Raw genomic sequence first — 60,948 nt, 5'->3', positions numbered from 1 at the left:
TTTAGCGATCATTTTAGTTGCAAGGAGAAACCAAGTTTTCAGAGAGCGAGGTGACAGATTAAGGTTGTTTGATAAGACCCACAAATGTGCTTTCAAAATACAGACAGCTAGACTGAATGAGGCAGTCGGAAGGGTGCTCTGTTTCTGTATCTGTCCCTCAGAACGCCAGATTACAAACTGCAAGGTTACATTGTCATGAGAAACATGGGAGATGTTCGACGAAAAAGACTCACTCTGGATGGTAATGACCTGTTTGACAAACTGAAAGCGAAGCCTCATTAGCTTCAGCTGAACTTCCCAATTTATTTTTACATTAAATGAGGGTTGTAGATTCTGCAGAGAATCCCTATTACCTTGATCAGACCCGGTATCGAAGGGGAATTCCTGCGATGGCACCAATCAAAAACCGCTAAGAGTCTGGTAACATGTCACGTTTTGCATCATTGTAAAGTCAATGATCCAAATTGTACCTGCCATGTGTAGCTCATTTTTAAATTAGCAAGTTTTAGCATTTCATTCATCTTAAAACATGGTTTACATTACACGCCATTTGAATATCAGCATTTAGCTGAACGTCCTGCTGTGCCTAATGTTTCATAGTGCTTTTTGAATATGGGATTAGCACCCCCCCCCCATTATTTTAGGGGGTTCCATTAAAAATGTTACAGTTCTTTCGTTGCACGTGAACAACTGAGTGCAACACCATGAAAAGCTTTGAAGACTGGGTGCTGTTATCCAATTACACTCATTAGCACAGAACGGCTGGGAACTCAGTCTTCCATCGATCTCTGACAGAACAGAGACCCTTTTATTTTAAATAATCCAGCGAACAACACAGGCCAAAATGTACCCAAAACTTATTTTATCCCATCATTATTTTCTTCCAATTTACATGTGTTACCATGGTCTCTAAATGAGTCTCGCTTGAACTAGAATTAAAGGTACAGTGTGTCGAATTTTGTGATATGTAGTGTTGAAGTTGCATGTTGCAGCTGAACACCCCTCACCTCACCCTCTCCTTCCAAACATGAAAAAGAACCTGTGGTAGCTTCAGTTGTCATAAAAACTCAAAAGGTGTTTAGTTTGTCCAGTCTGGACTTTTGTAAAAAACATGGCGGCCTCCGTAGAGAGGGTCCCCTCGATGTAAATATAAAGTATTTAAATATAAAGGGCCTTTTCTGGGGTAAAGAAAACTACAATTCATACAATTTAGATGAAATTAACTATTGAAAACACATAAACAATATTCTACATTAAATTTCTGCCTGTATGTCTTTGGATTGTCTGAGAAAACCTTATGCAAATTCAAGTCTGAAATGCCGTGATAACAATTCGGTCTCCTCCTCTTCTTGACTAATGCTGATTAAACGGTTTAATCAGTGTTTATATCTCATTTCTTTTTATGCAAACAAAGTACTACTCAATGTAATTCTTGATTATAATACATGTGTCATTTATGTCCTATACTGCACAACTACCGAAAATAAAGACTGTATGCCTTCATGCGGTCGGCTGCTGCAGCACTAATCTAATATTATATCTTAGTGTTAATCCTTCATGCTCTGACAACTCATCAACAAATCCATGGAGCACCCTGAACGTGCTGTACAGCCAGCAGTGTATAATTAAGGCAACACTAATGCTTTGCATTTAATGACCTCAGCTTTCACTTGACTGTCCAGAGTCACATTTAGAGCAATGCATTAAGGATTCATTATGTAGTCACTCTATATTATATACGCGAGCATCCTATTTGTGCAGTTCCATTCTTGGATTGTGGAAACAACAAAAGTCTGCATCCACAATAGATAATAGAGTACTGCAGTGCAGTGGTGGCAACAAAGAATATGAAAAGCATGCGAGGGGTTCTATGTAATAACGCCATTTCATAATGATGTAATTCATATGGTGTTATATTTGTTTAAACTATATAAGCAAAAGATTTTGTCTGCATTGTTATTGGTGGTGGGATGCAGAGATACCTCGAAAAAAAAAAAAATTTTAAACTGTTATTTTCTGACTTCATTTCATTTTCTTTATAACGCCACTTCATAAGAATCATTTTCTGGTCGTTATAAGCTTTTGCGTTGTCTCCCTCGCCTTGTCGATTGCGGAGATATCCTGCGAAGCATTTTTCACACATTCCACATTTTTTGTTGACCTTGATCTCGATCCGCTCCAAAAGTGAATCCTCTCGAGATTCTCTCCCGAGTATTTTCAGTGGAAATCCATCCATCCATTGTTATTTTGCGCACACACTAAATGTGTAATGGAGTGTTATGTGCTACCACAATTAGCGCTCAACAGTTGTGGGGTTTTTGTTCTGTGGTTCTGAAGGTTGCACCACCTCAATATTATAGGTAAAAAGACAACATGAATAGTTATTACACATAATTAATTATGTGATGAATTGAATTATTGATGTATTGATGTAGATTGGGGTAGGGCTGGACAAGCATTGTTGCTTCTGTCGACTCCTTTTGGACATCATTTGTGTATTTATGTTTCTCATTGCAAGGCTGTTTATTATTTATTGTTGTTTTGTTCTTTATTTCTACTTATATGTTGGGTTTTTTCAATGTTTGAAATGAATCAACTAATCAACACAAATCTCCCTGAGCAAATAAACGCTTCAAGCTGAAACTTGAAAATGATGGTCGTATTTATTAAACACAGATTCTGGTTTCCTTTAAAGGCAAGGCCGCTTAGCGTGAATGCTACGCTCAGAGTGAATCAGGCACATATTTGTGCATGGATTACTTAAAACCCACACAATGAAGTGGTTACAAAGAGACACAGAGGCAAAATGCCACAAAGATAAACCACATAACCAAAGACGGACGAAATGACTTTAAACGGATGCAGAACAAGTTAAACGCAACCCTCCTCAAAAAGCTGCTAAACCAAAAATACACAAAACAAAAGAGATAGACGATGATGAGACAGAAACCCCTCCACGAAACAATCACAAAGAGACACTAAATGATCCAATAGTGCCGGCACAGGGGCCCGATGACCTTTGGACTAAAGCCCTAAATCCTCAAGGCACCATAGCGACTTTTCTAACAGGCTGCTTCACCACGTGGTATGGTACCTGCCCCATCATGCACCGCGAGGCACCGGGGAGTGTGGCGCCCAGCAGTGTCGCAGGGAGTCCCTGAGGACCATGAAGGACACATCACCCCCCCCAAAACAGCCTGCTCTCCCTGCTGGCCTCTGGTCGGAGATACCTGACTCCCTGGATTCGCACCACCAGACTGAGGAATAGCTTTTCCAGTCCAATAAATACATATATATATATATCATGTGTGTGTTAGACTGGTGAGAATTTAATGATTTCAATTCTGTGTGACTCAGATGAATAATTACCTTTTTTGCCTCTTTTATTTTCCATCACGGCCCTACCCACTTAACCAATAATAGTATGCACTTGTGACAAGACAATTAATCTCACTGATAAAAGACGCAGCGATGAGGATCTGACTTTGTAATTTCTAATTACTGGAGTGTAAATATGTGAAGTAATGTTACAAGACTGATCCATTTCTCTGCGGGAAGGCTAATGAGGCCAACGTACATCAGGCTGACTTTGACTGCTGATCACTCTACAGTATCCTGGTAAGCTGTGGGAATCAAACACAATGACATCAGCCCCTCGTCAACATGCCTGCAGATAAACAGTATCCTCCTCCGATCAGTAAACTGGCAACCGGAGAATTGTCAGCCCGAAATGTTCTCTTTGTCTGGCATCGTGTGAATAGATTGCTTTACATAACGCTCTGTTATCGCTAAAATGGAATTCACATGAAGGGGAATATAATTTGCAAATATCAACAAGTCCCCTCCAAGGCACAGACAGAAGGGAGCCAAGACTGAGCTCTGCCACCACGCAACACTTCTGGAGCTGTTCCATTGCCAATGAATGAGCTGGCAGACACAGTATCCAAGGTGATTTTGTGGGATCTGTGCACATTCTCTGCTTCGCACTTACCAGCTGCACCGAAATTCGAATGCGATAGCTCGGACAAATAGTAACAGTTTTCAGACTAAGTACTCTGTTTCGGTGGAGCGTATGTCGCAGCATGGATGAAAGGAATGGTGCAAAACTTGGAAAGGATCACTTTTCTTTTCCAGAGAGCTCTGTTTGCTAAGTTCATGGTCAGGTCATGGTAAGTTAAGCTTGGCATAAATACTGAAAGCGGAAATAGATGAAATGAAAGCAAAAAATAAATAAGGACACATTATGCACAGAACTGAACTAATAACTGTGCTGAGACTCAGTTTCCCAGAATGCTCTCCCCCCTTCCCTGTGTGTGTGTGTGTGACCCCAAATTGCTCCTTTTCATGGAGAGAGTGCTGCACATACTGTAGATGCGCTGCATGAATGGAAGAATGTAAAACTGCACAGTTAAGAGCTTCGAGAGGTCATCAGGACTAGAAAAGCTTTGTATAAATACAATAATTCAGACATCCTGTGTCTTTTGGTGCTTGAATACGAGGAGGCTTGACTTGAGTTGTACATCTCTTAATGTGAACGTCTGTGACGTAACTGAGAGAACTCCTGATGCTCTTCAATTTTGGTGAACTCCCCCCTCTGGACAAGCGATTCATGTATTTCAGCCGCGGTGCTGACAGAAGGCTTTCACCACCCATAAGGAGACCTTGAACTTAGCCAGGTATCCAGGGTGATACAGCCTGACATTCTTTTATTGATGTCAAAACAGGAGAGGTCTGAGGTGCCACCATTTTTCAAAAGTATTTCAAACTGCTCGCCCTCTCCGCTGGAGCTCCATTGATTGTCAAGGGGCTGCACTTCATTGCCTACTTTCCCCCAGAATCAACAATCAACATCTTTTTTTTTTTTGCAGTGGAAGGATATCACCCTGACATAAAGCTGTCCGGTTCTCCACATCTGTTGTCTGTAACCTTCACGTTTCGTGGCCGATCCAAACCAAACAGTGATTGAAGAGCAGAGAACCGACTGAATGATGGCAGAGTAGCGTTTCACAGGTTGTGGAGGTTCAAGCAGGGCTTCGTGGGCTTTTGTCCACAACCAGCCTCCATGTGTATTTCCTATTCCTCTTGTCAAGGTGGAAGGGAGTGTGTGGGTGACTTTGTTGTCATTACATCTAACGGCAATCCAATTTGCAAACTGAAGAAGAAGATGTGGGAGTTGACCAGTCTTTCAAAGTACTTTATTGCTATGGGTGTGAGTGCTGCTGGGCCGTCTTCATTTGATGAGAATGGTGGGAGGATCTGGGATTGATGGTTGACTTTTTGAAGCAGATGTGTGAGGGAGAGGTGGAAGATGGTGCTTAAGACTGGGGATGGTTGGTTATCTTCCCGCAACTCCTACTTAATTATGGTTTTGTCACCCTGTCAAAGCATTTTTTTTTGTACTCAGCGGGTGGTGATTGTCGCCGAACCTTGAATAGAAGAAGTTGAGTTAATTAGCCGTGGTGTTACTGGCATTATTTATAGTGGGGGTTGGGCTCTGCAGTCTAATTGTTTTCATGCACTGCCATGGACATCTGGCGTCTGACAGATCAAAATCAATTCAATGCGTTTTCGAAGAGTCAATCTGAAGCGGAAGAGAAACTCACTCTACGCATCACATGGGATGTTATATAATGTTTTTAGATATATAACGCCAGAGATAAATGATTGAAATCTTTGAAATAACATTGTTATCTTGTCTCACATGATCAGGTGAAAGTATGTGGCTGGAACCGTATATGGTAAATGTGTGAAACTGAGGTTGTAGTTGAAAGCCGTTATGCTGATGAAACAGTATGTTGATTAGCATTACCATAAGCATTGTGCCTATGTGTCAGCCCTTTATCTGGATCTCTCCTCATCTCACATGTGCTCACATATACATTTTTTAATAAAGTCAAATCCCTGATGAAGCTGTCCCCATTAATGTTTCTTCTTCGTCAGACAAATACCTCTGTGCTGTGCCGGTTTGGCTGACCAATGGTGTCATTTTAATCAACAGTCAGCCTCAGTGTTGCAGTTCACTCTCAAACGGTCAGGGGTTACAGTCAGGGTCTCAAATCTAAATTTGCAGACACAAAAAAGGCTGTGGAATGTCAGTGATAATGCTAATTTAGTAATATCCTATCATTACTGCAGGTGGATGTAAAATACATGCTCCGACACATGAGTTAATCTAATAAAACATCTTTAAAATAATTGGCAGAAAAAGATCACCTGGCAGTATCTTTGCTGAATGTGGAATTTGAATTGGGTCATTTTTAACAGATAAGAATACTTTATTTTTTGAACTTTGGACAGAATCCAGCTAGCAGTTGTCCTCTGTGTCTAGTCTTTATGCTAAGCTAGGCTTACTACACCCTGATTCCAGTTCTATACGATTCTGTACACATATGCATTTTATTATCTCACCCTCAAAAGGAGAAAAAGAAGTATTTTTAGAGAATGTCGAACTTTTTTTTCCCCGCATATATATTTACTTTTGTCCAAAAAGACATACAGCTGAGGGACAACACTAAAACTTCAATTCAGTTAGTTCCAAGTGCTAAATTTGTTCAATAAGGAAATCGGGTAAAGAATGGCACAGAGTGTGTTAATAGAGAAAAGATGAGTTTTTAAAAGGCATAGTTTACCCAAAAATCTAACTTAAAAAGTCCACAAAACACTTTAGGAGTCTCAAAAGTAAACTTTGTAGCAGCTGTGTCTGATACAATTGTAGTAACTGGCAACCAAGACTTCAGACGTAATTAAACAACAGAGGAAACACAACATGCCATGTGTCCGTAAGACTAGCGGACGTTAGAACGTCCGACGGTTAAGATTTTGACTTTGCAGACATTAGTGAGTAAAGAGTCGACAAAGAGTCTCGTCTGAGTGCATTCTAAGGCTAAACCAAATAAAACTAACATGATGGTGTCTTCTTTTAACATCAATCTCATCTCATCCACGGACTCCGTTGACGTTTGAAGGGGTTCCTGTGAGTTTCTTGCTTTAAACACGATGCCTAGCGCTGGCTTGAGGCCTTGTTAGTCACACCCAATTAGTCACACATTATTCCCAGATTTCCACAGGGTTCCATTCACACAAATGATTTTAGTCTGTCCGGAAACCAGAGGGTGTAGTGATTTCCAAACACACTCTGCGGCGCTAAAGGAAGCCACTTACATTTACTTTGAAGGCCGGTGTTTCTGTAAATAACACAGAGTGTGTGAAGGGCTACGGTGTGTCCCGTACAGATATGAATATTTTATTGGGCTGTTCAGGGGTCAGTGCACGTCAGCCGTGACAGCCACATAAATCAAGCAGGGTATCAAGCAGCAAGATGTTCCTGAGGTGCAGCAGACTGTTAATGCGGAGCAACTGTGACCCTTTCCGCTGGTGACACAAACACACAACAGGAATTCAGAAAATGGGCCTCATTTATCAAGATATTTATGTGTTTATATCTGTATGAAATGAAAGAACTAAACCAGCGAAAACGTTTTCAACCGGTACTGCGAGCCATAACGAAAACTGAATAGAGAGAAACTCTATTACAACAATAATAACCACCTACCTTTAACCAAAGTCCTTTTCTCTTTTCTTACAACCAGGTTTTTATTTTATTTTTTATGACCATGACCACTGCCACTTCGAATTCCTTGTTTAATATTAAATAGAGCTTCCTCTGAGTTACTGGACCGATTACTTTGAGGCAAACCTGACAGTATAATGCTGCATTATCACCCTCATACACAGCAAAAGATTACTGAAGAATGTCCAATTGCCAAATGGTTAAATCACATACCACAAAATATTAATGTCTCCATATCTGGCTTGCATGGCATAGTCTTCTCTCTCTGCCCCTTGGTTCCTGTCTCTCTCTATGCTTTCAAATATTAAATAACAGACAATTCTGGGGGACAAAAATCTTTGGAGAGGACATTTTCCAATTAAGGGTTTTCGCAACACAGATTCATGTCTGCTTATTAAAATAACACAGATCTTTAACTAAAATATATTTATTTAAATTATCATGTGTGGTATGTTTGTTGTGATGACCTTTTTTTTTAAGTCAAATAAAAATATATATTACCATTAATTCTGCATATGACTATTTTGTTTGTGATTTGGCTTAACGTGTGTATTCTTGTATGCTGGTCGCGTTGCTGTTTAATTAATCCTTCTTGGACTCAGGAGGTGAAGAGGAGGCAGAAAAGATCTTGATCTCAACAAGACAAGCTGATTAATTGAAGTTACTATAATTGCTAAATGACAGGAATACATCTAAAAAACGCATTCTGTCATGCACCTTCATGATAACAAATAAAATTGAATTTTATATATTTGCTCTTCAATCTTTACTCAGAAACCGATAATAACAAAGGGACACCATGTTTGTAAAATGTTTCACTGGGTGAAACTGTAACAGATTCAAACACCACCCTGGGACGCCTTTGGCTCAGGAGATCGAGTGGGTTGTCCACTTACCAGAAGGATCGATTCCCCCCCCTGTGCCAAAGTGTCCTTGGGCAAGATACCCAAGTCTGATCCTGTGTCAGCTATGCCAGCAGTGGGAATGATGTGTGATAGAGAAAGTATGCCAACCATATACCATTACCTGATTTTGGACAGTTTATCAATTTTTTTCTAGCAGATCCTGTCAAGCAATATAAGACATCTCAATGAAGGTATACGGCCTAAAGATTGATTTTGAAAAATGAAGCCAAAATATCATACACATGCCACCATCTTGTCCTGGTGATGTCATTTAGAGCTGGAATCTGTGCAGTACAGATGGTGATGCGTTATCGAGGTCCTGCCAATACACCCGCCTGAACGAAAGAGTAAATCTCAGCTATCAATCATGACATCTCAGCCTTTTTTATTGCATTCAGTTACTAATAGAAACCCCAAAATCAAAATATAGAATTATATACATATATATCAGTGTGATTAGTACAACGTAAAATAAATCAGTATTTGACTGCTGTGTATAATAGCCTTATATACTAGCCTCAACAAGTTTTTCCTTTATTTTTACACCTGTAACTGCAGTATTTATATTACAAGTGAACGCTATGCTTTGTGAGTAAACACACTGCTTTCAATTTCATTCTTTTTGTGGACTTCAGATCCTTTTTTGGGATTTGTCCTTCTGTTGTTTCGACTTTTGATATGTCTTTGATTCGAATGTGTCTTGGATTAATATTTGAATTGATGGAAATTTTGATATCCGGTTTGGTTATAATGCTCTTTTCATGTTCAGACTTTGGTTTTAGATTTTTGGTTTTATGTCTCTATTTGCATTTTGGATTTTTTAGTTCTTATTTTACTTAGAGGCGTCTTTCCTCTTACTTTACTCTCTGTCTTTGTCTGTTTGTTTTCCCAGTCCTGTGATTGTCTGCAACTGCCTTATGTGTCACAACTGTCTCCTTTGTCTATATAGTCTCTGTGCTCCCATTGTCAGTCTGTTAATATTTCCCATTGCTTCAATTTTCCTGGCTTGAACCTTCCGCTTCGAGTTGTGTGATCAGTTTCTGTGCTTGTCTGCCACCAGCCTGTGTTATTACATTCCACCCCATACCCACAATGCCATTTGGCCTGCAACAAACCAAACGTGACATTCCTGCCGCTCCAGTTAAACACTCCATGTTGCACATTCAGTAACACAGGTCATGTAATATTCATGGGTAATTCAGTGATTTGCCATTATCTAACATACATTGGAGGTAGGGGAGCTTTTCAGGAAATGTAATTTATTTTTTTGCCAATCGTGATATGGTTTGCATTCTTTATAGCATGCATTGTATACATAAACGTTTGTATACCTACTACAAAAATAATGTCATACAAATTCAAAAGAGCGATTATTTTTTATGGACTTAAACTTGCTTTCTGTTTCTCCTGAAAATAAATTATATCGATATTGTTTGCAATATATTTCTTCTTACTTTAAAAACATTACAAAACATAAAACCCTTTTATTGAAGCAGTGCGTTAGTTCATGCAAGACACGGACTCATGTGCTTAGCTGTCACTCATCTCCCCAATCGAAGCCCATTCTCTCAACAAAGGGGTCAATTTAATTACGACCTCCTCCTCACTGATCCCTGCTCAGCTCCACTGCCACTCATGCTCTGCTGCTGGCAACCTGCCTCCACTCCTCCAGCTTCCACCTTTTAGCACCGAGTCCAAACACGGTTGTGGTAAATGGTATTCATCTTGAACAAAATGTATCTGCCCTGCTACGCCCACTGGGGGTTATTGCATGTGTTCCCTGTTTTATTTTAGCATGCTGCTTGGCTAATCCAGGGAACATCCGAAGAATAGAGCCATCTGCATCCAGCTGAACTGTGTACAATAAATGGTTAAATCATGACACAGTGTCCCTGACTGAGCTGGTTTTATTGTTAGGGCCGTGTAATGTATAGTATGGAATTGCCACTAAAAACATAGTTTTAAAATATTTAAATTGATCCCTCTGTCCTATGAGTGGCATACGTGGGGATAACGTCAAGCAAATAACACATAATGCAAATTATCAACTCATGGGAACGTCGCTCACTGAAAAGCTCATGTTTTAAATGTGAACACAGAGTAATAGAGAAGAACCGGGGTTGAATTGATGTTTTGTGGTAAAAACCAGATTTCATGCAACAGTGTATTAATTAAAAAGATGTACGTGAAGTGAAGTAAAAGCCCAAATACACAGATTTTCATTCGAAATTCTCAACAGTGGAACAACAACAAGTCGTTCACTGCACAGCTTCAAAGCGCTCTCAGTAAACACGGCAAGCTTTTGTGCATTCTGTCTCTAAATGGATCTCTGCATCCAAACTTGAGGCTGCTGAAAACTGGGTCTCCTAGGGTTACATTTGTTTAGCACTTGAACAGAATCACAATGTCATTTTGCTCAACTTTAGGGAGGATTTCACAAATTTGCCCAATCTAATTATGTATAGTCTGGTGCAAATAACAGAAGATGAGGTACAGCTGCTGATGATTCTCGTATAAAACTGAAGACAACAAAGATAATGAAGGTTGAAATTATGCAGACTAAAACTATCAAAATATAGAGGATTTACTGCAGCGATAGAGACGCCTAACAGTTTCACAGCATATTCTGCAGCACACTTAGCATTCTCGAGGCAGAAATCCATCAATGTTTCAATTCAAGCTCCAACAATGAAACAAAAAGTGAGCCACTGCAAAGGCTAATTTGTGCAACAGAAACCACACCATATCACATTGCATGAGTTTGAAGAAAATGTAAGGATTGTAAAAGAGTAAAAACAAACCCATGGGTCCTGGCACGGCCCCTGAAACCGTCCATCTCAATTAATTTAGACCAAATCTGTAGATTCCCCTTAGAACAATCATTTGCTGCATTAGGTCTTAAAAGGCAGGTGGAAGTCTACCCCCCAACCCTCTCCTTACCTCTCAAGTGATCGGTGATCTTGATTTAAATCAATGTATGTGGTAATTTGAAATTACCACTGTGTGTCTGTTCAAAATAAAACATTGTCCCATGTTCCAAAGGAGCCTTCTGCAGTCAGTGCAACCAATTTTATCCTGATACCATTTGTGTTGGGTTCAATTGCCAGTAATAATGATGCAATTATGTATTTATAGGTATCCACAAGGTCCACATGAGTGATGGGAACCTCAGCCAACCTCCGGTCCTCACAATCATTAATCATGTCCTTCAAGGAGCCAATCACAACCTGGTACAGCGTTTATTAGCTCAAGATTCTTTTGTATGCCACCCTAAGATCAGCTAATTAGACACATTGTCAGCATAGACAAGGGAAATGTCATGTCCAGCAGCCATGCAAAGGTATGTGATGTGTGCTGGCTGGACAAAGCACTTGTTGCTGTGGTCTTTCAATGTCTGTGTTTAATTGGTCATTTGTCTCCTGGTTTCAATGCACTCATCATCATCAGAGTTGATTAAGGGGTCAGCGGCACAAGCCTGTCCAGGATTTCATCGAAAGAACCCTCATCCTGTTCGAGGGTGTTTGTCATTGATGGATTGGGGTATAGAGCTTTATTGTAGCCTTCTGTTTCGCCTTAATCACCATTGCTGCCCTCTCCTCAATTGAAAGCTCTGTATGCAACTGGTGGATGCATCTGTTCAGCCACGTGAGCAGATAATTGCAGCCACTAACTGGACAGGGTGCTTAAGAGAGACTGAGGAGAATCCTACTCGTCCTTATTGAACACACCCTGCATGATTTTAAGGTACTTGTGGCAGGAGGGGGAGTTGGTTTATCTTAATACAAGGGTAAGTAATCAGTTAAGGAGTAAAATGCTCAAGAAGGTAACACAGGTTCAAAAATAAACTATGAAAATGAACATTAGTACAAGAATAATCTATAAATCTATAAAATGTACATACTAATTCAAAATTAAACAGGCTTTTCAACTCTACATGGACACTAACCTAAATTTATGGCACCTAAAATGCCCAATAGCCAATCAACCGGCAGTGCTTGGCTTACCGTGGATGAAACCTGAGTAAGCTTAGGGATCAGTGAAGGGGACACCACGTACGGGGAGACCCAACACTCCTGTCCAGCAAAAGAAAGAAACACACAAATAATAAAACTCAAGTGGCATGGAGGCGCTCTACATTGATCCAGCAAGGAAACAATCTAGTAGGCTGGGAGGGGGAAGAAGAAATCCCTTTCTTCTACATCTTGTGCGAGCTTTTATATACAGGGCAAACTGCCATTGTCAGTAATCCTTTAAATGTACCATATCATAACATTTAAAAGTAACTTGTAGATGCTAAATCCCACAGATCAAAACACTAAACTTCACATAAACACACTTCTTCTTGTAATCAACCTGCTAATTGAAAATGTAGATGCTTATAAATGAGTGCCGTAATTAGCCGAGCATTATCATCAGTGAGGGGAAGACTCTTCATAAACACTTCAGTCTCAAGTGCTTACAGCCTCCCTCTGGGTAATTTGGTTCCTCACGGTAAAATTAGAATGGGAGGGATTTTGCTCAGCACTATATTTACTGTCTTCTCTGTCAACCTCATCACCGCCATCATATTACCGGGAACACATTCATTGAAGTTTATCAGGTTAATTAGGCCTCTGATAATTTTAGTTCCCTCAAATTTTGAAGCACAGCCTGATGAGACCTTACTTCGACATTTAAGAGTTGCCAAGCCGTCTCATAAACACATTTGAATGAACCGCCCTTGACTTGGAAGTACATTTCTTTCAGGGAATCAGAAAGATGGAGGAGGAGGAAACTTGGTGGTGGTGAAACAATCTGCGTTAAAGGACAGCTCAGAGCTGCTGTGAAGCAAGGTTCGCAAGGAATGGTTCGAAACTTTGCAAGTTGTTATGTATATCGTCCAATGTAGCTCAGGGAAAAAGAGGGTCATCAGTGGTTCGATACCTGGCTCCTCCAGTCCTCCTGCCAAAGTGTCCTTGTGCAAGATACTGAACCCCAAATTGCCCTCGATGGCTGTGTCAACGACGTATGAATGATGTGTAATAGAAAAAGGTGCTGCCTTTAGTAGTGCTATATCCATCCATCTATTATCTATACCGCATATCCTTTAAGGGTAGCTGGAGCCATTTATAAACAGGAAGTCATTAAACAAGAAGCAAAACAATGACAGTCTTTAGAGACATTTTGTTGACCCTGAAGATAATATATGCATAGCTTGACTAGCTACAGTAAATTTCAACTTAAGGTCAAAAGACTGACAGAGTGGTGGACTTACGGTGAAGACCCTCTGGAAGTGAACAAATCACACAATACCTCAACTTGCGCCTCGACAACCCAGCTCTGCTCTGTCCTCGAGATGGATTTGTCTTGTTCCACAATGGTACAAATAAGACTGCACAGCAAAAATCATGTCTGTGTGCCCACATGCACAATAAGAGGCCCATGGAAACGCAACACCTCAAAAGGTGAGAGCCATTACTTTAACAACACCACAGTGCTTTTTATCCTAGAACAAGGTCATATGGCTTCTGCCAAAAAGGTGTTTTTGCAGATGCATGTTTCAGGAAGAAATCGTGTTGCTTTCTGTGTTTTGAAATAAAACGAAATGTCTTTCTCACAGTGCGTAAGGACAGCTGTCCGTACGCCGCACTCTGCTTTACTTTGTTCCCCCGAGGTGAAAGGCATTGATTTTGGTTGCTGAATTTGCATTTCATATCACCTCTCCTCATTTAAAATGGTGATTGCTGATATCTCGCCCAGGACAAATGGTCGGCTGGGGAATTGCTGAGGGCGATACTGATCAGCCACAGAGAGTTAACGAGCTTATCATCACAATGTAAATAGAATTGTGTGTGTGTGTGTGTGTGTGTGTGTGTGTGTGTACATTGATTGCTTTAGGGCCCGTCCCTCCTCTGGAAGTGTCACAGTCAGTAATGAAAGGATAAACTGGAGGAGAATTACAAATGACTGTATCATCTGTGAATGTGACAGTGCTGGTGTGAAAGGATGATCATCCTTGGATGCTTGTCACACTGTAAGAACACTAGATTCATCAGCTGGGCCTCAGCTAGGGTCGTAATAACAGAATAAACTTGATATTGATCCCACTCTACTAAATAAAAGTATTAATTTTCCAAGCACATATTTATATATATATATATATATATATATATATATTGTTGAGTCAATCCTCGGCATAATCAAAAATAGGAATAAGCATAAAGATAATAAACAGCTAAAATTTTAGAGTAATGTTTCATCAATCGTTTTATAAACTTGAAGTAAAGTGTGAAGCAGCAGAAATGAGAGTCAGCCTCTCCAAATACACGAAGGCGCTACTGTCACCGTTTGTCTCTCTGCTCCACCACGTCCAACTTTGTCTTTGTTGCTCTTTGGATCTTCAAGTCCAGTCCTGGTCTCCCTGTGTGGATCCACATCTCATCGCCTGCCCTGCACTGCCCCTCAGCCTCGTTCAGCCCATTGCTTCTGCAGCCCCGGAGACGCCTCACCTGTTCCTAACCTTTCCAAACTACGATACTCCTCTCTGACAAAGGACTTCATTGAAACTTAGAAAAAGAAACTGAAGACAATAAATCATTTCCTGCCATAACATATGTGATACACCTGAGACTATGGGAACAGGATTGGTGTTTTTAATTGAGTAGTAAACTCATTTATTTGTTCAACTTTTAGATTTTATTGTAATTAAAGTAAATATAGCAGTAGGAATCTGTTATGGCAATTTCAATGGTTCAGATCTGTTTTGTTAACTTATTTATTCTCTTTCACATGGCTTCCACCATCTTTTTTATGCCCCTCTTACTAAGGATGACAGTACACAGAGTAAGTACAGACAAAGATTGCTTGAATCCACCACTTTGTATTGTAGGTCAGAGCTCCCTTTTCTCTATTTCAGTAACTGTGGGTGCAAAGGTTGAGCAAAGAAGACAAACAGATAACAACTGGAAGAAGGCACAAAAGTGTCTCTGCTGGAATCCACTCTGGTGTTCATGGAGAAAGAAAGAGACAAAACAAGGGTGAGATGAGACAAGCCAAGGCTTAGATCACTCTGTTTGCATCCATAGACTCAACGGATGGGGTTCTCTGGTTCTGCTTTTCTTCACATTTATCCTACAGATCCATAGGCGCCTCCATAACTCATCCTCTGTGGTGTCCCCCAAGGTTCCATACTTGGTCCAACCCTCTTTTCCATCTACCTGCTTCCACAAAGTCACATTATTCAAAAACCCAACATATCTTTTCACTGTTACGCAGATGATACAACATCTTGTTAGCGACTTGGTCATTTGGCATCTTTAGTTAAAACAAAAAAAAAAATGCAAAAAAACTTGGAATCATATTCGATTCCCATCGGAAATTTGACAAATTAATCAAGTTGAAAAACTCCAGACTCCAAACTCAGTACTTCCAACCTGGAGAAAGGCATCCATGCCCTCATATCCTCACGCCTTGATTACCGCAACTCGTTATATTTTGGCATCGCTCAGTCTTCATTATCCCGTCTCCAACTGGTTCAAAATGCAGCAGCGAGAGTCTTAACAAGGTCAAAACAAGAGGGAACACTTTACACCCATTTTTGCCTCGCTCCGCTGGTTGCCTGTCAGCTGCAGGATTGATTTTAAAATGATTATGTTTGTGTACAAGGTACCAAATTGTCTCGCTCCATCCCACATCTCAGGGCTCCTGACCCAGGACCATGATCTGAGCAGAGACTTCCTAGTTGCCTGTTTTGATTGTTGTTATCATTATTATTGCTATGACTGCTTATCAGTTATCACTTTGTAAAACACTTTGGATCAACAATGTTGTGTCTAAAGTGCTATACAAATAAGTTGAAGTCTCCCTGATGCATCCAGTATTGACACTTAATAGTTCTGCCCAAGGATTCATACATATCATTTTTTCCCCTCACAGATTTTTTTTTGTCACTTTCTTTAACATCGATAGGGAGTTAGCCTTGTTGCAAGAATGCAGTCGACCCAGCTGCAAACTAAATGAACCGCATCCGTTGGAACTGCGTCTGATCTGTTTCGAGAAGCTCTGAAGTGAGGGCACAGTCAAAAAAAAAAAATGCTAATGCTGACGGAAATCAGGGGTCAAAGTTGAACTCCACCTAAAGCCGGGCAGTTTCGACAGAGGAGCGGAACATTTTATTTGACCCCTTGCACAGATCATGTTATTGCATGGAATTCCAGGCAATACAGAGGAAGTGGATGGAGAGGAGTATGAAACACAAATGAATAAAGAGAAATAAATAATAGGCCCGATCAAGGTTGTCAGCCTGTGAGCTCTTTTCATAAAAAAATCTCACTGTGTCATGGGGGTTATTATTTGTGACTATATGCTGCAGAGAAATCAGGCCTATAGTTCAGTTTTTCTACATATCTCCAAACACAATGCAGCTGGTCGCTCCCTCTCCAAACATCTTGACCCTGTCAATAGTCCTCATTTTATAATATATTTCTCCAACATTGACATTGTGACCTGCTGCCCTACCTGACTGTGAGATGCTTGTCTCAGCTCTGGGATCCCCTAGTATGTTATTCTACTAATATACACAGAATATATGATATTTAATCAATCGATACAATGTTATTTGTTTCGCCCATATTCACAAATCACAGTTTGTGTAATTGGGCTTGTTACGGAAGAGGTGGCAACATAAAACTAGATGTTTTTGGTCAATGAAAGTTGGTTTTAAACTTGGTTTTTCAGACTTAATTAAAGGTACAGTGTGTAGAATTTTGTGATATCTAGTGTTGAAGTTGCATGTTGCAGCTGAACACCCCTCACCCTCTCCTCTCCTCCTCATCCATTTATTGGTGACCTCTTAATAAAGAGCACACACCAGGTTCAGTAAAGTGAACCTGCTGCAACAACGACATCATGACAACTCTCCGATGAATGTGTTGGTCGTAAAGCATCTGGGTAGTAAAGCATAATTTAAGTCTGCTGGTCTTTACTTGTGCACTTGAGGTTTACCCTCTGTTCTCAACTCTGTTCAGCTGAACCCCTCTGAGTTCTACTCAATCAACCTTCTTCAAGTCATGATGACTGAGGTTTCTATTGCTGTTTACACATACTTAAAGGTGCAGTGTGTAGAATTTTGTGATATCTAGTGTTGAAGTTGCATGTTGCAGCTGAACACCCCTCGCCTCACCCTCTCCTTCCAAACATGAAAAAGAACCTGTGGTAGCTTTAATTGTCATAAAAACTCAAAAGGTGTTTAGTTTGTCCAGTCTGGACTAATGTAAAAAACATGGCGGCCTCCGTAGAGAGGGTCCCCTTGATGTAAATATAAAGTATTTAAATATAAAGGGTCTTTTCTGGGGTAAAGAAAACTACAATTCATACAATTTAGATGAAACAAACTAATGAAAACATCATGAGGATTATTCTACATTACATTTCTGCCAATAGATCCCTTTCACCTAAATCTTACACACTGGACCTTTAAGGACAATACAGGTAACATAAACAAACAGAAAAGTAGGTGACCGTGTGCAATTTCAAATAAGCAAACCAAAAACAAAAGGCAATGCTCATTAAACAAAACAACTAGTTCAAATCAAAAAGACATAAGTTCCCTAATAGCAATTCTGATCAACATCTTAATAACAAATGTGATCTCACTAGAGTTCGTTGGCGAGCTGTTCACACATGACATGCATCGGCCCTGACTGAACCAGCTGGACAGAATTCATACCGCCTCTGGCCTAATTGCTTCCGGGTGATTGGAGATTCCAGGTTGATGCCGCTCTAATCAGGTTCTGTGTCTTTCCTACATGCCAGGAAGGAAGAGGAGCATCTGCCAGGCTCCACTGGATACAGGGAGAGACACACAATGCACTCTTACTGGGCCAGGGGGCGCTACGGCCCCAGCAGGGCTAAACAAGGTGCTACATCCTCTGCCCTTCACCCTCAGCAAGCAAAACTAAAAATCCCTTTTAAGGGGAATAAAGCCACCTGTAACTGAGGACATCAGCAAAATAAGAATATTTACAACATTTATTAGAAGAAACAGTTTGCAATATAATGGAAATTAAAGGAATTGAGGAGTTATTGTCAGTAATGGTAGAGTATGTGAGCAGGCATATTGCATATCAAGCAGTCTCCACGATCAGATGCCACCATAATTGCAGGCAAAGGTAAGTTATAAGAGAATTAAGGGGAGTTTAAGAGCATGGAATTAATTTAGTAGCGTCTTCATCAGTTCTGCATTTAATCAAGTAATCTGTTTTATCTATACCACACTGACTGTTGATGTCTGCATTGTGATGAAAAGCCGGCGCAAGGCATCTCAGTGTAATAATTAGGCCGCAAACATAAAGCATCGAACACGAGCGTGTCTGATTCTAACTGTAGCAGCGTCTCTGCCGCAGTCCTACTCCAGAGGGAGACGTGAAAACTAACTAACGGGGTTTCTAAGCTGTGATTTTTTTTTTTTACCACCCCGCTATTTATATCTACAGACACAGTGTTTCAGTCAGACAGCAAAGTGTCGCTCTGGGCTAGCTTCATAGCAATCTCCTGCTACTTCCACCAGACTGTCATCTTTTTGTTGCTGCGTTGATTTGTGGGATTGGAAGACATCATCAGGCTACTCTTTTCTTGAGCTATTTCCTCTGCACTCATGCTGGAACAAAACAAAAATACTCATCTTGTCAGAGATGCTACATTAATTATATATCTATATATCTATAGATATATACTGTATATATATATACGTTTCTTTGTTGTATCAGGAAACTGCACTTTCCTTTAGTGCTCCTCAAGTAAGACACAAAGTTGTTGCTCCTGTTTATTGCTCCAAGCTCCCAGTCAGTCTGACCAATTCCCTAAACTACACAATTTGGCACAAAGCACACTCAACAGGACTCAAAGCCTCCTTTTCACACTCACCCGGCACCCAATTAGACCTGAAAGCCAAAGGCTCATTAGATAGTCCAGGTTACAGGGTTCTCTTAAGCCCTTGACATCTCTGTCACACTAACAAGACAAACTCTGTTACCACAGAGCTTCCAATTATTCAGAAAAATGTGGCAGTGCTGGTAACAATACAGTGAATAGCCTCTTGTCAGTAATTTGCAGTGGCCCATCAAGTGGATAATGGAAATGTAAGAAACTGAATTTTGACTTCATAAAAACTTTTGTTATTTATAAGAGGAGCGCCTTTAGGTGTATAGATATTGTCAGAAACAATCATATTACTTCATCCATATATGCCGACCACTCCACAGCTATAACCATGTGAAAGTTGATTTTTTTTTGTGTGTGTGTTTGATTGAATACAACCCTTAACATTTCTGTGGATACACTGAGAGAATTTAGTTTTCTCTCTGTGTTTGCACTGAAGTGCCAACAGAGTGGCGTTGCTCCGAAATAATTCCATTATCGGCACACGGTGATGATGCACGGGTCAATTCCAAACCCGGGCATTTGTAAATAACGTATTATTCCACTGGCTGTGATTAGAGTCAACCTTCTCTGTCACACAGATGCACCAAAGGGTTCAGGTCCACTTGTCCTGGTTGTCAATAATCTGCAACTCCTGCATTTTCAATCTGCATTGATACATTAACCTAAATTCCTCACATCTCTGCAGACAGACAATCATTTATTATGCATCAGGTGTTAAAGACAGGAAATGGTGTGCGTGTGTGGAGGAGAGACAAAGAGAGACGGCTGGCTGTTGTTGCAGTGCGGCCAAGTGTGTGGGTGTTATGCTTCCTTGCAAATAGTTATCCTCCGTGGCTTCTAGATGCCTACGTTTCCACACTTGGACATCACACACCGGAACGAAGCACAGCCTCATGGGTTTGAAGACAGCATTAAAAATAACCATGACCATGCACATCAGCACAGTCTGCTATCTTTTGCTTCATAACAACCAACGAGACCATCAAAGTAGTTCCATGATTATTTTCCGAAGCCTCTTTCTATCCCCATCTAGGGTCAGGTTAAATCATCTTTATCTCTGAAAACTCACGGAATATTCTGTGCATATATTATTATTAATGTTTTTATAGATGTATAGATTAATGTTTCTTGCAAATTAACTGCATGTGCATTTTTAAAACAATAAAAGCGTTTAAAATTGTTATTCATTAAAAATAAACAGGCCTCCTGTGATTTTTGACGTTTCACAATATGTACTATAATAACCTTTCAGTATGGACTCCATTACCCAACAGCCATTGCTCTTTCACGACTAAAAAAATATCCCTGCGTTTAAAAGCTGCTTCCCAAATCCACATTTTCCACTGACTTTGTATTTACTTTGAAACGAATTGACAAAACTATAAATGCAAATCTTGTAAATTTTAGTTGAGGTGCACTTTTAATTATTTTTTAAAACGTTTGACTCGTGTCTGTGTTAGTTCCTGTTCGTCCCCTCCTCGTCACTGTCAACGCGGAAGTGAAGCCGGTGGGAAACATGTCCGTGTCCAGCAGCAGCTTCAAACCTGTGAACCATGTCCTCTTCGACATGGATGGATTATTATTAGGTGTCTCCGCGTGTTCTCGTTGTCTCGTGTCATGTTTGAGCTGCTTTACTCCATCTGAAACTCGCCCCGCACTCCATCGGCCAATCTGGACATTCACGAATCCTCCGCTCATATCCACGCGAGCGAATCCCTCCGAACATTATTGTGTTGAGTTATTAAAACATCGTTTCCTACTTGTTAATTCGGCTTCGTTTTAAAATACCAGCCTGGGCTTTATTTCTCTGATTTCTCTAAGTTCCCCCCCAGTGTTTCCGCTGTAAGGGCGAGACATTTGAAATGTACATTTTATTCATAGTAAGAAGTTGTTTTACAAATCACATGTTGCCGAATTAAAAATTATAATCTATTAAACCTTTTAAAAATGAGTTAGGGCATGCTTGGTGATAATATTCTTATCTTTAAGCCAGGCAGCTGCCAATACCGTTATTTTTGAATGATGTCAGGTCTGATGGTGGACCTCTGGTTTACCATTTTATATATATTTGACTTTTATCATGCAAACACACTCAGTCACTTTTGGCTGTGAACTCAAACTGCACTTTACTGTTTCTTTTGCAGGCAAAAACACATTTTGCAGCTGTGCACCAAAGCTTCCATTCAAGATTAATCCTGAGTGTCATTTCTCTGAAAGCTATTCATTCTCCTCGTGTGTCTCCTCATTGCAGACACAGAGCGGCTTTACACCGTGTCCTTCCAGGAAGTTTGCGACCGCTTTGGAAAGCAGTACACGTGGGACCTGAAGTCCACGGTGATGGGTAAAAAGGCTCTGGATGCTGCCCAGATTATCCGGGACGCTCTTGAACTCCCCATGACAGCTGAGGAGCTCCTCGCCGAAAGCAGACAAATACAAGAAAGCTTATTTCCCTCTGCCAAACTCATGCCAGGTATTCTTGATTTGTTTCATCGCTGCTCTTGCATGTGCATTCAATATGCAACATTCTCCTACATTCAACCACATTTAACCACTCTTTCCTGTAAAAAAGGAATCAAATAAAAACTACAACCAGGTTTTACTGTATTTTTATCCTGAATTTTATGAGTCCTGGCATCATTTCTGAAAGAGACTCACCTCATGTTATAATAAGTCAGTTGATTCTCCAAAAATATGGTTTATGTGAAAACGAAAATCTGAAATAGCTTCAGGAGTAAATGTACATCTAATAATTGGGTCCATTTGTGTTGCACAAAGACGGTAATGCAGCAGGTAGCGGTCTCTCATGTTGAATTATAATGGAGAGCGTTTCATTGACAGCAGTTATGCTATTGAACAAAGACAATCCTGATTGTCAGGGTCGACTTAGCACAACCATTATGCGGATATTCATTTTCCGACTCCTTCCCGAAGGCGTGGGGACTGTTGTTCGGGCTGCTGTGTACTGTTGTAACCATTGTGCGTTTGCGGTGCACATTTGTCAGGCAGACACTGAAACATGGTTCCTGTGGGCAGATGTGATTAAGAGCGAAGGCTAACAGCCAGGTAAACACACCCTCTCTCCACAAGCTGAGCAAATGTTCACTGAGAGCCTCACATGCAGTGCATGCTGGTACATTTAGACAGCGCAGAGTTAGATCTCTTTGCTGATACCAAAAAGAATTAGTTTTAATATGCTACTTACAGTACATTGTATCTGCAGATATTCATATCGTGTACCTCATTATCAATCCACCTCCAAAATTGAATCAGTCAAACCCTACATCTTTTTTTTTGGTCACATCCAGGGCATGTTAGTTGATTCAATTAGGAAGCAGGTCATATCACCACCACAACACCAGACATCATCAGATGTGATGAAGCCAGATTGCACTTTATTGATATTCAACTGAACTAAGGGTTATTCCAGCCTCCTCACTGCTGAATCGGAGAGTATTCCCATTATAATTGCTTCTGCCAAGGCGGCCCACCTCCACTTTAAAGGGTATTTTTTTTTCTAAGACGTCGGAGCCCATCTCTTTCCCCTCCTGTTTTTTTCCCAGTAATCATCCCTTCGTGGTTGTGGTCCGGTCTGTTTTCAAACCCATCACACACAAAATACCTTGACTGGTGCCTCAGTTGCTTAATTACTTTGACATAAGTATGGGATCTGAATACTTCTTCCACCACTGAGCGTAACACAATAACTCAAACAAATGGACTGATTGCATCAGCGGGACACCAGCAACTCCTGCGTTCTGCAATATAGAGAACTTTTGTTTTTTTAAACGCAGTGTCTGTTTCCTGTCAGACAGAAGGAATCTTCCCTCTTCAACAGAAAGGTCTGTCTCTGCAGGAATCCGCCACACTGTTGTCAGACACGTGGAAAAAAGAAATCTGAGCCTGTCAGAATGGACGGGATTTGATGTAGACGGTTACCCTGTTGAATCTTTCCAGATTCAAGAACGTTTTACACTCATTATTTTTGACACCCATCTGCAACTAACACACATTAGAGTAACTTCTCCTGAACAACTTCTACAATGCTTCATTATTAACAATATAACCAGGTGTCTAAGAGCCCTTATAAACTTTCAAATAACGCAGATGTAGGCCGGCAGCTTCATTGTTCACATGCTGCAGTTTTCGAGGGAGCGTTTTGCGTGTGCACATGGCAACATATCTAAATTCTCTCCTCTGCCACTGTGGGCAATTTCGGGATAAGGTTATTTTTTGGACTTCCTGCCGCTGTTCAGCTGTCTTTACTTCACGTGCTGATATGTTCCGGGGGCTTAACCGCATTTTGCAGATGTGTAACGCAGCAATCTTCAGGGCTGCAACACAAACAATGGAGTTATTGCATGACTTCCCTTTGCTCACGCCTTGCGGCGGCCTTTTTATTGGTCAGAGTTTAGTGATCGATTAACCTTTGACTGATCCGTATTTGAACACATTTCCTGGCTGCCTTTTGGAATGGGCCGGCTTTGTCTGGTAGCACCACCGTTTACAGGGTGCACAGGGATGTATTCAGTGTCTACACATTCTCTTCACCTTACAGGGAAGTTAAAGGTGCGTGTTCCTTGAGGGAGTTTTTATTTCAGGTGTTATAGACTCTCATCCTTGAAACTGCAGATTAAAAACCTCCCACAGCTCTGCTCTCCAGGCGCCATTGAAATTGAAAACAAGAATAAAAATGTTGTCCGGGAAGGAGCTTCACATCAATAGGGATTTTTATTGAAAACATTGGCCTTGTATAGCTGCTATACAGTATTATTCTAACTGTAAGCCTCTTTGAAACATGTTTTACAACCAGGTGTGGAGAAACTCGTGCGCCATCTCCAGAAGCACTCTGTCCCCATTGCTGTGGCAACCAGCTCAGCTGGTGTGACGTTCCAGTTGAAGACGAGCCAACACAAAGCCTTTTTTAGTCTTTTTGACCACATTGTTGTGGGGGACGACCCTGAGGTGAAAAACGGAAAACCCAAGCCCGACTCCTTCCTGGTCTGTGCCAGCAGATTCAACCGTCCAGCGCCCCCAGAGAAGGTAAATACCACAGATTACAGACGGACCACATTTTCAATTCACGTGTGATCATTTAAATACACCCTCTCTTCGGTCAATCCACATCGTCCGTGGTTTTAAAAGTGATATTTAAATGGTGTGCAAATGCTTTTAGAGTCAGCGGCGGTAAGTAGATGTAGATTTCATACAGCGTGAAGCATCGCAGGCCATCCAGGTTCATTTCAAAGTTTATTCCAGTGATGTGTTGCCATTGTAAAGGACACTATAAAAAATCTACACTATTAGAGGGCCATTTTCACTATTCTGGCTCCATTAAATGAGTTGTTGAAAGCCACTACATGTTAAATGTAATAAAATGTTAACTCTCCAGCCATTAATGGGCAAATGGTGGATGGTTTGACATGAAAAATGCAGCGATAAAGAAAATCACCTTGTACCTTTACCTTCTAAAATGTTACCCAATGTTAAATGTACTGAAAAAGTATTTGTATATTCTATTAAGAACTAGTATTAAAAAAGGATCATGCAGTTTATTGCACGGTTTAAAATCAAAAAGAAAATTAAGCACAGAATAATTATCAACGGTTTATTTCTGCAGGAAATAAGGAAGAGTAGTTTCCTCCTAATACTTGATTGTGTAATTGTTCAGTTCTCAGAAGAAAATCAAAGAATGATGTCTAGCTAATGCAACTGAATGTTTACGCTTCTGTTTTGATCATTGCGTGATTGATTTTCATTTTTTTTTTTACTTAAAATGGGAAAGAGGCTCCTATGTGGTTTCTTCCCCTGTTAATAGAACAGAGGATATCACATCTTGGTAAAGGCCTTTGAGACAAATCGTGATTTGCACTAATTTGATTGATTTCATTGATTGCATTCGCAGCATCCGACCGATCTGCCCGAGCAAGAACGTGCCACAAACATACATGAACATATGAATCAGTGAGCAATGTGGTTTTTTCTTGACGTAAGCGGCGGCTGATGGTGGAGGGGTGAGGTTGTTAATCATTTCTTGACTGTAACCGAGGCACAGTCAGTGATTATAGACCAATTCTGCTCAATTTTCTCAGAGTAGCTTAAAAACACTGGTCGATTTGCTCTTTATTTAATGATATATACGCGTTTGCAAATGTCATTGCTTTTTTAAAACCGGTCCGTCGAATGCACCGCAAACACATTGAGTTCTCTGACATCTACAGGCTGTCAGTCATCCACATCAGCCTCGCTGCCTAAATAACAGCTCACGCAACTGTTGTCACTTTTTCTCTTCCCACTCTCTCTCCCTCTCTCCCTCCCTCTTCTGGCTGCATAATTTAGCCTCAGTTTTACAATGGCAATAACGGTCCCCACAGTATACCTCACATGAATTCATCAGTTTCTGAAATAAAAGAAACACACAGCGACTGAGCGTCATCTTTTAAAATTGAGTAAATAATAGTTTACATCTTCAAAAATACCCAATTAAAGGCCGGTTAGTTATTTATATATAACGGTATTCCAGTTTTATCTACCGGTCAAACTACTTTACAGTACAAGTTGCAATTACTCACTCCAGATATTTATACAGAACCTCAATATGAGGCGTGCTTTCTGTTACCCACCATTCATACACTGTTGGCACAGCCATCAGTGACAATCTGGGGTTCAGCAGTTTGCCAAAGGACACTTTGGAATGCAGAGCGGAGGAGAGGGGGATCAAACCACCGACCTTATGGTCAGCGGACGACCCTCTCTCCCAAAGAAAAAGTAAAGTAAAGTGATTTTGTTGTTGGTCACTGTTCCAAAATGAAGTTTTCTAAAAAGTTTGTTTCCAAAAAGCTCATAATAACCTGCTTCTGTATATTATACATATATATATATATATTCTCTTCTCAGTATAATGCTGTCCACTCCAGTGCAATCTACAACCTCAGAAATAAACGTGTATTTAGAGTATTCTATCTCTGTAAAGACTGTTTTTATTGAAATTTGAGCCTGTATTTCTGTCAAGGCATGGGTTGGGATTTGATTCAGACACCATTGTGGGAAATAGTTCTGACCAGACTTGGCTGGAAAGCTGGACGTATGGACCCTGTCACTGATTCTATGGCAGAAATTGAATGTAGAATAATCCTCATGATGTTTTCATTAGTTCATTTCATCTAAATTGTATGAATTGTAGTTTTCTTTACCCCAGAAAAAACCATTTATATTTAAATACTTCATATTTACATCAAGGGGACCCTCTCTACGGAGGCTGCCATGTTTTTTACATTAGTCCAGACTGGACAAACTAAACACCTTTTGAGTTTTTATGACAACTGAAGCTGCCACAGGTTCTTTTTCATGTTTGGAAGGAGAGGGTGAGGTGAGGGGTGTTCAGCTGCAACATTGAACACTAGCTTCCACAAAATTCTACACACTGTACCTTTAACGCATGTACTGGATGATAATCATGGGGTTGACAATAATCATACAGGGCTACAACAGGTAATGGACATGGAGGACCACCTGTCAGCAGTTCTTCAAACAATATGTACAGTATGTCCTATATTTTGTTGTATTTAGCTGCCTGCACGTCAGCCGGTGGATTCAAAGCTAATGTGTTCCATTTTCAGTAATAAAAGGCAGAGCCTGATGTCAGACTGACACGCACATCTACCCTGGCACTTTGATCAGAAGTGGTAAGCTTTTAGGGTTCATGGGCTGTTTAAGATATATTTTCAGACACTCAGGAAGCTTTTGGCAGTGTTGAGTCAGACCAAAATAACTGCCAAATATCTCACTAAAAGACACCAAATAACAGCGTGACCTACTTTGGGGCGAAAACACTCACACTGCAGAACACGTGAAAAACGGTAATGTTCCGCTGATTTGAACAAACCATTTTTGCTGTTTGCCAATTAGATAACTGATTTACATGACTTCATTCTGTTTGAAACGTTTGGAGAAATGTGTTTTAATAATGTCTTTTCTGCAACGTAGAAGTTTTTCCTTACCCCAGTCGAGGGACAAAGGCAGGAGATGTGGCACTTTGCATATATTGCGAAGTTCTAATTCGTAAATTCTGATTTATGAATATGGGCTGTACGAACAAAATTAGATTTGGACAAAGTTGCTTTAACAGCATCACACAGAAGACTGGATGGGTTTAGATTATACAGATATTACAGCTTAAAGGTAGGATTTAGGTGAAAGGGATCTATTGGTGGTAGATGAATATAAAATAAACCTAGTGATGTTTTCATGAGTGTGTTTCATCTAAATTGTATGAATTGTTGTTTGTTTTCTACTATTTTAACTTTTATATTTAAATACTTTATACTTAAATTTGGAGAAAGTACTGCTGTGTTTTTTTACAGTTGCCCAGATTTAACAAACTAAACACCTTTGTGTGTTTTTACGACAGTAGTACAAGTACTATGCTTTAGTTTTTTATTCATCATATGGAAAACAAATATAAAAAATATTTTATACGCTTTGATTTATATAATATTTTATACGCGAATTAAAGTAAGCAACTTCACCATTAGATGTCACTAAATTCTACACAATGAACCTTTAAATGTAAAAATAAGGTCACGTGTCAATAATAATTATGATAAGATAGAACTATGACAAAAGTGCACAGTGCTACCTTTCTCTTAAACCTCCTCGGTGGCTGCGGTTTGTTTGTAGCTTAACGAATTAAATGATTGTTTACCTTCATTAAAATCGCAAAAAGGGTTCAGATTCAAATGGTTAGCGCTGCGGTGGGGTCTCATTCATCATTTATGGACGGTAAACCTCAGGAACGTGCCTCACCTCCTCAGAGAGACTGGAGCTAGTGGCGCAGCAGGTAGCATATGGGTGATGTAAGGACGCTTTTTTATCACACTTGACTTGGAAGATGGTTATTTTTGTTCTTTGGAATTATTTCACCTCCACCAGTGCAACGGTTATGTTTAAATCTCCCCAGTGATGGCGATAGGACTGCGCTGCTGAGAGCCAGAACACATCCGTCACCATGGACTGAAAGCTTTCTTGCTCACTCACTCACTTTTTATAATATATGCACTCTTCCTTCACATACTTAATGTCCCTCAAATGTTTTGTGGGGTGAGGGTAAGGGAGCGGGTGGACCCAAAAGGGAGAACAAAAGGTTTTCAACTGAAAGTGTCCCTTACTGAGGAAGGCAGGGTATAAATCCAAAATCAACAAAGAACTCAAAATGCTCTGAGGCAAAAAACAGGGGAGACACAAGGAAACACAACACATGGAGACAGCATCGCACAACAACAAACTGACAAAGACACAGGGAAGCACAGAGGCTTAAATACTGAACTAATGACAAACTCGAGACAGGTGGCACAGGATGAACAGGTGAAACTGATGGAGGAAGGAAGTCCAGGGGGGAAACACACAAGGAGCAGGGGCTCCAAAATAAAACAGGAAACAGAGTGGGACATAAGGAGCAAACCTTAAAACACAATTCCAACAATAAGACAACATAGTCCATAATAGAAATTAAAACTCTCTTTTATAAAAGACGACTAAAAACAAAGGAGACGTGACACAAACGAGTGACACAATTTAAAATATATGGCATGTTCTTTATATCTGGAGCATTTAAATGAGTTTCAGACAAAATGATGTTCTGTGTTTTTCAGACTTTTGTGTGCGAAAATGGCAACAGAGCACAATAATAGTTCATTCTTCCATCTCCCTTTGTGGGGCTCTGTACACGAAAATATTATTTTGTGTGCCGTGCATTGTATAAGCTAGCGCAGCGCCCTTTCTAAACGTGCCTGTGTTAATGCTCCAGAAATAGAAAGAAGTAGAAATGACTCCTACATTATACCGTCACTTTTTATTGTTTGTCTCCCGAATACTCCTCATCTCGCCCTCCCCGTACAAACATGAAAGATAACCTGTGGTAGCTTTCAGTCGTCATAAAGACTTTTTTAGTTTGTCCAGTTTTGACTACTCTAATGGCGGCCTGCTAACAATGTAAATATAAAGTGTTTAAATATAAAGAGTCCATTCAAGGGTAAAGAAAACAACAATTCGTAGAAAACATCACTAGGGTTATTTTATATGCAATTTCTGCCAATTGATCCCTTTCACCTAAATCTTACACACTGAACCTTTAACTGCTCTTATTTTTTGCATCCATTGTGCGACAGGAGCACCACAATCTTCAAAATAAAGCGCCGCAATTCACCTCGATAGAATGCATTGCAGCGACAAAAGGGACGTTATGTTTTTACTTTGTAGACAAATTGCATCGGGACCAGATTCTGTGAATATTGTCGCCATGATGGAGATGAGCATTCAAAGACCCCTGTACGTCTGCGTCAGCCCGATTTGGTAAAATGAAGTAATCAAGTGACCTGGCGGTGATTTTGACATGCAGTTTGACCCAGTTGGAGACCACTGCAGTAGTTTATCCAAGGACAAAGAAGAAGACAATTTGCAATACGCAAGCCAAGTGTGAAGCCAATCAGTTGCGAGATATGTGTTCCACTTACAGATAGCCAGATAGAAATTTCTGGAATTAGTAGAACTCTTTTTTTCCACGCTACATATTCAGCTGACAAAAATGCTTGAAACTAGCTTTAAATTCATTTTGGCTTCTCAGCCGCGCTAACTGAACTCTGATACAACCCTAAGGTTCCGCTGGGCATTCCTTGTTTTTGCTTTTAATGCAGATGCAACAATATAAACTCAGGCAGAGATGCGACATCGTGTATGAACAAGCGGCAGTAATTACAACAGTCCAATGTGAAGGAAAAATAAAGAACCAACACACCCACACTCTAATTCTTACTTCATTTCTCTATAATAGTGATAATGCTGCTCCTGAGAATAATCTGGAGTATTCAGGCTTCATTGTATGCTGATGAACATATCACTTAAATATTTTTTAATCAACTGCTCAGCTTGCCTTGAGGATTCGGATTCATTTTGTTCTGTCTGTAAAATTGTTGAGAATGGAGACCACAGACTTCCCATGTCCTTTTCTGAGCATTGCCGTCAGCGATCACATCCTCTGTATTCACTTTGGCTGAGCGCAGCTTCGCAACAGCCACTGAAATAGAAACATGCCCTCAGTAACGAATAAATCCTTTACAATAAAGTTTGGTTGTGTCATCGTCTCAACCATTGTCTAGAATATAGTGAGTCTAACATTTGAAATAATTTGCAGTACCTACAGTATACGCTCAATTTAACTTTATTGTATTTTCTATTGATATATTATTATCATTACAGTTAATAGTTGAATGCAATTAATATTTAAGTTCAGTGACCCTGCTGTAGTTGTACATCTCTTACACAGGAAATATCTATTTCTAGTCGCTTGCATTTGCAAGCCATAAAACAAATTTGCTTCTGTGAAACACCTCTGCTACTCTCACAGAGAGAGAGAGAGAGCGAGATAGAGTTTTGCTCTCAAGTTGTTTATAATATATATAACTTATAATTGTTGATTCTACCCTAATGACTCATACTTATTATTTTGAACCATGCAATTAGTGCATAAAGACGAAATAGAAATTATTTAGAAACTACTGGATTAATGATACTGGATTACTAAATATTGTACATACAGTATGTGCAATTATTCACAGAATAGCAATAACTTTTTGTAAATATAATGATAATTATTTGGATATTGTGACAGCTTGTTTTAAGAAACGTATAATTGTATCTCCTCTGTATTTTTATAATAAAAATAAAGAGAAATATTGAGGGTTACATATTGTAGCCCCAGTTATTAGCTCCAGCAACGAGGTTGTGTTTTCGCCGTGTTGTCTGTAAATCTGCATCTGTCCCAGAGGGGCTGGAGTATCGTGTTACCTGTAGTATGGATCCCTGTCAGCTAACATTGGAGTAACTGGGAGTGAATGGATCTAGAGTCTCCTCATCCTCTACTAGTGTCATTTATTTTTGATGGACGTAAATAGCAGGACACATCTAATTTAATTACTTTACTCATCAAGTGGCTGTAAACACAACCAGACTGGTGGGAAACAAATCTGTGTCTTTGACTGTGAAAGATGGTGTAGAATCTACTCCCCATTTACTACTCGCACACTCTGCCACGAGATAGTCGGACCAACCACTGTAAATAATGACTGTTTTTATTACCAAATTTAAGCCACTAGTACAACTTGCCTGCTTGCTTGGCCTGTGGTAATGCTTCTCTTTCCTTGTTTATTTTTTGACATTGCGCTCCTCAACCAGATCTACTATATACCTGTTACCTTGTTATTGCTTATTGATGAACTTTTTATATCGAGTGAAGTTAGAACAATTTAGCTGTATTCATCCTACCTGGCTTATCTGCAATGACAATTTTCTAGTCAATGTTTTTCATGAAATTATGATTTAATCGTAATCACTTTTCACATACTCATTTCAAAGACATTTCAAAGTAAAAGCTCTGTAATCCTGATCAGTATGAAGAATTGCATCAACAAATCTAACTTTGTGCTTTTACTTTGAAGATAATTGCCAAGCAGGAAGTGATTCTGTGAATGTTGTCGTCATACAGGAGATGAGTACCCGTCACACGTCAGTCCTTCTCTGTCTGATATGGTAAATCAAATCTAGTTTTTCCGGAGACATGTGTTCAACTCTGCCCCGACCACACTGACTGCTAAAGAGCGCTGGTCGTTAGCTTATTCAGTTTTTATTTATATTGAACGTATCGCACGTCCGAATTCCTCCTGCATTCCTCCCGGTTGTTAAAATGAAAACAATAAAAGGGGTCATCGTTATGGATGTACAGATGTTATTAATGATAGCAGCAACAATTTCTATAATAATAATAATAATAGTTTTTGCTGTTGTCTCAATCCTGCAGCTCTGGAGTCAGAGACAGTTTTAAGAGTGAATGTTAATGTAAGAGCCCCCCCCCACACACACACACAGTAATATCAAATGTTCACCAATCAGCAGTCCTTCCAACCCTCGTGTGATAACCCTTCACCTCAATAAAAAGCGATAGGGCCCGTATATCACAATGTAACTATAAAATACTGCAATTGTAATTGGCTTCAGGGTCGTAGAATAACAAAGCAGCCGAGAAAAAAGATATCTTTCAAAAAGGGAGCAGTGGCGGCAATTTCTTTGTGTGGCATTTGGACATTTACAGCCTAATTTAACAGGGAAATTTGAGGCATCCAATAGATATATTCTCACTTACTCCTCTGCTCTCACTTTAGAGGCTTTTTGCTGCAAATAGGTCTGCCTGTGGCACGGCACACCTGATTTTTTAATCTGCAGCCAGCCACGGTTAGGGCTGGCATTTTTCTTGATGAGATATGAAACTGCGGCTCAGAGGGGGAATCGACAGAGTGTTCAGTGGAATAACGAATGATGATGCGTCACTCCCTGGCTCCCGCTCCGTGACAGAGGAGTGGAGGAGAGGGGGGAGAGGCATGAGAGAGACGGAGATCAGACAGGGAGGGGGAGGTAAACAGAAGAAACACTTGTATGGTAATAACACTCTCGCACGATCTTCCTGCCTTATTCCACTGATGAAAAACCCACTTTTGTTTGTTGTATGTCGCTAAGACGCGAGAAACAAGCAGAGAGGCAGGTAGATGTCACACGTTCAGTCCACTCAGACAGACCTAGATTTTTTAATCAAAGGATTCTCTCTGTAACCAGCTTCTCTGTGCTTCTGTTTAAATTATGACTCACTGTTGGCTAGAAAACAGAGTTCAAATCAGAAAAGGCATAAGTGAACTAAAAATACAGCACACTTGATTTAGTTCGGCTGTTTCTTCGTCCAGGGGTTCAGTGGTATTACACGAGACAGGCTAATGGGCTAAATGTGCGATAAACACGTGAGTCAACGGCATCTTGATGGTCGTGCCTGGAGAGACCCTCATGAACTGTGAAGTGTTTTTACTAAATACAGTGTGTCCTCGCAAGACTGCAGCACGACCAGCTTTGTCTGACACGTAAGACATACATGAACTCGAAAGCAGTTTAGTGCAGTAGCCAGGATATGTTCATCTGTGGAGTTGTGTGGGTTTGCACTGAGAACATCACACAGTAGTTAAATTGATGCTGGATGATTCTGTGAATCATTGCAATGGCAATCATTGATTTCTTATGCTCACATCATACAATATATGTGAAACAAGACGATAAAATGTTCGATTCATAAGGTAGAAAAGGCAGGAAAGGTAGAGTGGATGATTTCTGTGCAATAAACAAACACAAATCAATCTTTCCAAGCCAAAAACCAAGTAACAACAAGAGTACATACGTTTGCTTACATATTAATGAATCTGCTAGGTTAAGAAGTAATGATTCACGCCTTCCTTTGGTCCATAATCAAATACAGAACAACAAAATTAACCACTTTTTTAGATTTATACAGGTTATTTACAGGTTCTCTTAAAGTTACAGCGTGTAGAATGTTAGGATATCTAGTGTTGAAGTTGCATGTTGCAGCTGAACACCCCTACACACTGTACCTTTAAGGTCAGAGGAACAAACAAAGAGTTATTTGTGAATATGGGTTATCTATACGCAAATACAAAAAGCATTGGCTTGAAAACAGTTTTTATGATATGTTATATTTGGGTAGGGGGGGGGTGTGCAATATAGGAAGAGTGAGAAACGTGTTGTGTCTCCTATTCAGAATTATTTTATGAAAATGTTCCCTGCAGCAAAACAAATATATTACAGGACGTGATTTAATGTGATGCTCGGGAGGCCTGGGGCAGAGCAGAGAAAGCCTCACGTCCCTCACTGTGAACACTGCAGTTCACCGGCCTCACAGGTGAGTAATGTGGTGTCGACGCCGCTGTCTGAGCTGACCAAAAGTGAAGGAAAAAAGCACTGCTCCCTTTTCCACGGAGAGCAGAGACATTTTTCATAACTCCAAAGTAACACCGCTGATGAGACGGGAGATTTTACCAAAGGTGTGCTCGGCAGCCTGAATAAGATTAATGAAACATGAAAGTGAGCTAGTTCATGCTGATAGGGAGGGAGAGAGGCAGGGAGAACTAGTTCTTCCCCTGTCATTAATCATACAGGGCATTACACCAGGGGAAGGCTTAATAATCCAGATATTCAAATCAGGTACAATTAAGACATGAACTTTTCTAGCTGAACATTAAATTAGCCCATTAAAACCCTGCCAAAGCTTACCATATTTAAAGCTTACTTTCAAATGCACACCAGCATATATATTTCCAAATGCACATCTGTGAATTAAGGTTTTTATGTGGATATACTGCAATTCTTTGCGTTTAAATGCAACAAGTTTGCACGGAATCCCAATTTTTTTACTGCGTTGGGTCCTGTGTCCGGTGGATTTTGAGATTAAGATCTTTTCTTTTAAGTTTAGATTTCAGATCAGATCTTTATTGTTTATTGTTGGGCTGGGCGCTAAAGTTCATTCACCAGCATCGTTCCACACAAGGTCACTGCTTTACCGTTTGTAAAAGAACGAGTGATTGAAGTGCATACTGTGCATCATCTTGAAACTCAAGATGTTGTGGGCCCTGCATAGATAGTTTGATTGTGGAAAACGACAAGTGAGATGGATGAGTCCTTGAGATTTTCTTTTGGAAGAACATTCGATTTTAGTGACAGCGGTGTGGCTATAAGTGATTTCTTAAGAATCTGCGACGCTAACTACTGCTGTATGAATATTCGAATCTCTTAACACTACAAGTTACATTCCTGGGCTGTAATGCTGTGCGTGATATCAGACAGGATGTTTAGGGTTCAGTGTCTTGCCCACGGACATGTGGACGGTAGAAGCCAGGGAATTAACCGCCAACTTGCTGGTCAGGGGATGACCCGCTCTTCCTCCTGACCTCCCTCTCTGCCGTTACAAGTGTTAGGTGAAGTGAGAATACACAGTCACTACTAACCTCCTCTCTGGCATGACACTGTTGCAACAGATAGGACTCCGCTTTCTGTTTGGCAACTTTTTTCTCCCTGGGGCTTCACACACATGTACAGCATCAACACTGAGTTTTACCACTGCCGTAAAGTGGACTGATGTCATTCTTAACACAAATACTATCTTCTTCTATAAGCAACAGTAAAAATATATGAAGGGCGACCGAAAGAAATAGTAAAATAATGTACTTATAGACTTATGTATTGCTTTCCTTGCGAAAGTTAGATTCAAATATTCCTAGGCTGCAACAATACCTCAGGGGCTAAGTGGGGATAAGAAGCTGTGGCTAATTGTAGTGTAAATTGGATTAATTTGTTAAGAACAAAATGGCAGTTCCAGTCAATCCCAATGTAAATATTTTTTACTTGAATAATTCGTTCATCAAGATCTGATGTGTGATTTAAGTGTCCCCTTCATTTCTTGATGATTTTATAGGATTTGAAATATGTATTTCATCTACTAAAATGCCAAATATATATACAAACAAGCTTATGTATCATGGCACTTGCAAAACTAGATCCGTCAAAATGTTGCTTGTCATTTGTAAGTGTCAGATGTAAGATTATATTTATATATTTCATTCCAGACACTAATCAGCGAACCCCAAAAGGGAATGTTGTCCACCAAAGGGTAACAAAAATAAAAATGATTACATTTTCATTCAGCTATGATGCTATCACTTTCCAAATTAACTTTTTCAATTCCCATTTCATCGACACATCGGTTTTTATCACTGACTCATATCAAACAACAAAGTTTGGTGGAGGAACAGTGAATTGAAGAAAGCCTGCACTGAGAAATGAGAGAGAAAAGGATCTCACACGGGGTGGATAAGGTCTGTGAATTCCCTGCTGAAAACAGGAGCTTTGGATGTGAAGATAATGATGCTGCAACAACACGGCAACTATAATTCAGGACCTGCCCCACCCCCGTGCTTTGATTGGCTTTCATCCCTTAGAAATCATCACAGCTTGGATTCACATTCTATGAAGTGTAGGTACTGTGATCCCAAAAACAGAAAAAAACAGAGTTATTCCAAGTTGCGGCCTGTGGACTAATTTTTCTCCAGTCTGGTGCTTGATTGTGCAACATGGCTGGGGTCAGTCACATCAGTTGTAATGGAGAGGCTTTGGGAATGATGCAAGATATCTTAAAAGGTTTCCATTGAACACAGAAACAGTCCTGAGAGGTTTTCTACAAAGGCTGAAAGGTTCCATTTGGTTAGCTTTTGGAATAAACTCTGACAAACTATTATGGGTTGGTGAATGGTTTAAAATACAGTGATGGCCGAGTTGATTTAAAACCACTTAGCCCCCACTCTGCAGCCCTCTGTATTCCTCTTATCTGCTCCAGCGTATACGTGGCTCCACTCGCATCCGGATACACTGCCCCGTCCCTTCTCCCCTGTTTGTATTTTCCTGGCTGGATACTTTATCACCGCAGACTTCAAATGTGTGGGTTAAGCCTGCTGCAGGGTTCTCCTTAGATCACAAGCAAAGCAAAGGGAGGCAAGGTGGCTGGGAGATTTGCAGACACTCATTTTGGCTCAATGGTGATTTTTTTTGATTAAGTCCTTGGGCTGTCTTCTGGCTTTTCTTTGAGGGAATTGCAATCTCTTTACACACAGCACAGTGTTAAGTTATCTCCTAATGAAAATGTGCTCAGTAATCGCTGCCTCTGTTGTGATTACTTTGTGTCAGTAAACATGTCCGGCTGTGTTTCTTTTACTCCAATTTCACAAAGAACCTTCTCAGCAGAAAGTTCGAGCAATCGACACCAAACGACGGGCGGATTTAATAATTTGTTTGATTTATTATGACTTTAGAAGTCAATAGAGTATAATACAGACATTCATTTCCATACTTGTGCACTTATGATTTGAAGAAATGCAAAGGGAATCACTTGATTTCATGCATAGAGAAAATGTTTTCATTCGTGTCCAAATACAAAAGGCTGTGATAATTATTTTCTAAACTCAATATGCAAAAGTAGAAAATGACAGTGAATTGAAATGACAAGGAAATTGCAATAATCAACTTTTACACGTTTTCCTTTTGACTGCATTTGTAAGGTTAGGAGCTATTTTATTTTTGCAGACAAAACCATTATAGAGAAGCGAGTGTACCGTTCTTTATCAAATTATTTGAACAATTAGCCTCGCGAATTAAGGTTGTTGAATTATTTCTTTCCTACACATTTCTGTACAAATTAGTTCCATCGTGTTAATCGATGAGCAGTAAAGGTATTGGTTGGTTTATTGGTGATTGGAAGTCAGACTAGGTCATGCCCCATCTTCCAGTCTACATTCTGACTCCAGACTGGTACTCCATTTAGTCAATCCAAATGCTCAGTATGTGTCGGAAAGATATTTTCTTAAAAATTATATTAAAAAAATAATAAAAGTTGCCTGGGAAGCCAATGCAGCACAATTATTGCATACCTTATGTTTCATTCATATTATTGTGTTGTGTTTACAGGCGTGAATGTTCTGGCTTTTTGGCAAATACATCTTCTGTTTCCTTGAATCCTGATTCCTGAACAGATTTCAGCCAAAGGTTTTACTTTAAATGCATCTTTGAGAAGTATTAATCAGTCATCAACATGGAAACACTATTGGCAGAGTTGAATAACAGACATTGCAGCTTTTTATTCTAACAATCAGATGTTGATATACCATTTATCTGTTCAGTTGCTTATTGCGTTCATTAGAATTTGGCCTTAGGTAGGCAAAGGCCTTGAACCTAACACACACACACACACACACACTTGCGCTTCCTGAGTTCTCATCCTCCACTGTAAAGGTCCGTCCATCATCAACACTGGTTTCATTTCTTGCTCTCCACAACAGAGATGATGAAATGTTACACATCCCTTGCTCAAGCTGCCTCAGGCTCCAGGATCATTTGGAAGACGCGGAGGGCAATCTGTCACTGTCGCTTATTCACTCGCCACCGCACGCAGGACAGAAACACGTGCATGACGCGCAGAAACACACGCATGTTATTTTTGACATACACATGAGGGTGTCAGCTTGTTAACGTTTCACGTCATGTATCAGCAATGCATCCCAGCTGGAATAACAGCCATATTTTATCGCAACTTCCTTCCTCGGCTCTGTTGGAAGCAAAAGCTGTAGCAACTCTTGAGTAAAGCACATGATTTTTTTTTTTTCACACACAGTAAAGTCAATCATAAAATACTAAGTAGGGTGAAATGTACGACATAATAATAACATGATAGTACTGCCGCAAGCATAAATGCTATCCTGCTACATTGCATGTTCAAATGCTCTTGCTCTAAAAGGTCCAGTGTGTAAGATTAAGGTGAAACGGATCTATTGGCAGTTTGTTTCATCTAAATTGTATGAATTGTAGTTTTCTTTACCACAGGAAAGAAGCTTTATATTTAAATACTTTATATTTACATCGAGGGGGGTCCTCTCTACGGAGGCCGCCATGTTTTTTACATTAGTCCAGACTGGACAAACTCAACACCTTTTGAGTTTTTATGACAATTAAAGTCTAGATGTTTCTTTTTCATGTTTGGAAGGAGAGGGTGAGGTGAGGGGTGTTCAGCTGCAACATGCAACTTCAACACTAGATACCACAAAATTCTACACACTGGACCTTTAATGTGTATTCATTATTCACCAAACTCCAGACATTTTACTATTTTACAGACCAGAAACCATAAGATCCTCAACACGGTAGCAAAGAAACTCTATGGCCGCTAGCGTTTTGGCTCCACACCCACTAGCATTTCTGCGGCGTAATTGCAGAGCGACTCACACACACACCTATGCACAACTATGAATGCTACGCACAGTGCACTATGCAGAATTAAGCCTTTTCAGATTATCTTCAAAAGTAGTTTGAGAACGTTTGGTGTTGTGCCACTCTCGAACAAAGGATCGCTTCAACCCTGTGATTTAGTTGTAGAGGTGTTCTTTTGATAAAACATTCTCCAAACACACTTTTGCAAATGGCTCATTCATAATCCTTGAACTCAGCAACTTTTGGAAACAGGTGCGATTTCCTTAGATGAGTACAAATATTTTAACAATCATAGATGTTAAATGATTATGCAATTCCAACACAGATGCCATATATAAGAAAGTTCACAGAATTTTGGACCAGGCCTGTGCAAACTTTTTCATGCCACTGCATATTGTTACTGGGTTATTATTGTGAACAAATGAGCAGCAGATGGACTTGTTTATAATGTGTAACAAGGCATCCTGCATCATTAAGGGACCATATGTTTTATATAATTATGTTATTCTTCAAAGTAACTGTTAATATCAGAAATGGAAGAGAAGACAATATTCCCTTCTGTTATGTGGTATGTTAAAAAGATATTATAGAATGGAATGACTAAAGGGACATCTACCTCAAATAGATATATACATAGATAGGTACATTGTCTCCTTAAGACCGATTCATGCTTCTACGTTGAAGGCATAGCCTCCATGTAGAAGCATAACCTACGCAGAACCCTACGCCCCTGACATACACCTCCCTTAAAATGTAACTATGCATTGAGGCGACCTAGACTGCAAGAGCTGTGATTGGTGAGCCTCAGATTTCCGGCAGACAGTATTTCTGGAATCTGCTGTGCCTCACTCTCTGCAGGCACTAGCGCTTCGGCATTGTAATTGCAGAGTGACGCACACACTCCTTCGCGCAACTATGAATGCTCACAATGGCAGACCCCAATGCGTAGGCTAGTGTAGTTAGTGTTGAAGTTGCATGTTGCAGCTGAACAACCCCCCACCCTCTCCTTTCCAGACATGAAAGAGAACCTGTGGTGAACTTCATTTGACATGAAAACTCAATCTGTTTTAGTTTGTCCAGTCTGGCTACTGTAAAAAAACATGGCAGCCTCCCTAGAGGGCACGCTCCCGACGTAAATATAAAGTATTTAAATATAAAGGGCTTATTCTCGGATAAATAAAACAACAATTCATACAATTTAGATAATTACACACTAGTTAAAAAAATCACCAGGATAATTTTTTCTTAAATTTCTACCAATAAATCAATTTAACATCAATCTTACACACTGAACCTTTAAGAATTAAATCAAGCCACGTGTTATACTTTGCCCAAAAGTTAATCTACAAATTGCAGTTCCAATCAAGTCATCTCCACTGGGAGTGTATGCGCAGAAATCATGGCAACTGCACCATATAATTATTAACCTCATCTTAAAACTAAATCCCAGTTAACCTGGACTGGTTTCAAATATGTTAACAATTTCCAATCTTATCGATTACATTTCTAATGAGCTGGGATAAAACAACATGCCACCAATGTGTACGAGTTATGAAAATCTTAGGTGAAGGCAAAGCTGCTAAGCTGAACAAGCCACGGCAGATTTGTCTGTAGATGGTGTACTTGAAAGGGAGGGATTCTATTTAAGACATTATTTTCTCAGTGCTGTAACAATGAATCCACCAGAGACTTCTTGGTAGAGCAGTGCTACAATTATTAGAACAACATTGGAGAGAGAAAGACTATTGACTTTTCTGCTGTCACATTTTCCAGCTATTGGATGCATTAAATAATTGGTTGACTTAAACAAATAGATTTGAGTTTAATTTCGTTTTATTTTAAACTTGGACCCTTATAGATTTGTTTGGACTGGTGTAAACACTAAATGCACCCAGATTATAACTAAAACAAACTCTTGAACAATTTGGCTTTGGTGGTAGCATGGACCAACCCTCTCTGGTTTGAGGTAAACAACATCACATGTAGGCATTCGGTGATGCAGCAGACTGTAGCAGCTTGTGTAGTTGTGCAGTAGTTAGCAGACAATTGAGCAAGTTCTATCGAATACCAGCAACAAGGAACAAGGTCCTCTTTACTGTATTCGCTTTCTTCCTCATGCCCCAGACACGACTGACCAAAAACTGGACCGAACATTCTCATGCAGATGTGGCGATGCATTTTGAAATATACATCTTGATTTTCCCCGTGTGAAAAAGAACTGAACCAAGAGGTTCTCATTCTGAATGTGACAGAATTACTTATCGACTTCGGAACAGGACTGAATTTGCCGGGATGCATTATTCATTCTGTGACCTGGTATGCTTTGGTGTTTTGGGTCTTTTCTCATCAATCACCCGCAAAGCCCGTACAAGGAGTTTTTATCTGGTTATGAAACGGTCTTATTTTAATATTGCTACAACAGCAGATGAGACAATCAGGGAGAAAATTGGCTTTTTCTATTATGTATTCTCAGTGTCTGAGTTCGGGGAGGATTACCTGTGAGGTCAGCGCGGTGATTTACGACAGGGCTGGAGAAGCCTGTGTTTATGCAGAGGGAGAGGCAACGAGCAGGGGAAGCGAGTCAGGCTACAGGCTATTCTAAAAGCTAGGCTAAGGGCTAACCCATGCAGACCAGCGCTGCTGAGTGTGTTCCTCCAGATCTCCACATCCACATCTCGTACAAACAAGATGGATTCTGGTTTAATATTCCAGCCAACCCTAAGCTCTTATACATGGAATGACTTGGTGTTGTCTCAGGTGGGATGTTCCGATTGCCCACAGGGGGGGGCGTACCTTCATAAATGTATGTCATACTCAATGGTTACATGTTGAATCATTGAATCAATTTATGACAGGTGACAGTGGAAACACTTCCTCTTGATTTCAAAGTCCGTCTTCTAGCCTCTGTCCTAACAATTCCCCAACTGTTCCTGCTACTCGATATGTTCTCTCTTCTGTTCTCTTCAGCGGTTGCTGCAGCAGATTGTTTATATACAACGATGCCCCCCTCTCTCTCACTGATGCAACATTGTCTGTAAAGTTGCAATTCTTATTTCCTTTTCTTTCGAGTGGTCAAGGAGACCGGATTCTTCATATGCAAACAGCGAAATAAGGATTTCTGTCCATGCACCTTAGAGTCTTTAAAACTTAGATCAGGCTTGTGCACGTGCCAACAGCTTGCACAATAGCATGTTTTTACAGATTCCACAGAAAATCAATATGAAAGTAGGTTTTACAAACATCTCCGCACTTCCTATTGCAGGCCTTGTCCTTATGATCTGTCTGAGGATACTGAGAACTTGAAGTGAGCAAACTTTCTTTTTAAGCACAGAAAACCTTCCCTTGGATTTTCCATCTCCCATTACTACACACAATTACTGAATCATTGAACACTTTTAATAATATTATGAAAATGCATCATTCAATCTTGTTTTTAATTATCAACTATCTATTTTTTCCCCTGGATTTAGTTGTAAGCGCTGTAATTCCCAAGGCTGCTTCATTCGTTTTATACGATCAATTAAGTGGTAAGTGGTTCCCATTCCTTCACTTAGCCTTTAACACAGCAGATCAGAATTTAGAGAATATTAAAGGTTTCAAGTCAAAGCAGGATAATAGACAATATTGAAAAGAAACATTGAAATAGGTTAACCAGGGACAGCTAACGGAACTACACAGAAGAGCTGTAAAATAGTAAAGAACACAACACCAATGTGACCACTCAGGGTTAATTCCCATGTCTGATCTTTTCCCATAAAGAAATGGTCTTTCTAATTAAACGCAGCTAAAATATAGAAGGACGCCGCTCAATCAGGGCAGCCACTTATTGCAAAGGCGTCCTTATTCAACTCCACAGCCAGCAGCACTGTTTGCAGCCAAACGAGGCCTGGATCCTCTCCAAATCACAGCACGCAGGCATCGGCCGCTGTCATCTCGCCACAACAAGCTCCCCCCCCCCCCCCCCCCCCCCCCGAAGGAGTTGTCTGTGTTAGTGGGCCAGCCGTTTTTTGGAGACAATAGCAAAGGTGTGTATTAGAATCTCTGTGCACCAAACACACGCATTTCCCAGCGCCCGGTTTTCGGATCCACGGTGAATCCACATATGCTGGCGCGGCTGAATCGTGCACGGGTTTGAGTGCAGGCCTGTGGATTTGTTTTAAATCTTCCATGGCACCTTGTGAAGCAGAGGACCACCAGCTGCTCCCTCACAGAGGGAAGTAAAGGAGACTAGTCAGCATTACGCGGGACCAAATTTAAAAGGCTTCATATTGTTTGTCTGAAAGAGAAAAGAACTTGCTGTTTATTCCTTCAATCCAAACAAAAGAGTAGTATATTAAAGAGTGCTGTTTAAGGCTCAACTGAAACTATTGCAGTTGTTATTTCTTTAGACAATTCCTCTGCAGTGTGCCATCTCTATCTTTTGGCCACACAGATACAGACGTTATTTGCATATAGAAAATATCTTCGTCCTTTACCTTATAGCTTTTAAGGCCTTGGTGTTGATTGTGTTTGAATTTGCACAAATATGCCCAAAGCCTAAAGTGGGTTTTTTTTTTTAGATAATCCAGGTCACTCGGTTTTGTTGTCCAATTTTAAAAGTTGAAAATGGTTTCTTTTGGAGAGGTGTTGTTTTGATCAGTTACCCATCAGTACCACAGGGCTGCAATCTTAGATTCAACAATCAATCCCCCTGAGAGTCGTATTATCAATTTGAGGGTATTTGACATTTAATGATGAATGATGGCTTCTGAGCGCTGACTGAATCTACATTGGATTAAGAAAATTCGATTGGGCTTTGAATGAAGTTTGGGTCTCATATAAATGGTAAATAACGCCTGTGCTTTGTTATATCAAGTTATCTTCCACCTAGTGTGACAGTGTGTCTGCGCCAAAACTAACAAACATCATGATCCATGAATTAATAAATGATTATTCGATGAATACGTAGTTTTCTCTGAAAGTGGTCAGAAAGTAGTGGCACCAGACTTCTAATGTTAGGCTAATTGCATTTGTTAATGTAACGCTAACCAGACTGGTAAACAAGTGTGCGGCCCAGTAACCCACCGCCCTCTGCCATCTTCTCAATAACGTCATTATCGTCTAGTGCCATGAGAATCTCCACTGTTGCTACAACCAAAACAGTCAAGATGTGATATTCCCGAGGGCTTTTACTTTGAAATTCTACATGAGATTGTCCCGATATTGTGTGAGACGCTGAGGTGGTGAACTTTCATTGTGAAGTCAATCACTCTTTGGAAAGAGGTAGATTTTTAATGGTTATTTTGTAGCTTGAATTAATATTTTTTCTTTTTTAGACTAATAATTCACAAAGTGATAATGTTTAATTTTGTGTTTTAAAGGTCCAGTGTGTGCATTTTATCTAAATGTATGAATTGTAGTTTTCTTTACCCCAGAAAAGTCCCTTTGTATTTAAATACTTCATATTTACATGGAGGGGACCCTCTCTATGGAGGACGCCATGTTTTTTACATTAGTCCAGACTGAACAAACTAAACACCTTTTGAGTTTTTATGACAACTGAAGCTACCACAGGTTCTTTTTCATGTTTGGAAGGAGAGGGTGAGGTGAGGGGTGTTCAGCTGCAACACGCAACTTCAACACTAGATATCACTGAATTCTACACACTGGACCTTTAATTGATTCATTTTAATCATGCACATTTTTGCGTTATAACTCACATTACAGGATATGCATACATTGTTAGTGTCAAAGTAAAGGTAAGCAATGCAGCTTTACATGCAATGCAGCTTTACATGAGCACAAACAGGGAAAGACAAATCTGCCCAATTCTTCCTGTTGAAATCAATAAATTCGTTTTTTTTTTGTTTTGTTTTTTGATGTACTATGAATTTGGGTTATGAGGGTTTATGCTGGCATGAAAAGGCGGCACAACTCTTGTCTCCCACTGTGCAGGAAAAGTGAGCTTCAGTGGATTTACCTTGTTACATTTTATTAAGCTGTGCTGCTCTGTGGCTGGCTGTTTAACAAGCAGAACACCACCTCTTTGTGTGACAACCACTGTTGGGAAATGGGTTTCGGGCCATAGTCAGCACTGCTCAGCCACTGATGCCGCTGTGTTTTCTCGATGCAATGTGGTCAGTTGTGGTAAACATGTACTCCAGTGTGTTCTCTCACATCAGCAGTTGGATTCATTTTTTTTCCAAATAGTGTTTGGAAAGAACATTTTACGTAGGAACCTTCCAGACTAAATCTCTGGGGAATGGCACAATACATTTTTTTTTTACTCCACTTATATAAGGTTTTCTTTCTGCAAGTCAAAATAATCTCCCTTCCTAACTCCTTAAATCCTCTCCTTCACATCTTGGTGCAGTTGCTAGATTTGTTTTTATTGAATAAAGTGTACAAAAGGCAGACCACCGAAATTCTCCTGAACAATAACCCCCCCAAAAAACAATGGACTCCAATCAGCCAATCCCCAATAAACTATATATTCATCTAATCGCCCAACCCTAATATGCATTGACCAATCACAGAGACATGGTTTGCCTTCCAAAATAAGAGATTATTGTGTCTGTATGTGAGCTGAGACAGTGGATGTTTTTTGTTATCTCTGCGTCTCAATCTCTCTCAATAATAGCTTCTAGTCTTCATCGTCAATCAGCGACTGTCCCTTTGTTTTACAGTCTGTGTCTGTGGTTTAATAAGCACATCTTTAGACACACTCATCTGGGATCAGACAAATGCTGCCACGGCGTGTTACTTCTTCTGCTTGACTGATTAAAGTCGCTCAAACCCCTTTTCTGTCGCTTGAAAAGAATCTCTTCAATTTCGCTGGCACTTCAGCGACCATTATCACAGAAGGAAAAGCCCGTTAACACCTTTTACCACGGTAGGGGGTTAGAACGTTCTGATTTCATTTCCACTGTTCTCCACCAACTCGAAACTAAGTTACAATTTTCTTTCAGCTCAAGGAGTAATAATAAATTCAAGTTCCAGGTTACAGGGCAGTGCTGATTGGATAACGAGGCGGGAGAGCGGATAACAAGCATTACTGCAGCAAAAACCCATAACACAACCAAACAATAATTTTGAACTGAAAAATAATCTGTGCCTTATTTATGCTTGCTTATTTCATGCTTACTGATGATGGTGGTGCCCCCAACTGGCTAGTACTAGCTCCAGCAGTGCCACAATAGTCATTACAAGCTTCTTAATGGTTCTGGGAAGTCCCTGGTTATGGATTCTTGAGTGTCTGCAGTGGAAAAGCGCATTAATTTGATACTTAACCGGATTATAGACTACATCTTACCGATGCATTTACTCTTGGGAGGAATAAATAAGATGCCTATCAATTATTCAGACAGTTTATGACTGTTTTCTGACTGTCGTGGTTTAATACAGCAACAAGTAAAAGTGGGGGAAATCCAGAAAAATGAATGGAGATCAGGGTGAAGAGGGATAAAAACCCAGTCAAACCGCCATGGCTCTCTGCCCTGTGAGACTTACTCCATATGTCAACATGTGACATTAATCACTGTTTCCCTCTAATTTTCCTATTTAATTCAATTAATTTAATTGTATAGAGCCTAATCACCAAGTACACTATCTTAAAGCACCTTATATAGTAAGGTCAAGTCCTTCGAATATTATAGGGAAACCCAAATGTTCCAAGAAAGAGCAAGCACTTGGCGATGCTGAAAAAAAAAATCCTTTTAACAGGATGGAACATCTAGCAGCGGCCATCTTCCTCAATGAGGTTGTGGTGAGAGCAGAGAAGTTGGGGTGGGAAAAAAGCGAGAGATGTGGGAAGGGGAAGAAAGAGAGACCAGGAACAGTTGTTAAACATTTAAAGGTATGGTGCGTAGAATTTAGTGATATCTAGTGTTGAAGTTGCATGTTGCGGCTGAACATCCCTCACCTCATCCTTCCAAACATGAAAGATAAACTGTGGTAGCCTTTAATTGTCATAAAAACTCAAAAGTTGTTTAGTTTGTCCAGTCTGGACTTTTGTAAAAAACATGGCGTCCTCCGTAGAGAGGGTCTCCTCGATGTAAATATAAAGTATTTAAATATAAAGGGTCTTTTCTGGGGTAAAGAAAACTACAATTCATACAATTTAGATGAAATGAACTAGTGAAAACATCATGAGGATTATTCTACATTAGATTTCTGCCAATAGTTCCCTTTCACCTAAATCTTACCCACTGGACCTTTAAGCACTCTGAGCTTTGTTGCTACTCTGTATAGTTTCAAAATGAAAGTAGTTCTGACGTTTGGGACAGTCCAGCAACAGGATCGCGCTCCTCTTATATCAAACGTGAATAAAAAGCATTAGAGGGGTGATGCATTCCCTGCATGTGCACTGTATATACCCTAACGGGTCAGTTTTTGTTTTTTTTCATATAGTATCACATGATGTGCAATCGTTTTCCGATCTAAAGATCAGGGAGCTTTGACGAAAAAGCCACAATAAAAGAAATAGACTGACAACAATGGTGACTAATAACCTGGCTCTTGTTTATATTCACCTATTTGCAACACTGACCAATCGCCAGACGTAGTAGTGACCAGCGGGTAGTGCAGTGCAGTAACTCAGTGAACAGCAGCATTCCTGCACCACCACACAACTTTCCCCCTATTTTATCACTCAGGGTTGTCTTTACAACACAACCCTGCATGTGCAGGTGTGTGCAATGTTCGCGTCCATTCATAATCCACCTGAGCTGTCAATGTGCGTCCATCCATTCCAATACAGCGCATTGGAAGCAGATTAAAGGGTCATTTCACCAGCTCATTGGGTAATTACTAGTTTTAATTGCTCCAATTCAAGGGAATTAGCAGGAGCCCTCTGTTGTGCACTCTCAGTGTTTCCGCTGTCATTGTTCAACATCATCCAGTTTCAGGCTTAGTGACATCACAGAAGTCAATTAGGATTTAAAGAGACTTGAGGAGGCCCCTTTATTCTACCTGAGTATTAGAGTTGAGATGAACAAAGGTCCTCGGGCCTTTCAGGCTTGAGCTTTTGCTTTCTTCTGCAGGGCTTTAGACTCATTTTATGGCTGTTTCCTTTATTCCCACTGAAGTACTGTCTCAACCACAAAGGTTGGAGCTGTGTTTTAACCCAGTAATGAATTCACTATCCAATGTTGGTAATAAAGAAGAAAACAAAGGCATTTCAAATTCAAGCTAAAGTCACTTTGTGGTGTAATTGTGGCTTAAACAGGGGTCTAAAACTAAAACCTGTTTCGACAAACTCATCAAGATACAGAATGAAAAGACAAAGAATGTGAGTTTACCTTTGTAAGCACAAATATAGAACACCACATTTGTGTTTATATATACTGTATGTTTGCAGAGAAACCCTTGGTAGGGCCACAGACACTTGCTTTATTTATTGATGCCTATGAGGATTTCAACAAATAGGATTAAATGCTTCAGAAACTACAACTGCAACGATTCAGTGACTTGAAACTACCTGGATACTGGACAGTGCAGGTGAACTTTCCTAGATTCCTCTGTTTTCACACACTGGTCCGCAATGGTGGCTTGATAATTTCTCAGGTCTATCTTAATCAGGTGCACTCACCGAGGCTGGCCACTCTAGTGAGCAGGCATTCTCCAACGTGGATGTGAAATGGTAAAAGTCTGCGCCGATAGGCCTAGACTGTTTATAAGGGATTATTATTACGATTGCTGCTTTTAATCTGTGATTTATTTCTGTAATATAATTGTTTTTAATTTAAAATAACTGTCTTTTAACTGCTATAATGTTACCTCGTTGTTATTGTTTTTATTGTCACTGTTTTTACCATGTTAAGTACAAATAAAATGTATTATTATCATTATTATTGTTCTCAGGAAAAGTACACTCTAATGCACACTGGAGTATACTGAGGTCTGCCTCCCTGTGTGCCAAGGATAGTAAAATATTAATGAATATTTTGATGGTCAGTCGAACCACTAATGTGACAAGACTGATCTCTGTGACTGGACAACAGACCAGAATGTGTTAGGTCAGTTCTGCTACAGCCTCAGTATCTGACAGCAGGGAGAGTACAGGGACTTAGTTGGGTCCTGAGGGGTTGTAGGATTTATTTATAATATACAAACAGCCGAAAATACCAATACGTTATGCTGGTAGCTCATAGCTGTACTGCTAATTCTCTACTCAGATGCCAACCTCACTTAATCACACCCACTCTTGAATTCCTGAAAGTACACTGGTGGAATAATGTCCTGTCGTAGACTTTTCAAACTGACCGCGTATCTTCCACAGAGATGATAAATCGCACACAGTGATATTTGCTTGTTTACCTGCCGCCTCTGAGATGTGAAAACACAGAAACGCAGTTTTGGGAGAAGTTGTAGAGCGGTAAAACGTCTTTGTCCACCTCGAGCAGCAGGATCAATATAATAGAAATAAATGGTCGTGTTTGATGAAGTGCCACATTGAGTGATTTGATTAAATAAAATTAAATGTATACATTGATATATACATTAAACACAAGTTTCATAATTTACTAACTCAACATGATAGAATACACTTCATTAAATTTGTGATATTTTGATTGATTTGATTGATTGGCATACAAATATAAGATGTAATTAAAAAACACATTGAGTCAATATTTGAGATGCACTAAAACACAGTGACAAATATGAACATATGTATATTAATTTTCTGGATTTAAAACATAAAACAAAGTTATTTCGACTTTTTTTTTTTTTAAATGGTTGACTAACACCAAGGTTCTTAGTGAGATGGTGGGACCAGAACAGCTTCAGCGATCCTTAGCATTAATTCTCCAAGTCTCTGGACTCCAATCTACTGAAAGATACTGACGGAGGACGCTGTCTAAAATCTAAAATCTTGACTGGGTTGAGATCTGGGGGCTTCACTTAATTATCAAACTATTCCGTGCCCATGGATGGGAGAATGTACTACACACACATCCCGGTAATGAATCGAAAATAAATCGTAGTTTTGTCATAGACTGGTGATTCTCACACGTCGTCCTGCGTCCCGCAAAAATCGTGTAAAAAAAAAAAAACCCCAAGATTGTTCATTCATCAACCTAAAGTGTGTTTAGCCTCTTGATATGCACAACAGTATGGGAGTCAAAGAGCATTTCCGAAAACTGTAAACAAAGCCGAAGAAGCAGGGCTGCAGGGGGCACCCTTCTTCAAAATGTAGATTAAATGGATATTTCACCTGGCAGGGGTAAACAATGCTGCTCGGAGCAGTGTCAAGTTCATCACATTGAAAATGGAAACGGCGGCCTGTTCCCCATTTTGCCCATGTTTGTTTTCGCTCTCAGCTCTGCAGCGTCTGCAGGGGTGGAATCCTGTAGACCTAATAGGCTTATAGGATAATATCACTTTGTTTTTCCTCTCTCTTGTCCTTGCTCAGTGCTTGGTGTTTGAAGACGCTCCCAACGGCGTGAAGGCAGCACTGGCGGCAGGGATGCAGGTGGTGATGATTCCCGATGACAACCTAGACCCCAGCCTTACCCAGGAGGCCACGCTGCGACTCAGGAGCATGGAGGAGTTTCGGCCGGAGCTCTTTGGCTTGCCGGCTTACGACTGAGCCAGAAACCACACAACAAGTCTTTGTGTCTGAGTCCTTCCTTATTCCACAGTGATAATCAAATCGAACGACACGCTGACTGTTGCCCTGCATGCCTTATCCCCCGCTCTTAGTATATAGCAATGCTATTTATATGACATTCAATCGTTTTCTGACAGATGAGACAAAACATCACTGAACAAGACCTTTAAGCTGTTAGATCTCAGGTCGGTTTATGGGCAATCTATCTCAGGACTCCCTACTGAAAGCTTTCTTTTTTGATAGAGCACATATATTTTGTCAATTGGCGTTAGGGGTGTGCAGATATTTAGATAGTTAAAGATTAAATATTTGAACGGAGATTTCATTTGTGCCGTGTCGAAAAATGTAAATGTCATTCACCTTCATTCTACTGTAAAATCCCCAAAAGACCCCAACCTTTTGGCTCATAAATGTAGAACCACAAAGAATTCACACACACACACATGCACAGTGCACATTCAGAAATTAAACATTTATACGCCCTTGCATTGTTTTCGCAATAAAAACTCGGCTTCGTGTCTGTAAAAGCACTTTTGTCCTCGCTGTGTGCATTTCCAAAATAAAATGACTCCACGCTGTGGTTGGGAATCATTCCGAAACGTTTCCCGTGATTGTCTTTCAGTACATTACCGTTTCCCGTTGAGTCAGTGACATTCAGGTTAAACATGAGCTAGAGGCATTTTGGTTTGTAGCATTAAAAAAAGTTAATCAAGAGCGTTTGACCCCCCCCCCCCCCCTGTTTTGTTGACGTTATCTATACAAGTGAGACCTGGAGCGTCATGCATTGTTGGGTTGCGCTGGGTTTTATGAAAACCCTCAGGCTTGGGTTGAGTTCAGGTTTAATTAATCTCAAATGGCATTTTTTCGTTACTCTCTACGACTGCACCGCCAGCCTGCGGTGAGTGTGTGTCATGTAGATACACACCAAGGTCAGTGGTGTACTCTCAGAATATTCAAGCGTTGATTGGCATTACTCACACTACTCAAGTTACTGACTACAGTTGCTGCATTGTGCAGGAAATTGATGGTCTTCTTGGTCATGCAATTCATTTTTTGCCTTACTTCAAATATTTAGCAAATTACAGGAAATTTGCATTTATTTGTGTGAACCATGACGACATTACATGCTAATCGTTGCTCCTGGAACACACACACACTTACACACACAGTGGATCAGTTTGGAGTCGACACTACTCCTCGGTGTAATCCAGTACAGAGGCTGTGATTTTCCCCTCCACTCTTTCATCTCTGCTCGTGTCTGCCTCTGCACATACTACGATTCGCATGTCCCCCGTCCTCTTGCTGAGCAGGCTTTAGCGGCCCCGCTGGAGGATCCTGGTGCCGCGGCTCCCTCAGGCTGCTGAAATCGGATTTTCACCCCACCCGCCACCCCCCTACGCCTTCCTGGCCCTTCATCCTCAAGGAGCTGTTTTTTTTTTTTTTCTCGCTCACACCCTCATCTCTCTGTAGTCATACATATCGTTCACCCTCTCCTGGCCTGAGGTGAAGTTCCTGTATCCGTGTATGCATGTGGCTTACAGTGCTACTGTGATTGAAGTGTTGCACCAGACCAAAAAGTGGCTTCATTCAAATAACTTTTAGCTTTATTCTGACTCAGGATGTCGTCAAACCGTCTGATGTGAATGCAATAGTGTAGTATAAGTTGTGTAGCTTAGGTAAACTCATCATGTACTTTCATTTCACAATTCTTTTATTCTAATTCCAGCTCTCTTTTTGGCCCTGCTTGCCACTGCTGCTATCGAGTCAGTGTTTTTTGATTAATAGAGAGTTTTGGAAAGTGCATATTGTCTACAGCGGCGTCACTAACGCCTTTCAGCATGTTGTCTGCTTTGAAATTGAAATCCGGGCTTGTGATGCATGTTGCGTTGTTGAGCTTTGGCGTCTTTCCTCTCATTTGAGCACGCTCTCACCCATTTCAAGATAATGGCTTCCAGCTGATGGCAAAAATCACTTTTCCAGACTGGCTTTTTTGTCATACTTTATAAACAGCCACCTCTGGGACATTTGGCAATCTCAATGGCTCAGCCATACGATGTCCTCACATCTCAGTGTGTCTGCAGACACCTATTAAAAAATACATATAAGTGCGCTTGAGGCGTCGCCCTGTTTGCCATTTTTTTTAACCAGAAGGGGGGAAAAAAACAAATTTGCATTCTCTCCCATCTCTGCCAGTCTTTTTTATCCTCGCCGCAAACCTTTTCAACTTTAACGCTGCCTGTGAGTGAAGAGGGCAAGGGGAGCGGCAGCAGAGATAGCTCCCTGACACGTTTCCCAGGCCCCTGTCCTCGGCTGTGTTCACGACTGATAGGCGAGAGTGGCTGCGGGACACATCCATCTTCAATGTCAGGTTTTATATCCGGGTTTTATCAGCACTCTGACAAGCAGCTCCTGTACAGGCAAAAAAAAAAAAAAAAAAAACTGGAAGCCAGGGAAAGACATTGTATAGATGACCTTATTTTAAATAGTAAACTTTTTTATTTTTGCAGCCCTACGGGGCTACAGAACGGAATGTGGAAAGAGAAGCGTGGGAGCACATCAGATAATGCAGATTGGCCTGTTCCTGAATATTTTCTTCAATCTTGTCCCAGATATGCAGAATCAAAAGATACTGACTGAATGTCATATCTATAAGGACGTGAGGAAGCGGTATTTGTATTTTTTTCCAGGGGATTTGGAAAGACAAGAACTCACCTTACTGAGGAAAGTAAGGGGTTACATATACAGGGGCTTCTGTATTATAGTCATGAAATCCACTGAAGCAACAGTGATTCAAGTATTTTAATTGATTCGTCTGACAGAAAGGGTTATAATCCAAAAGTTTGCATTTAAATCCTCAACAGTGGTTCTGTGCATGCATGCAAACGTCTTTATTTTAATAGTATTAAGAAAATCCTTTTCTTTTGAAGACTTGGCTGAGACAAATATCTCTACTTCCCCACGAACAAGGTAGGAGAACTTAAGATAGATGTCTTTATTCTCAACACTAAGCAAAAGCATATCTCAAGTCTGCATATCTCCAAAGCGCAGGCCGCGGCTGGATTGCCAAGGATGGTGGAGCACAGAAGAATGCCAGGATCGGATGGTAGTGATTCTGCTGGATGCCATTTTGTATTCTGCTGCCAAAGTGTGCAACCTCGACTTGAACCAAAGGGGATTTTATGGAGATGAAGATATCGAGGGCCTCTGACCGTGAGAAGCACTTTGTCTGTTATGAGATAGGATGCAGACACTGTGCTTTTTGCACTTGCTCGGAGACTCGCCGCTTCCTCGGCGATGCAAATAGACCTCATGTTTAATTCAGCTCGGAGTGATGAGAGAATAAATTTGATTACAGGAGCAGGTGATGGTGAGGACAATGTTGGCAAGCAGATTTGTGAACACAAAGAGGAGTTAAATGTACAATTAAGACCAGACAATATCAGATTAACGTGTTTTGCAATAATGCTTTGAGGAATTAAACAGTGAGATTGTTGTTATCTTTTGGTATCATGGGGATTTGATTCCTCTGAATAATGAGGATTTATCTCGATGTTTTTCTTTTATATCGGAGCGTTGTAGTTATCTCGCCTAAATGAAACACTTGGGGTAGAAAACCTATCTCTCGCTATCCAGATGGAGCCTCACTGGGAGGGTGCACCACCCATCTCACATGACAAAATGGCTCCTAGAAAGCAGTCCACCTGGATTTGTTCATTTTAAATCAGAGGGAATCATCCCGTCTTGGGTCAAGTCTCCTGTTGTGTCACCACTACGCACAGGTTGTTGGAAGAGGCTAATTCCAGATGGTGTTCAGTTTGTCCAGTCTGGACTAATGTAAAAAACATGGCGGCCTCCGTAGAGAGGGTCCCCTCCATGTAAATATAAAGTATTTAAATATAAAAGGTCTTTTCTGGGGTAAAAAAAACTACAATTCATACAATTTAGATGAAACGAACTAGTGAAAACATCATGAGGATTATTCTCCATTAAATTTCTGCCAATAGATCCCTTTCACCTAAATCTTACACACTGGACCTTTAAGTGAAATTAATCTTTGTTTATCTCATATGCTATATTTCTCCGCAATTGCAGCAAACACAATTTCCCCCTGGGATCAATAAAGTATTTCTAAAATTATATTTGTGAGTGTGTGCAACTTCGAGCAGATTTAAATGTGGTTTCACTGGGGGTAGGTGTATTTTGGTCTGTCTCTTTATCAAACCCATCATCACACTGCAAGTGAGATTATGATTTCATGAGGTACATCGTTTTATTTGCTTCGCTACAAGGCCCTGAAGGAGGGATGCGCGCTACTGAGTGACATGCATGGTTGTTGCTGGATTTGAATAGAAAATCCACATAAAACAGTTATCAGATGAAACTCAAGATGCTGTTCAAGCGTCGGCATCACGCGTTTCCAGCTAGTGTCACCATTTGAGTGGCTCTCCTCTACTATCCAAAGTTTTCTTAGAAACTTAACAAATATAACAACTGGCGTCTATTTATAAAGCGCTTTTCTATTCTTGATGACTACTCAAAGCTTTACAGTGCAGTTTTTGCCATTCACACACTGGACGTCTCTGGCACCCACCATCAGCTGTTTGGCACAAAATGTTCTTGTGACATTTAAAGGTCCAGTGTGTAAGATTTAGGTGAAAGGGATCTATTGGCAGTAATTGATTTTAGAATAATCCTCATGATGTTTTCACTAGTTTGTTTCATCTACATTTTGAATTGTAGTTTTATTTACCCCAGAAAAGACCTTTATATTTAAATACTTTATATTTACATCGAGGGGACCCTCTCTACGGAGGCCGCCATGTTTTTATGACAACTAAAGGCTACCACAGTTTCTTCAACAATAGATACCAGAAAATTCTACACGCTGTAACTTTAAGGTTCCCAAAATATATAACATAGACTCTGTGGTAATCCCTGGAATCTCAAATGTCACCATGAAATTCATATTTGTCATTTTGAGGATATGACAACAGAATCCGATGGATCAGGCCGGATCTGTACACTCATTATTGTAATTATTAATTGGTTCTAATATCATTGCAGCTGTTATTCGTATATACATGTGTACATATAGTATTCTTCCTCCCCCTCGCTCTCATCTCTTTCCATTTCTCACCTCTTCTCCCGAATGGTCGTGATGGTTGACCAACCGCAGAAGAAAAAAAAAAAACGAGAACGCAGACGTTTCACCCGCCGCGCAGGAGCGGCGTGAACGTAAGGAAAAGAGCTGAAGCTGGAGAGCACGACATGGAAGCACAAGCAGGGTGTATTTGAGCGAGAGCATTGGAAAAAACGCCATAGCCCTCCGCCTCAACCACCTCCGTGTGTCTCTGCTGCTTCATTCTTTCAGGAAACACATCACCTCTGATTATAACCCATAATGATAATGTTTCCTGCAAAACACATTTGCCTTTTTATTTCTTTTACCAACATTACCCCATCAAACAATAACACTGTGGGCTTTTTAATTTGAGCGTGCACTCCTCAGTTAAATGATTAATGCTAGGGATTGATTCCTGCTTTGAATTTTAATCACATCCAAATCACAATCACATCCACCTCGCTTTCCACTTGTTTGACACAGCCAGCGTTAATCTGGCGAGGGAATAACCGCTCTGGCAAGCCTCGGCAGACACTCTGCCTCTGCTGTGATATCACACTCAGGCACATCATGGCTGTTCTCCTAGATTCGCTGCTGTGGAGGGCTCAACAAGAGTCAATAGTGATCTCATGCAGGAAGGAAAATGTAAAGTAAAAGGGAGCCCATGAATACTTTACACCGGCTTTTCTGTGAGGAAGAACAGTGACAAACGAGCTAGCAGTGCATCAGCATCTCATTTCCACGGCCCTTACACTCTCTTCAGTCCCCTCTCTGTTTCTTTTTATCACTCTGTTAATCTTCTTCTCTTTTGAGGCATACACTACGTGGCTCAGAGCTCCTATTGAAGCCAGTCGAATGTTTGCGAACAAGTGTTCCGCAAAATGCCTCTTCCATCCCTGTACATCAGCAGAGCGCTATTAAGATGACAGCTGCAGCCTTCCGCTTTACGGAGACGCCTCCCCGTAACGGCTGCAATAAAAGGAAATGAAATATAAATGTGTACAGTTGAGGAAATTCCACGGTTTGAAGAAAAGCAAATGATGCAGCAAAGGTCGTCTGGGTTCAATAAAAAGTGTCTCAGACTCCGTGGTGAACGCCTCAGGAGAGTTAGCCACCCTTGATTTTCTGAATTATGTATCAGGCCGATGTGAAGGGACATTTCCTTCGAACGGATTTTGCAACACACCAAAGTGATGGGGGAATGGTTGAGCGACACAAAGCTGTTACTGTCTGTATTTTCCAATGCTACTTGATCTATGTATAGGCTTAAAGGTCCAGTGTGTAAGATTTAGGGGAAAGGGATCTATTGGCACGAATTGAATATCAATACAAATTGAATATATTTAAATACTTTATATTTACATCGAGGGGGTCCTCTTTAATTTCACCACTAGATGTCACTAAATTCTACACACTGTACCTTAAACTGCTCTAGCTACCAATTTCACAAACTGCGGAACACATACTGTATCTTTAAAACCATTTACTATCAGCTTCTCACTTGGGGTGTGTGTTGTACATTTCCAGAGAATGTACAATCCTGTAATTTGGACACGCGATACATTCAATATTATTATTAATAAAGATTTTAATGAACCGGCGCTCTATAAAAAAAAATCATTGGGGCGAAGCAGTGTTGCACTTGTCTTCTTCTACATTCTCTGTTTGTGCTTTTACTTTGAAAACAAATTGCCAATGTTTGTTTTGTTGCTGCAATTTTTTCTGCTGAGCTGAATTACAGAGCTTTTTATTTTCTTTGGTCTGAAGATTATGTTGATCACTTAACTTCTGAAATAGCTGTATGCAATGCATGAATAAAAAAAAGCAATTCGTCGAGACTTATATATAAGCCACACACATGAACAAGAAATGATAAATATTTTATACGGCATGCGGAGTGGAGAAGACTGAGATCCAACTTGAGAATTCAGAAAACTATGAAATCTTAGAGAAGAGGAAAGAGAGAATCAAGCAATAACAAGTGACAGTATATTGTAGAACTGTTTGAGGATGTTTAACTCATGACAAGGAATAATTCTGAAGTAGCTCCAGAGCATTACCACAGGCCAAGTAAGCTGACATGGTTAAACCAGGCACTGTACTACTTTTACACCTTAATTACCATGACTCAGAATTACTACTATTTGTCTTTTGGGGGAGTTTATCTTCAGGGGAACACAAATGTCTGTGTCAATCAATCAAAGTAATAAAATCGGAACCACATTTAATCCATGATGAGAATGTGTGTGTGTAGAGAGAGAGGGAAAGATGGCAAACGGCGGGCTCAACTCCGAGACCGGAACAGGCAGAGTGAGAGACCAAAGGGGGAGATGTGATCTGACAACAAGATGGCGGCGGAGCACACTCGGTTATCCTACCATGGTGTTTGTGCGTGGGTGCAAATGAATGTAGGTGTGGTTTAGCGAGTGGAAATTGGATAACAAGCGTAACAAACTGAGGCAAAGCTGTTTTCGAAAGACGAGGTGGAAATGCTACTGACAGCAAACAATGCTTTGGTTTCCCCGCTGGTAGTCAAATCGTTATCGCCGGTAGCGACCGAAACGGGAAATGCGTTAAAATTAAAATTAAACAAATGTACTGAATCCGGGCCAAAGATGCAACTGACACGCCTCTAAAAATAACTTGAATCCAATCTGATGTGATGAAACAAACAATACTGTACACATTCTACCTTGTTAAGATACCCTCATATTTACAACAGGATTAATTCCAGGTCATTTGCCACAAGGGTAATACTCCTCCTTCCTAACCACCATTAGACCCCTAGTTTACATACCCTTTAATGACCCATGTGCCAGCTCCCCCCTTAGGGTCCTGACGGACAGTGAGGCATATCCCCTGCTCCTCCATTTCAATGGCTTTATCAGTGTTCTGCTGAGTGGCCAGGAGAGGCCCAACAGCGCTCTGTCAGTTGGTCACAGAGCCGCGGCTCTGATAAGGCACCAAGCGGCAGGTCGGCGCTGTGGGCATCACCTGGGTCGATGGAAGTGTTTTCTCTTCCAGGCCGTCAGCTGCCAGAATGTCAATAGCGGTCAAAGACGGCAACACATCACAATAAACAACTCCAGCTGTTTGTTCTATTATTCCCTTTGGAATGACTTTCAAGGAATAGTGGCCCTTCGGTTTTGTCCAGTTGAATGTGAGAGGTGGGCAAGAGACAGCACTTGCAAAAAAGATCTTTGCATTTTGATGTTTTACTCTAAATAAAGCGATTTTGTGTTTGTGGAGGATGTGCATGCTGCAGTGAGGTAGGAAACACATTTCTACAGTGTTGTAATCACGGAGCCCCAGATTGGTCACAGAAAAAAATACAAGCCGAGGCCACATTTTGCTACAATGAGCGCTCTAAATGCTATTGTGTGCGCCCAAGATATAATTTATTTCCAAGGTTTGATTAATTTGTTCCCACGTTTTAATTAAGCCAGAACAACGCACCGGTCTGTCTGCTCAAAGCCTGGTGGTGTAACCCTACTTGCTGTAGTAAATGCTTTGCTGAGATGCAGTCAGTTTCCTAATTTTTACCGTGTAAAACTTTTGGTGCACACCTTAACTTTGGTGTACACTTGAAGAAAGTGGTAAGTCTAAGGATGTGGAAAAGAAACAGGGAAGATTTATTTTGGGATACTGTTTTGAAATTGATGTGTTGAGGTTGTGATATAGCAGGCGGCTGCAGACACCACCTCACTCGCTGCACCATAGATTCACTGCAGGGTTACATATTGACTTAAGCCTTCAATATTTCCACTATGCTTTTGCTGCCCAGAAAAGAAAAAGAAAAAAGTAGAATCCATCATCCAAAGGAGAAATTGTGCTGAACAGCAGGTACTGTGCCACAACAGAAGTCCCAGTGATTCCATATATTTGATTTACACTTTATATTGATAACTATACAAAGTGACATGAATCCTTGTTCTAACTTCACCAACTCTGATGCAGTTTGATGAATTGCATTTTATGTTGTACAATTTCGATTTCTTAACCTCTCTCAGACTTTTGTACTGCAACACCTGTGTTTGGAAAATTCGAATGACAGAATAAAGCTGCCATGTCTGAGGCTGTTCTGCTGTGTTGGATATATAGACTTAAAGGTACAGTGTGTAGAATTTTAGTGACATCTAGAGTTGAGGTTGCATGTTGCAGGTGAACACCCCTCACCTCACCCTCTCCTTCCAAACATGAAAAAGAACCTGTGGTAGCTTCAGTTGTCATAAAAACTCAAAAGGTGTTTAGTTTGTCCAGTCTGGACTAATGTAAAAAACATGGCGGCCTCCGTAGAGAGGGTCCCCTCGATGTAAATATAAAGTATTTAAATATAAAGGGTCTTTTCTAGGGTAAAGAAAACTACAATTCACACAATTTAGATTAAATTAACTAGTGAAAACATCATGAGGATTATTCTACATTAAGTTTCTGCCAATAGTTCCCTTTCACCTAAATCTTACACACTGGACCTTTCACTTGTGCACACAAATGAATGAAAAGGTGGAACAAATGTGAGCAAACTATCAAAAATTTGGAAACCAATTGTATCTTGTGAGTATGAAATGGTATTAGTTATAGTAACGGCTACTAGCAGCAGTGATAATGCTTCCACAGACCCGACGACGTTAGCTCCACAAGTAGACACAGCTGATGCGTGTCCCAAAAACATCAAATTTCAGCTGAAGCCCTGAGGTCCCGCTCACACAAATTATACCACTGTGCTGTAAAAACTCGAGCCCACAGGTCGTCTGTGCAAGCAGCTCGTTATGGCCCATAGTTTGGTTTTATTATTAAATGACCTCTAGTGTTGGAAGCAGAGGAGGAAGTCAGGTGACACAGTTTAAAGCGTGGCAAAGTCTGTGTTTGGAGTTTTGGGTGGACGGACGCAGTAATTCATTTTTTACCAGAGATTGTTAATGGATGCTGGAATCCTGCCTGCTGAAGACGATAAAATCTTTATGGATGGTCAGTGTGTTTGTGAGGGAGAGGGACAGGGGAAAAAAGAGCAGCGTCCCCTATTCTTTTCAATGCCATTCACTTTCAAGGTGCATGAGGTGCACGTCTGAAACATCTTTATTAAGGTGAATGTTTTTTTCGTCATATTGGCCTCCCCCAACAAAATTGTCTGGGTCCACAAAACACCGGACTT

At 40.4% G+C, this 60,948-nt stretch overlaps 1 protein-coding gene across 2 annotated transcripts; it reads left to right on the top strand.

The window, feature by feature from the left end:
- The first annotated feature begins 20,831 nt into the window (after positions 1-20,831).
- Positions 20,832-51,268, top strand: pudp (pseudouridine 5'-phosphatase). 2 transcript variants are annotated; one of them, XR_002203464.2, is made up of 5 exons: positions 20,832-20,981; positions 21,647-21,865; positions 24,206-24,435; positions 50,477-51,025; positions 51,063-51,268. XR_002203464.2 is itself a non-coding variant. In XM_020103842.2 (4 exons), the coding sequence occupies exons 1-4, from the start codon at positions 20,912-20,914 to the stop codon at positions 50,651-50,653; spliced, it is 696 nt and encodes a 231-aa protein (XP_019959401.2). In that variant the 5' UTR covers positions 20,832-20,911; the 3' UTR covers positions 50,654-51,268. The 2 variants fall into 2 exon arrangements, 1 of the variants encoding a protein (XP_019959401.2); XM_020103842.2 differs by having other exon boundaries at positions 50,477-51,268.
- Positions 51,269-60,948: the final 9,680 nt, after the last annotated feature.

The sequence above is a fragment of the Paralichthys olivaceus genome, chromosome 24 (assembly GCF_024713975.1).
Source record: "Paralichthys olivaceus isolate ysfri-2021 chromosome 24, ASM2471397v2, whole genome shotgun sequence".
Lineage (NCBI taxonomy): Eukaryota > Metazoa > Chordata > Actinopteri > Pleuronectiformes > Paralichthyidae > Paralichthys > Paralichthys olivaceus.
This window is presented reverse-complemented; position numbering and strand designations above follow the sequence as displayed.

Bases quoted from the DNA above. Each gene is read 5' to 3' on its own strand.
- pudp (XM_020103842.2), top strand. From the start codon at position 20,912: ATGTCCGTGTCCAGCAGCAGCTTCAAACCTGTGAACCATGTCCTCTTC. The intron at 21,866-24,205 runs GTATTCTTGATT...TTTTACAACCAG, and splicing joins CTCTGCCAAACTCATGCCAG to GTGTGGAGAAACTCGTGCGC. The intron at 24,436-50,476 runs GTAAATACCACA...GTCCTTGCTCAG, and splicing joins GTCCAGCGCCCCCAGAGAAG to TGCTTGGTGTTTGAAGACGC.